The 72,089-nt window shown below is 39.6% G+C and overlaps 2 protein-coding genes across 2 annotated transcripts; one reads left to right on the top strand and one right to left on the bottom strand.

The window, feature by feature from the left end:
* Positions 1–13,259: 13,259 nt before the first annotated feature.
* On the bottom strand, positions 13,260–22,704 carry ido1 (indoleamine 2,3-dioxygenase 1; the record flags this gene model as incomplete). The annotated part of the gene is made up of 9 exons (XM_079827407.1): positions 22,499–22,704; positions 21,586–21,681; positions 19,929–20,048; positions 19,719–19,837; positions 16,078–16,177; positions 15,732–15,849; positions 15,605–15,656; positions 15,362–15,510; positions 13,260–13,720 (listed from the first exon to the last, which is right to left on the bottom strand). Exons 1-9 carry the CDS (start codon positions 22,589–22,591, stop codon positions 13,260–13,262), a joined length of 1,308 nt encoding a protein of 435 aa, XP_079683533.1. The 5' UTR covers positions 22,592–22,704.
* Positions 22,705–33,297: 10,593 nt separating this feature from the next.
* rhobtb2a (Rho related BTB domain containing 2a) lies at positions 33,298–69,499 on the top strand (the record flags this gene model as incomplete). Its single annotated transcript, XM_079827083.1, has 10 exons — positions 33,298–33,359; positions 48,965–49,166; positions 49,352–49,455; positions 49,830–50,015; positions 52,830–53,782; positions 56,888–57,006; positions 57,321–57,471; positions 59,692–59,780; positions 60,844–60,949; positions 69,291–69,499. The coding sequence occupies 10 exons, from the start codon at positions 33,298–33,300 to the stop codon at positions 69,497–69,499; spliced, it is 2,181 nt and encodes a 726-aa protein (XP_079683209.1).
* Positions 69,500–72,089: the final 2,590 nt, after the last annotated feature.

Genomic DNA, 72,089 nt, shown 5'->3' with positions numbered 1-72,089 from the left:
ACCGCGCAAAAGTGTTTGATCAGTAAGATTTTCATTTATTTGATTTTTAATGTTTTTGCTTATCAAGGCTGAATTTATTTGATGAAAAGTACAGATGCAAAAAATACAGTATTGTGAAATATTGCGATTCAAAATAAGTTTTGTATTGTAATACGTTTTTAAAATGTATGTCATGCAAAGCTGAACTTTCATCATCCATTAATCCAGTTTTCAGTGTCACATGATTAGTCAGAAATCTAATACTGATTAATCATCAATGTTAGAAACAACTTATTTTTACAGCCTGTTATAATTTTATTCTAAAGATTCTGTGAAAAATAAAACAAACAGAATTTATTCAATATTAAATTCTTAAACGTCTAAAAAACGTACACATTTTAACAAATGAACACATATCCTGAAAACAAATATTTTTTTCAGTATTTTAATAAAATAGAAAACTGATATTTTAAATTATAATATTTCAGAGTTTTCCTGTATTTTTAAAAAAAAAAAAATATGGCATACATGACCATAAACTTTTAAAACATAAAATAAAATTATATATATTATATATTTAGCTGCTTAAGTTCGGTATAAATGTATGTACATAAGATTATTAAGATGTACATCTCAAAATATTGAGAAAAATCACCTTTAAAGATGTCCAAATTAACTTTATAATGAATTAAATCATAGCTTAACAAGCCAGTCACATTGCTACTGCTACAGTCACATTCAATGTTAATATACTTCCAAATAAACCATCATTTTTTTTTTTTAAACACAGCAGTTGGCCGTGGTTGAGTTTTGTAAATGATTTTACTTATACATATATATATAGAGAGAGATAGATGTACAAAAACATTACATAAAAAAAACAAAAACAAATGGACAATGTTTTGTTTGTTTAATTTTGTATGCGAGAAAAGATTGGTGCGAGGTGCATGTGGTCCACCATATTATCTACAAATGTATGCATGTCCTGCACAACTGTTAAGATAAACATCAGTGGCTCTACAAGATCGTCCTCTGTAAACTCTGCACTGCAGTACTGTTCCAAGGCCTCAATGGCTTCCTCATCCTCCATGCACAGTATACGAGGAAGCTTAACTGAGCCAAGAAGATTGCCAGAGTTCTCCAAGCACCACTGACTGGCAATCTTAAGATTCGCCATGATACGCGCCTAAGAAAAAAAACAATTCAAAAGAGGAAAATTAAAAATATGCTGAACAATAATGGCTGCAACCCCTCTAATAAAACCTACTTTTCATGGAGCCACCTGCTTCTCCGATGTAGACTCAGGGGTGAAACCATTTGTTTCATCTTCCTAAAAAACATGAAGATTGAATTTGAACCTTTTTAAAAAGTAACTGATACTTTTTCTGAGGAGCTGCAACAAAGTAAAAGGTACGAGTTACCTGTACATGGAAAGGCTTTTCCTGTTAGTGGAAAAAATACAGCACAAGTTTAGCTAGTATATGATAACATGCCATTTTTAACCTCATTATTTCCAAGTATATGTTTTTACCTGAGCGATTTGATCAAACTTCCTCTTTGGCAACCTAAATAAAGGCTGCTGATCACCGCTTAGGAAGGCTTTGCACTCTTCTGCATAATGGGCAAACAGTTTTCCATGTCTGGAAAATAGAGATTAAAGATTGAATATTGCATAGTTCCTTATTCATGAAAGCTTTAAGTATTCAGAGGCCAAAAAACAAACTTTACCAATCCAGTCCGAAGTTCTCCATTAACATGATGCACCACCATTTCCTCAGCTCTGCCATGTCCAGCTGCTCAGTATCTAGAAATTATAAACAGGATACAAATGAGAAAAAAATAACATTTAAACAAGTTATATTTGACCAAGACTAAATACCCATAATATGGCTGTTCAAGACATTTTTTCAAATTGCACTCATACACGCTACCTTATTATTTGGTTGTTCAGAAGATAAACACTAAGCATCTTAAATGTTAAATAAAAAAACTAAATGGATTATACACAGACAATGAGTTTGATAGTGTCTGTGAGAGAGTTGATAGTATGTTTGTGAATGAGTTTGGATCAAAGCTTTGATTAGTGTGTGAGAAATAGTATAGAAGTGAATGAGAGAGTTTGATAGCATGCATGAAAATCTTTGATAGAGTGAGAGGCGTTTGAGAGAGTTTGATAGTGTGCACAAGAATATGTTTGAAATAGGTCTTCTCTTTTACTTATTAGTACCCTTTTTGAAGTGCTTCAAAAAGACAACAACAACAACAACAACAACAACAACAACAACAACAACTTATCACACTCATCTTACCTTGGAAAAAGATTCCATTTTTTTATATGGACTTTCCAGTGAGCCTGAACTTTCTTTTCAGTCATTGGCATCAATGAAGGGCACAGGGGGCAATGCTACAATTTGCAACAAGATGTGCATTTTGGTATCAGCTGATTTACACCTTGATTGATTGATGCATCTGTAAGCATAAATTGAAGAGACAGAAATGAAAATAATTATTGTCTTGTGTATAATATTATTTGAATGTTTGTTATCTGTTTTATAGTATCTCACGATTTGAATAACCATTTTTAACAAAATTAACCTGTTATTTAATCTTTATTTTAAATAATTTTAAGGAACACCTCGTCTAAACAACACTTACACACATCATCTCACTGTCACCTGCAAACTTCTATCACTTTTCAAAACAACAGACCCAAACAAGAGACAGTAAATTCAGTACATTTGTTCAATGCCTAAACAAAATGAATTTAGATCTTCAACTTACTGGATGAAGAATTGGTACCCAATAAGCACGGCAGGATCCATCAGACAGATATAAGCACAGTTTCGTTTACATTATCTAACAGATTAAACAACTGTTTTACATCTAGCTAATCGTCTATGAACGAGGTAAATATACTTACATCAATTATTTAATGTTCGTCGACTCCTCTAAACACGTGCATAACGTCACACCTGTGCATGTGGGATATACCAGATAATAATCAGGATACTTTTCTATAACATTTACCAAATAATGAACAACTATTTTAATTTAAATTAATCTTGTTCGAATTGCATAAATATACTTACACGTAGCCTGTAGGTGCGTCCGATAGCGCAAGTATCTGAGTGTCCACGAGCAGCTGATGAGAACGCTTGTAGAACTGCGTACGCATGCGTGATTGAAAACACATGTGTCGGACTGCGCAAGTGCGGCTGAGACTGCATGTATCTGAGTGCGCATGCGTGTCTGAGAGTGCATGTGTCGGACTGCGCATGCGTGTCTGAGAGTGCATGTGTCGGACTGCGCATGCGTGTCTGAGAGTGCATGTCTGCAGCCAGACCCACAAAGCGACTGAGAAAAACTGTAAAATACTTACATTATTCTAACACCCACATTAAGTCAATTATGCCATGCACAAGTTTCAGAAAATCGCTTCACAAATAACAGAAGTGCATCAAAGCTTTTATAACCTATTATATTTTCATGTGATGGAAATGCGAATAGCGGTCAAATCCAACAGATCCTCGCCAAAACGTGGCATGGATCACTTTGTTGTAGCAGCATTTCTTCCACTATAATCAACCAGCAAGTTAATTATAACATTATCATTATTATACTTAATTTCCATGAACATAAGTACACAGGTCATAACATATCTTTCAGTGGTTTAGGAGATGGGTGATCCCCCAAATGAGGTGCTGGATCGGATTTCTGAGGTGCCGGATCCGGTTCTGGCGTGTTTTTGGCACAAATTAAGCCCTGGGTCACTTGTATTAAGCTTAATAGCTTATATATATTGTTGAATATGGTGTGTACTATTGTGTTTACATTACGATTGATGAAGTGTATAAGGAGGCTCTGGGTGCACGCAGAATTTACTTTAACACAAGGATTTGTTAAACTCTTTTAGGTACGTGACATGAGTGTTAACTCTCTGGCACCAAGTACACAACTGAACCTTCTATGGCTAATTTGCATAGACTGTACTGACAAGTGCTATAGCCTATAAGAACACAGCATACGTTGAACCATGTGATTGATAAGAATACTACATCCCTTCTTTTGAAATAAAACAATATAAAGACAAAATACTGCATATCACATTAGTGCAAGGAAGCATTCCATTTCTAAAAGTCACATGCACAAACTAGAACACTAATAGATTATTAGACTGAAGTACAAGCATACTGTCTGTATTCCATGGATTGTCACATATGCAAAACATATAAACTGCATTGAACATTGTGTGAACACATTTTTTTTCTTTTTAAAGGGCAGCGATCCGCCTACACCCTTGTACAATCACAGATCCAGAATGACTCTGCGCTTTATCTGGCGTCCGTATCTGGTTCTGTAAGTGGTGGATTTGGGCAGCTCGTCAGTATGGTCAGGTGTGTGTATAATGCCATTTTGTGGCGCACTGTGTATTGGTGTTGCACAGCTGTTACTTCCAGTTTCTTTTGTGTCCAAAAGGTGACGTCTGTTTCTTCGATATTCCTGTCCAGCAGTAGTAAGCATGTGATACGATCTTTCAGTGTTGGCTGCTCTGACGATGACAGCTGGCTTCCAGAAGCCTTGCTCCTGTACTCTAATTTGTTGTGTATGGGGTTGCATAGTCGCAAACCAGTCAGGGTGCCCATGCTGACCCCTTTCCACCACAAAAAGTGCCAACAGTGGGCACGTGAGCATCAGAACTGGACCACGGAGCAATGGAAGATGGTGGCCTGGTCTGATGAATCACGTTTTCTTTTACATCACGTGGATGGCCGGGTGCATGTGCGTCGCTAACCTGGGGAACACATGGCACCAGGATGCACTATGGGAAGAAGGCAAGCCGGCGGAGGCAGTGTGATGCTTTGGGCAATGCTCTGCTGGGAAACCTTGGGTCCTGCCATCCATGTGGATGTTACTTTGACACGTACCATCTACCTAAGCATTGCTGCAGAGCACACCCTTGCCACAAAGCAAAAATGTTCCCCAGATCTCAATCCAATCGACTCGAGCATCTGAGGGATGTGTTGAACAAACAGGGTCAACCGCCGGGAATAAAAAGAGGAGTAAGGATGTGTGGTGGAAGGGTACGGAGGCAAAACAGAGGAAGAGGTAGAAGGGGCCAAGATTGTAGACATGTTTCTGATGAAATAAGGGCCACTATTGTGGAGCATGTTCTCAATCATGGCCTTACGATGGCCAAGGCAGGTCGAAAGATTTGTTCACAGACCAACAGTAAAAGTGTAACTGTGAATCTTGTCCAGTCTCTTGCAATCAATATCCCACATAGAGTAATATGTAAATGTGTACTGTTGAAATGTATACACGTCATACAGATGAAGTGCAGTCTAGTACATTAAGGGATTGTCATTCTGATGGCACTGATGTATTCATTGACATAAATACTTACTTTTGAGAGATGAAATAAGGTGACAGGCTTTTGCAGGTAATCCATTGTGTGGTGCTGTTTGTACAAATTGTTTTGAGAAATGAACTTACTGAAACCTCAGTAGGAAAAACCTGAAAAAATATATATTTGTGAGAAAAAAAACAGCTGCTTGTCTTGTTGAATGCAGACAGACAGACAGACAGACAGACAGACAGACAGACAGACAGACAGTAGATGATAGATAGATAGATAGATAGATAGATAGATAGATAGATAGATAGATAGATAGATAGATAGATGATAGATAGATAGATAGATAGATAGATAGATAGATAGATAGATAGATAGATAGATAGATAGATAGATAGATAGATAGATAGATAGATAGATAGATAGATAGATAGATAGATAGATAGATAGATAGATAGATAGATAGTTCAAGGCGAGCTCTGAAGAAAACAAAATCTTGAACACATTGTCCTTTTTATGTTATGTTTGTACTGACGTTCCATGGCGCTCCTCAAGGATAACTCATTAATCCATACTGATCACAGGCTTATATCCCAGAATTCACTGTAGTACAGCTGCTCCGGTGGGAAGTTAGGGCTTGTTCTGAGCATTACAGGCAGGATACAGGTGGGAGGCATTACAGCAGGAGCGAGGAAGTGCCGTTAAAATAGGGAACTACAATGTCATGTAAGGAATGTGTGGAGTTTTTTAGGTCTTAATGGATCTCTTTCATGTGTGAGAAGGGTGAAGGTGATTTTGCCAAGTATGACAGCATCCATGACAATTCTGGAATAACATTTTTGTGATCACATTTTAAGACTAGGGAACCGCTGGGTATGTTTAGGGCTGGGGTTGAGGCTTCAACAACATTCTTATCAACCTATCATTTCCCTTTGATTTTAGTTGTAATTGGTGGTTTGGGTTTGGGTTAGGACTGTTTCTCTGACAGGAATGTGGATGCAGAAACATGTCATTCTTGGCGAGTCATGGTGACAGTCTGAGTATAAATCATTATAAACTGCAATATTTAAAAAAAAATACAAATCTGATATTGCAGTAGCTGTTTCTGATATGCTCTAGCTTTCTGCTATTGATTCAGCCAAGTTAAGCCTTTTTGGTTTGTGTTGTGTATGATGACAGTTAGCCTCAGGGTCACAAAAACATTTATTTCAAACTGTCCTGCCAAAGCATGTACTCCTTTAAAGCCAAAGACATCCAAATGAATGCTGTCAAATCTTGAGCCATTCAATTGAGCCATTAGTTCTGGGCAGCGGGACTAAAAGAATCAGTGGGGAAAGCCTTTCCTGTAGCTCAAACTGTATAGTATAAGCTAAAATATAGCTTGAGTAGAGTTGAATATATATAAATAAAATTGTCTTACAAAAGCATAAAAATATAAAGATCTGTGTTTTACAACTACATCTGTCTGGTGTTCACCAATACATGCTTTGTAAAGTCCCTTACATATTACTAATTTGGAACTAAGATGCCATTTTAGCATTTAGGATCAAAATCACCATAAAGTGCCTTTCTATTTTCTATTTAACGTCATATTTGTTGTATTAAGGAGACCTTTGGCTGTTAGAAATGCAAGTTGGTCAAGCTCTAGCATGTTTTATAAATTGACTGCAAGCAGACAATATATGAGAAAGCCCACCAAATATGTCCATCCTGTCATGGAAAAATTAAAATGGAGTAAATACATTTTCATTGCATACAGTGATTATAAAATGTAGATCCTTCTGAAATATATTTAGTGCCTTTCTCAACAATACATTTTAGTTAATGGGAAAAGTTTTTTGATAATATTGAAAATACTGCAACATATTTGTTTCCCTATAAAATATGGGATAGTTGCTAGTTTATCTAACACAAATATATCTTTCAAACTTTCAAACAATCCTAAATGGCACAATGCAGACAGGCAAGTAGCCTACCGTTCTCCTGGCAACCACCAAACTCGTCCTTCGGTTTGCCAGACAGAGAAGCGTGATTGGTCACTCTAGAGAACACACGTCTCCACTGCTCTAGAGTCCAGTGGTGGTGTGCTTTACACCCCTGCATCCCACTCTTTGCATTGCACTTGGTGATGTAAGGCTTGGATGCAACTGCTCGGCCATGGAAACCCATTCCATGAAGCTCTCTACGCTCTGTTCTTGAGCTAATCTGAAGGCCACACAAAGTTTGGAGGTCTGTAGCTATTGACTCTCTTTTACGTGGCCTACCACTTCATGGCTGAGTTGCTGTTGTTCCCAATTCAGAGACTGCAGTACGTTCAGAATAGTGCTGCTAGGATCCTGATGAGAGTTCGAAAATACGATCACATCACACCCATTCTCCATTCACTTCACTGGCTTCCTGTTACCGCCAGGATTGACTATAAGGTCTCCCTTCTAACCCACCAGTGCATCTATGGAAATGCCCCCCCCTATCTGAAAGAACTACTCACACCTTCAACTACAACTCGATCAACAAACTCAAACCGCCTCCTTCTCCCCAAGACAAAGCTCAGCACTATGGGTGATCAGGCTTTCTGTTCTGCCGCTCCTCGGATTTGGAATGCCCTCCCCGACCATCTGAGGGCATCGCAAACTACTGAGACTTTTAAAAAAGGACTAAAAACATTCCTTTTAGGAGAACTTATGACTTTTAACCATTCAATCTATTAGTATTTTATCCTTCTTAAATGATCTTAACTGTAGCACTTTGAGATTTGTTCCAAATGTAAAGTGCAGTACAAATAAAATTTATTATTATTATTATAATTGCTTCCACTTTGTTATAATACCACTAACATTTGACTGGGGAATATTTAGTAGTGAGGAAATTTCACAAATTGACTTTTTGCACAAGTGGCAACCAATCACAGTACCACACTTGAATTCCCTGAGCTCCTGAGAGCGACCCATTCTTTCACAAATGTTTGTAGAAGCGTCTGCATGCCTAGGTGCTTGATTATATACACCTGTGGCCGTGGAAGTGATTGGAACACCTGAATTCAATGATTTGGAGGGGTGTCTATGGCCACAGGTGAATAAAATCAAGCACCTAGAATCACAGAACGGGGTCAGCGCATGCTGTGGTGCACAGTGCGCAGAAGTCGGCCACTTTCTTTGAGTCAATAGCTACAGATCTTCGTGTGGCCTTCAGATTAGCTCAAGAACAGTGTGTAGAGCTTCATGGAATGGGTTTCCATGGCTGAGCAGCTGCATCCAAGCCTTACATCACTGAGTGCAATGCAAAGCGTTGGATGCAGTGGTATAAAGCACACCGCCACTGGACTCTAGAGCAGTGGAGACGTGTTCTCTGGAGTGACGAATCACGCCTCTCTGTCTGGAAATCTAATCGACGAGTCTGGGTTTGGCGGTACTTGCCTGACTACATTGTACCAAGTGTAAAGATTGGTGGAGTAGGGAATTATATTGTGGGGGTTTTTTTCAGGGGTTGGCCTTTCCTGTTCCAACATGACTGCGCACCAGTGCACAAAACAAGGTCCATAAAGACATGGATGAGCGAGTCCTGAGTCCTGACCTGAACCCAATAGAACAACTTAGACTGCAAGTCAGGCCTTCTCATCCAACATCAGTGCCTGACCTCACAAATGCGCTTCTAAAAGAATGGTCAAAAATTCCCAGAAACACACTCCTAAACCTTGTGGAAAGCCTCCCCAGAGCTGAAGCTGTTATAGCTGCAAATGGTGGGCCAACCCCATTATTAAACCCTACGGATTAAAGTTCATTAAAGTTCATGTGCATGTAAAGGCAGGCGTCCCAAAACTTTTGCCAATAGTGTATATCAATACCGAAATATCTGAAACGTTTCTGATACTCATTTCCCGCAGGATACACAATACCAGCTGCTCTTTCTCTCTCTCTCATCTCTCCGACAGCGAGTGACACACAAACCCGGCTCCTCTCACTCACTCATTTCATTTGTTCCGGATGAATATTGTTGGTTTACAGGGCTTAAATTTCGGCATAGGATTGCACATTATTTTACTTATTTCTGCAGATTGTATGCTCAAACCCAAAGTGCACACACATAAAGCCGCCTCTCAGCACTAAATTTTGTTATTTTTGCTGCTTATTGCGCTTAAACAGTCAAATACACGAAACAATGTCAAAATGCTGGTCTTGGCGAGTATTCACGTAAACACAGTCAGTTCTGTTTGAAGTGAACGTAAACAGTTGAGAAAGAAAACATGTGTAACAGTATAATGGATCCGTGCGTCAGTTCTTAAAGTGACAGCAGCCTAATTAACTGCTGCCAAATTAAAAAATATCTATATGGCAGTTTTTCCCCATGGTATAGATGTCAAAATTGTGGCCAGTGAAAATGCTGAGTGTCTTGTAACTTCGGAAAACCATTAGCCACAGTGGCTGGTGAGCAAAAAAGTTAATGTCAAGCCCTGCTGCACTGTCTATACTTACTGCACACTGTACTTCATTAATGGGTTTACCATAGGACCAAAACCATGAAAAGCATGACAATTAGAATCAAGATTCACACTTAATCATTGTACAGAATGGTATAATTACAGTAGGATCTTTATTCATCCAAAAATGCAAAGGCAACAGCTGCTTATTGAAATTCTCCTCGTTATTTACTAAAAAATAAACCATGCGTGATATGAAAGCTTTCTAGCATGAGAGTAGCCGCATTGCAGCCAATTGACATTTAGGAATCGTGGCTCATGGTTTGAATCAAACTACCCAGAGTGAGACAGGGGACATATTTTGCAGTCTGATTTAAATGAAATGGAAAGATTAGTGGTTGCATATAATGGAAACTAAAGTTGATGATTCAAATTATGGTTTGGCTTGAAATCATGGCATTCTTTGCCACAAAATGTCCATAACACAAATTTTCATTGAAGGAAGACTAGAGAATGTGCGTGGCTCAAGTAAAAGGCTTTACTATAGGCTTTGATTGGATTATAGTTTCAAAGCAAAATAATTCATTGCATGAAGTGACAAAGGAATGTGCATTTTCCAGTTTTCCAAGACAAAAGTTAGTGAGTCAGGAACAGAAAAAAGCTCTAATACATTCACAGTCCCCATAAGTACCATAAGGTGCAATACATACTAATGTTTAGACCACAATTACAACATTTGAAATAGGAAGTCATGTATTGTTCTACAATTATGGATAAATTTACATATTCAAAGACATACAGGGAGGTCCAAAAGTCTCAGACCTTTGGACCCCACTGCCTTTAGCTCTTCTTTGAGACTAATTTATTGTAGTTTTTCCTCTTACTCTGTAATGTATGTTTGAGAGTATAATGTCTAAATAGCAGGTGAAGTTGCAACATAGGCTCATTGGAAGATTTTAGTGGATTTGAAGCGAAAGTATTTGCTGAACGTATAATATGTGCATCGAGCATTCGCTCAATATCGTTGTCTCATTTTTGACGGAGGTGGCAAGACTTCATATGTTGTGGATGGTTGTAGGATTATCATCTCTTTTGTATCTCCCTCATTGAATGAGCAGCCGGTGTAGTGACAAATTGGGCCTCCCCTCCCGAAACCGGGTTTCCTTTAGGACCCCAAGCGATCCCATTGGTTTAAAATGCTTTTAATAGGTACTCTCTTTAGCGCCTGATTACAATTCCTACAAAATCATGTTAAGATAAATGCTGTTTCAACTACATTATAATGACCATTTATGTCTGTATTATACAGCTTATATACTAGCATTGCATACAGATATGCGATTAGCCTGTTTATATACACATTTGCACATACCCTACATATATTCTCAATCATCTTAAATTAAATTGTGTTCAATTAAGTGTTAACTATTATTATTATTTATTAATTAACAGTTAATCAAGTGTAAGAAATTACATTCAATTGGTTTTACTATGCACTAATGTGTTTTCGTATGCATTATATAGTAAGATATGCAGATTTTAAAATAATATTTTTCTTATATGCTTAGGATAATCATTAACTGACAGTTTGGGGAGACCCAGGGCTGAATCCGAAATCGCCCCTAAACCCTCATTCACTATTCCCTACGTTAGTCCACTAATACAGTACACTTAAAGGAGTGACTGAAAACAAGTGAGTGAATTCGTACAGCCGTCGACCGTATGGACTGTACACTCGTTATTGCGGGTGCAATGTGGGATTGAATGAGTGTACTTGATAAAGTCCACTATGGTTTCGGACACCCCTACAAATGGCTGTCCCCTCAAATAGTGCCCTATTTGAGGGTATAGGGGGGCGATTTCGGATTCAGCCCGATTTCGAGGGAGGACCCTACTTGTCATGACACTGGCAATAATAAAGCATAGACATTTCAAAATAAGAGTCCCAGTGTATTTTGGGAGCACAATTTTTTTCTTCTTCTCCAGACCATTTCATCGCAACCTTTGGCCCGCAGCCAATTCTAATTTAAAGATTATTAATTTAAAGTATTTTAGTTACACAATAATCTGTGTTGGGCATTTAATGTAATGTGTAGTCTTTGTCATTTTGTCTGGTCTGCCCCGTCACTGGAAGGAAAGAACATTTACTAACTTCCTCCTTCATTAAGGAAAAACACATTATTTGACAAATTTTCCTTGCACCCTGAAGTTTTTAATGTGCTCCTTGGGAAAAATTAAGCATCAACCCCTGAGAGCGCTCGAGACTATGAGTCCCATGAGACAGCAAATGTTATGATTGCTTCAGCAAAAGTTGATGGCTGTGTTTGAAATCGCCCCCTATACGCTCATTCACTATTCCCTACATTACTCCACTAATATAGTCCACTTGAGTGAGTGAATGAAACGATTGAGTGAATTCGGACACTGAGTGTGCTGGAAGGGCTGCTGCTTTTGCATAGTTTGTGCTGTTTAATAAACATTTGAAACTTAGCAAACTGGCAGCTCCAGTAGTAATGAGAAGATTTATCTTGAACTCTGCCATGGAAACCTTTATAAACCTTAATTAAACTATTTAATAATCAAGCAAAAGGGAATTTATTCCTGTGTGATATTATGCTGTACCCACATTGGAGCAGCGGTTTGAAAAATGCATGCATGAATGAATCAGCTGCGGCATCATCTTCTGGTTAGAGACGAGAATTTATTTGGCGTAACCTTAACAGTGCATTCTATAGCCGCTGAGCGTACATCGGTTGTATACCCATTATTGCAGTGCACTGTGGGATTGAATGAGTGCACTCGATAATGCCCACTATGGTTTCAGACACCACAACAAATGGCTGTCCCTTCAAATAATGCCCTATTTAAGGGTATGGGGGGGGGGGGGGCGATTTTGGACACAGCTGATGTGTTTATGTCATGTTAGCTTTTCTCACACTATTGGTTAGGTTTAGAGTAGGGTTTAGTGTGAGTGGCACTGTATATTATTTTCAAACGTGGCAAAGTGTTAACCTTTTAGCACCACTCTCTGGACATTTCATTTCTGAATTGCAGCCATATGTACAACAACTAACTTAAAGGTTCAGTAAGTGATTTCTGGGAAACACTGTTGATAGTTGAAATAAACCCAAACAAGCACACCCCTCCCTTCATTACTCCTCCCCCAAAATACACAAACGCGCAATGATAAAAGTCAAAGTCTCTTTATCATAGCTGAAGCGACACAAAAAATAATGCTTCACGAAAAATAAAGCGAAGATGAAGAAGGAACCAAAAGTGTGTTATGGTGCCCAATCCAACGTCAACAGTTTCTAAAAAAATGCTTACTGCACCTTTAATAAAACATCGCCAGATTCACGTTTATCTGTTGTGGATAAACCTTATGAAGTTTTTGTGCCACTCACTGGACATTTCACTTTGAAAGTGTCGCGAAACATGCAAAAAGTAACATAGTATAATTTTTTCCAATGAGCCTGGGTTGTCAAATCACCATTCAAAGATACTTTGAATGTGTTATTTTCTTTCTATTGTGAGCTCAGATGCAGCCTTCTGTATGGCTGTCATCGGTGCGTCTGGCATGACTTGGCTCCCATTAGTACACTGTGAGATGTAGATGTCTTTAGTTTCATCACGCACAGTCTTCAGAAAGATCATAATCCCTGAGCCTCCAGTGCCTCTTTCCTCCAGAGCTGTTGGTGCTTTCCTGATTGCGTCGAGCTCATCGACCGAATCCTGCTTGTTTGCACGGAGCTGTTTGGCACGGGAGGCTGGGATAGTGATATAACGGGTGACAATGTTGATGTGGCAATTCCGAAAGTCCACCAAGCGAGCCACACACTGTTCAAATGTGTGTGTTAGGCGCACATCCTCTTGCTGGAGCACGAAGTTACGCAGGGATGGGCGTCTTGAGATGTCTTCAATGAAACGCTTATGAGAGGGCGGCATGTAGTCCCTCATTCTCCTCAGGAAGGCCCCTGCAGAGCAAAAACAATTTTCAATACAAATGCAAAAGTGTTTTATAAACTGCATTTGTCTTTTAGGTCCCACTTTATATTAGGTCGCCTTAACTATGTACTTACATCAAAAAATAAGTACAATGTACTTATTGTAATGCACACACTTTTGCTGATTTGAGGTGGGATATGGGTAACGTTAGGGACAGGTGTTGGTATGGGTAAATTTAAGGGTAGGGTTAGGTGTAAGGGAAGGGTCAACAGTGTAATTATAAATGTAATTACAGAAATTAATTACAGGTGTAATTACATGCAGGTAATTTTTAAAATGTAAGTATAATGTAAAAACATGTATACACAATAAGTGCATTGTATCAAATTATTAATTAAAATGTTAGTACAAAATAGTTAAGGCCACCTAATATAAAGTGGGTCCGTCTTTTATATTCATCTGAAATTCATAAATAAATACATTATCTGAAAAATATTGGCTTTGCATTTTATATATAGGCCTGTTTATATTAGCATTGAAAATTTTGGGGTCAGTAAGATTATTTAATGTTTTTGTCATTAGACTGCATTTAACTGATCAAAGATACAGTAAAACTGTTATACTGTGAAATATTATTATGATGTTATATTTGAAATAACTGTTTTAAAATACTTTACATTTTCAGCATCATTACTCCAGTCTTCAATGTCAGAAATCTTTATGCTGAATGGCTGCTTAAGAAACATTTATTATCATCAAAGATGAAAAGAGTTGAACTGTGTAATACTTTTGTGGAAACCATGATACAGTTTTTTAGGATTCTTTAATGAATAGAAAGTTCAAAAGTTTGTAAATGTTTCTAATAATTTAAAAATACAAATTCAAAACTGAGATTAATGTTAGATGTATAAGCCTGAAAATTAAATAAATACAAACAATTATCCATGATATTTATATAAATTCTTTATAATACAAAATTGTATTGGTATTGTTGTTTTAACATGCTGCTTTAATTTAAAATATATTATTATTTAAATAAATCAGCATGTTAAAACAACAATATCAAATAGAAAATCATAGTATTATTTTCTATAAAGCAGCATGTTAAAACAACATCAATACAAAATTATATTATTATTTTATCTTTTTTAGTTAATTCAGTAACTTTGACTGGCCAAAAATAGATTTATTTAGTATATAGAATATATTTATATACATATATTGTATATTTTCTAAATTTCGATTACTGTATTGTATTATATTAAATTGTATTGCTTTTTATATTATTGTGTTATATTCATGTTATCGTCTTTATCTCTATGTATGTCTGTACCTTTTGTGCACTGGACTTATTTCACTCCTGTCACCTGATAAAATTCCTTGTGTGTGTAAACATACTCAGCATTAAAGGTCATTCTGAGTGTGCTTGTGATTTAGTAAAATCCTTTTCTAAACACCTCTTTACAGGTTCCCTGGACCCCAGCTTGAAAACCATTGCTCTATAGGCAAGATAAGACTGAAATGATCCTCCTGGTTTATTAATAACAGTATCGCTGGCATGGACTCCTGATGATCCCTGTTATCCAGCAAAATCATCGCTGTAACTGCCAAGCAAAATTTGAAATCAGGAATGACCTAACCATGAGGGGAATTACTGATGATTCTCTTACCGCTGTTGCCTTCATGTTGGACTCCAAGCAGCTCATCGAAGCAGTGTAAGATACTGCTTTGTGCGGCACTGCCACCCGAAAACTCCATTGGCTTCTCGTGAACTCCCTCGTACACGAGACCTTCCGGCATTGATGGGTTATCTTTCCATCTAAAAACCCACATGAAGGACGGTAAAGTTTTATAGATTCAGAAGTTTTTTGAGGGGAATCCAAAAAAGCTGTGAAACCAAAAGTGTGGCTTACCCAGACAGATAGATCCTCAAAATGCCGTAGAATATGGAGGGATCTACATGTTCTGAAACGGTCACAATGAGAATTAAAACCACTTGAATGAACACATAGAGGTCATTTATCATCTAAAAAGTATTACCATGCATCAGTTTAAGAGCCTGTTTCATGCTGTCTATGGCCTGGCCGACAACATCCAGAGCTTTGGTGACCATAGCAACATCATTATAATGGACACCGTTGATGACATCAAGGAAAGACTGTAAGAAACAGCATTACCATGGTATCAGATGGTAATACAGAATGAGTGCCATACTGTAATGATTTTTCAAAGTTGAAAATTGTTACAAAGTTCATATTCACATACTAAGGTATTTGCACTCCAATGTAATTCAACTAATGCTACCATGTATGAATATGAATGATTTAGCTACTATCATGGCTCAGTGCTCTGTCTTTGAACTGTGACATTTGTAAAAGTGTCAGACCTTCAGGCCAGGAACAGCCGCCAACTCCACCATCAGTGTCACCAGAAAAAACCCTCGTACACTTTCTCCTCCAGGCAATGTCAACAACAACTCCAAGTTCCTTACAGGAGGCAAGAACAGTCAGGACACATCAGAACAGCACTAGCTTTAAACTACATCAACGTATTTCAAAGAGTTCTTTTTTGTTATCATGGTGGTGTCTAATTCATGTATTTGTATGGTCAGATGCTACAAAGAGGATCTGAATACACAGAGCATGTTTTACATATTCCACACTGTACATAATGAGATGGCTCCCTCTGCTGGTTCTAAAAATCAATAACATTTAACACACATTTCTAGTAATTCAACAAAATACTTACTCCATGGTAAAAGGTCTGGGAACAATCGGTGTCCAGTTGTGCGTGAAAAAGAAACAAAAACAATTTATAATGCGCTTGTCAAATCTGAAACATAGCTTATTTGTCTAAATACAGGCTATATGTAAATCTTTGTTTGTTTGTTTGTTTTTACTACAAAAAAGAGCATTTACAAGGTTTCTCACATTCACTCAGATGTTGCAATTTAATTTCAAGTTGATTCAGAAGTGACAATTTCTTCAGTGAACAATTTCTGAAAACCTGAATGAAACTTCACAGAACTAATAATATCAGATTCATGAATGAAAGTTTTAAACTAAAAATGGTCAAATTGTGAAACATTACTATAATATCTAATATAATAAAATTGATTACAGTTTTATTTTATTCTGCCAGAAAACAATGCTACTTTTATCAGTGGAAAGGTCAGAAAAATAAATATTATTTTAGCCCGATTGTTGTAGTTATGACATCTACCAGCAGGGGCTCATTATTCATGCTAACAAACCAAACCCTGACCCCTTGGTAGTACACTTGGTGATTCCATGTATACTGAAAATATGCACTCTTAAAAGTGTGTATATATATATATATATATATATATATATATATATATATATATATATATATATATATATATATTATATATAGTTCAGCTAATTGCATGTAATATCAATTTAAACTATAATATATTTTCATTTAATTGTAAATAACATGCGATTATTTGTCGAAAAACTTTGCATTCAGTTCACACTTAAAGGGTTAGTTCACCCAAAAATGAAAATGTTGTCAATATTTACTCACCCTCAAGTCGTTCCAAACCCGTAAGACTTTCGTTCATATTCAGAACACAAATGAAGATCTTTTTGGATGAAATCTGAGAGAATTTGGTCCCTCCATTGACAGCTACAGAACTTCCACAGCAACGCTTCAAAAAGTTCATAAAGAGATCGTAAAACGAATCCATTTGAGCAGATTAGAAAAAAAATTCTGAAGAGACGCGATCGCTTTATATAATGAACAGATTGAATTTAGGCTTTTATTCACATATAAACATTCATGAGATTCATTCTTGTGTTACGCAGCACGTTTGATCTTCAGAAAGAACCAATGAGATTCATTCTTGTGTTACGCAGCATGTTTGATCTTCAGAAAGAACCAATGAGATTCATTCTTGTGTTATGCAGCACATTTGAGCTTCATCAAGAACCAATGAGGTTCATTCTCGTGTTACGCAGCACGTTTGAGCTTCTCAAAAAACAATGAGGTTAATTATTGTGTTACGCAGCACGTTTGAGCTTCAGGAAGAACCAAAGAGGTTCATTCTCGTGTTACGCAGCACGTTTGAGCTTCTCAAAAAACAATGAGGTTAATTCTTGTGTTACGCAGCACGTTTGAACTTCAGAAAGAACCAATGAGATTAATTATTGTGTTACGCAGCACGTTTGAGCTTCTGCAAGAACCAATGAGGTTCATTCTCGTGTTAGGCAGCACGTTTGAGCTTCTGCAAGAACCAATGAGGTTCATTCTCGTGTTAGGCAGCACGTTTGAGCTTCTGCAAGAACCAATGAGGTTCATTCTCGTGTTACGCAGCACATTTGAGCTTCTCAAAAACCAATGAGGTTCATTCTCGTGTTATGCAGCACATTTGAGCTTCTGCAAGAACCAATGAGGTTCATTCTCGTGTAATGCAGCACATTTGCGCTTCTGCAAGAACCAATGAGGTTCATTCTCGTGCACATTTGAGCTTCTCAAAAACCAATGAGGTTCATTCTCGTGTTATGTAGCACGTTTGAGCTTCTGCAAGAACCAATGAGGTTCATTCTCGTGTTACGCAGCACGTTTGATCTTCAGAAAGAACCAATGAGATTCATTCTTGTGTTACGCAGCACATTTGAGCTTCTCAAAATCCAATGAGGTTAATTCTTGTGTTATGCAGCACGTTTGAGCTTCATCAAACCAAAGAGGTTCATTCTCGTGCACATTTGAGCTTCTCAAAAACCAATGAGGTTCATTCTCGTGTTATGTAGCACGTTTGAGCTTCTGCAAGAACCAATGAGGTTCATTCTTGTGTTACGCAGCACATTTGAGCTTCTGCAAGAACCAATGAGGTTAATTCATGTGTTACGCAGCACATTTAAGCTGCATCAAGAACCAAAGAGGTTAATTCTCGTGTTACGCAGCACATTTGAGCTTCATCAAGAACCAGTGAGGTTCATTCTTGTGTTACGCAGCACGTTTGAGCTTCAGAAAGAACCAAAGAGGTTAATTCTCGTGTTACGCAGCACATTTGAGCTTCTCAAAAACCAATGAGGTTCATTCTCATGTTAGGCAGCACGTCTGAGCTTCTGCAAGAACCAATGAGGTTCATTCTCGTGTTACGCAGCACGTTTGAGCTTCTCAAAAACCAATGAGGTTAATTCTCGTGTTATGCAGCACATTTGAGCTTCTCAAAAACCAATGAGGTTCATTCTCGTGTTTTGCAGCACATTTGAGCTTCTGCAAGAACCAATGAGGTTCATTCTCTTGTGTCAAGCATGTTCGCTCATCAATGTTTATATGTGAATAAAAGCCTAAATTCAATCTGTTCATCATATAAAGCGATCGTGTCTCTTCAGAAAATTTGGACTAAACCGTTAAACTCAAATTGATTAGTTTCACGCTCTCTTTATGAACTTTTTGAAGCGTCAAAGTGGAAGTTGCGTAGCTGTCAATGGAGTGACAGAAAGCTCTCAGATTTCATTAAAAAGATCTTTATTTGTGTTCCGAAAATTAATGAATGTCTTATGGGTTTGGAACGACATGAGAGTGAGTAAATAATTACATAATTTTCATGGGTGAACTAAATCTTTAAGTATATTCTTTTAAAAGTATGCTAAAGTGTACTTTTCCCACTTGAGGGTTAGCCCCTGCTGGTAGGTTTTGTAATTGCAGTCTCAGATTGGGTCAAAATAATTGTGTCCAGAACTGCGTGCCCATAATAGAAGCTTTTAAATAGTGTACTGGTGGTTCTGTGCCAGCCAAGCAATTGCTATTGAGATTGAGATGAAGACCCTAATTCAATTATAATTATTTCCACCTAAACTTAAATAAAATGAAAATGATAAGTGATATGACGTGAAGGCCAAGTATGTTAACCCATACTCAGAATTTGTCCTCTGGATTTAACCTATCCAAGTTAGTGCTCACACACATTAGAAAATAACACACACATACTGCAAACAAAAATTGGTTAAAACAGGGCAGGGTTACATATCATATTGTATGGATCAATGAGTTTACCCATCTGGATCTGTTTTCTTCCAGTTGGCAAGGACTGAGTCTGCGTGGATGAGAATTGGGGGCAGACCCAGTCTCCGAGACACCTCACAGAGCGGCACCGACAGATTCCGCGGAAGCACCTGGAATTTCACATACAGTAAATAGTCAGATGGTCAGTTCAGTGGTTCAGTCCTATAAGTGTTCTGAAAGGCATAAAAATAAGTGTTGTACTTTTACTGTTTCTCTCTCTCCCTCCTGCCATATGTAACCCATAGTCATCATGCTCAAAGCCAGACGGGCGAAACGCAGCTCACGATGTGTCTGCAACAAATGAGTCTCCAACAGAGGCATCTGAAATAGGATAATTGAGATGCCATTGAGATGACTTGAAAAAGTGTCCCAATCACCCTGAATTCACCCCTATACTAAACAATCATTATTGGATCATTGGCCCTTTCAGACCCTGCATCCATTCTCAACATCACCATTAGTTTTTTTTTCCTCTCATTGGTATTTAAGTCAGGGTTACAGGATTAGTTTCGAGTTGACAAAACCAAACCAATCTATTCAGGCTTTGTTGGTCCCATGATGCTGATCATCAACTTTCTCTGTCAACTCAGGCTTTGATCCTGAGTTTAGGAATTTAGCTGTGACATCAGCAGTGAACAGCCAATCACACGCTGTGGATCAGTAAAACTGAGATTCACTTCTCGCGAGAGAAGCAGTGTGATTCACTTCACTCTTCTGCAGAAAATTACATGATTGAAAAATATTAAGAATTTAAACAAATTTACACAAGAAAATGGCTGTCGAGGACAACTTTAAGAAAAATCTTATACGTCAATGCAAGTAAAAGTTATGAAGTTAGTTTAGTTGATATATAGAGAGAATTGAACATTTATGCTCACATGTAATTTTTTATAGATTTAGTTATTGAATTTAAAGCTTATTTGTATGACCTTTATATAGGCTATTTATTTTAATATTAACAAAATGCATATTAATGATTGATTTACTAAAATTATACATGTGTAATTGATTAAGGGTATAATAATTACATAAATTATTTTTAAATAATTCAAAATTATTATTATTATTATAAATAAGCATTGTTAAAAGCCAGTGGCTTAAGTCTTTAATAGCCATTAGCTATGTAGTGACCTTTAATTTGGAGTAGAAAAAGGGGGAGTGACTTTATTGCATCAGATATGTGTCACTTTGCTCACAGCTGATTGGTCCGATTTCAGTTTGAGATCTCTTATCCAGAACATAACCTGCCCTGGAGCAGGTTAGCTGTGGAGCGTAAGTTACTATGGAGATGAACACTGCTAAATGAAGCTAAATTTTAAATGAAGCTGAAAGGCGCCATTTATAAGTACACATTAATCTTACACAGTTTAACTTGTTACAGTAATAATCAAAGAGATGTATCTGCTTTATCAATAAAATTCTAAATGAATAATTCTATCAATTACATTTCTTGGAATTTCTTGGATGGTCCAGCTGTTCAGATATGATAAGAAATAATATTAGTTAAAGGGTTAGTTCACACAAAAATGAAAATTAGCCCATGATTTACAGAGCAACATTCACTGCCATTATAAAGCGTGGATTAGCCAGGACTTTTTTTATATAATTTTATTCGTCTGAAAGACTATTTTGGGCCTGAAACTGATTAAACAATGAAATCCCCATAAAGCAATTGTAGTTCCTCTAACTAAAATAAAAGGAAAGAAAGGCAGAAAGGAAAATGAAAGTAAAGGAAGAAACAATCCAATATAACATATAGGAGCTGAAGAATAAAATGTGAAAATTATGATTGTTGTTGTTGTTGTTGTAGGTAAGACACTTTCACTATTGTGTACTTAATATATGAGAGATATCATACATCATGAATTCTGAGGCGCAACGAATGAGAAGAGATGAGTTCTGGCACATTTCTGGCAATGTCCATCCAGGGCTTGTAGTGCACCGGCAGGTCGGTCTGAAACAGAGTAGATGTGTACAGTATTTGTCCATAACACAGTATGTAACATATATGTTCATGATCAATTTACATTTACTGTTATGCAAGTGTGTTTTGATATGAAGAAAACCTATGTATATTTCATGTATACGTCAAATCATGTTATTATGACCTTAACATATATCCATTAAAATATACCATTTATGCGTTTTCTCGGCCAAAGAGTTAAATATGACTGATTACACAGTCCAAAGGTGTACCATGAGGTGTTTTTTATGTTTTACACCAATCATTGAAAGAGATACTAATCCCAGATACTAAACGTGAGTCAAAGTTAACAATTCAAAGACCTTTACAGCTAAAAAATTATCTGCACTGGTAATGAAATTACTGAAGTCAGCTTACTAATTTGGTTTACGTAGATAGTTTTCTGTTAGACCACTGTGTCTTTGAAATGTCCTATTTACAATTAAAGCAAATAGATAAAGGTCACTCAGAAAGCAAACAGTGTCAAAGTGTAATGCTTTATATGCAAGCAATCAGTCTTATTGTATCTTAATATGAATGCAAATTAATAGTTTGTTAAAACATTCCTAGTAACACAGTGACTTGGACTATATCAAGAAATGAAACAAACTGTGGCTTTGTACCTAAGAACAATCAGTTGCTCCTTTGTCATAAATTTACATTTTACAGTTCATTTTCCTAAATTGTACACAGCATAAAACACACCAAAATAGTACATTCTTACTACAATAATACAATATACACAAAAAAAGAAGAAGAAAAAAGGATTAGTTACAACTAATAAAATGCTACAAGGGTAATGACCTACCAGAGGCTCAGGAAGAATAAACCCATAATCCTCAGAGATGTGAAACTTTCTCAGAGACAGTAGTGTCTCTGTATTTTTCACTTCAGTACCCATAATGTTTAATACAATACAAGTGATTGACTCTCTGTTTAGCAAGTGTCGGGCATATACCACTGTCTGCGCTCTATAGCTGGAACTCTCTCTCTCTCTCTCTCTCTCTCTCTCTCTCTCTCTGTTCAACCATACACAATGAACTTTCCTCACTTCCCTTTTCAGAAATCATACGAGTATGCATAAAACCACCAAAGTGCTATAACAAAGGTTGGCATTACCTGTAATGCAAGAGTAATTCTGTAATTGCATTGTGCTATTTTTAAGCAAAAAAAATAATAATAATATATGTTTGGATATAATTATGCTTTCAGAAAGTTATAAATTGAGAGTTATTGTTACGACTAGTACTCTAGGAAGAGAAGCACAGACAACAGTTAACTGGTTTTATTTGCAGCAGAGAAGCAGTGACAACAGGTGAGCAGAAATGACGGTAATGCAAGTTCGGTAGGTTGACAGTAAAATAACAATGCCCTATCTATGTAGGTGGTGATGAGATGGTGAATGGACTGCATTTATATAGCGCTTTTATCAGACCTACGGTAATCCAAAGTGCTTTACATTTGCCTCACATTCACCCATTCATACACCGACGGTGGTGTCAGCCATGCAAGGCGCCATCCAGCTCATCGGGAGCAGCTGGGGTTAGGTGTCTTGCTCATGTACACCTCGGCACTTGGTCAGGTGGAACCGGGGAACACCAACCTTCCAGTTTATAGACAACCTACATGAACCACTGAGCCACTGCCGAATGACTGTGAATGATGAGTGCACACCTGTAAGGTGTGATATAGACAGGTGACAATGAGGAAGGGCTCTTCAGAGGTGCACACGAAGCAGGCAAGTCTTTCACAGGTAGAAAGTCCGTAATCCGCATTGAGACCAGTGACTGAGGTGTGTGCTCATACAGTATACTGTGGTGATTGGCATGCTGATGAGTAGCAGGTGCTGGTGATTAGTATTCTGGCGATTGGGATCGTAGTGAAGGAGTGACGATGGAACCAAGTGAATCTGTACCCCAGGGCCCGTATTCATAAAGATTCTAAGAGCCCTCCCAAAAACTCCTAATTTAGCTTAAAAACTTTTACGTAGGAGTCTTAGCTTAAGAGCTATTCAGGACCGATCTGAGAGCAACTCTGAGCAAGGAAAATACAAAAACTTTTATCTTAGTGAAGAGGCGGGGCTGACCCCGTTGCTACGTTTGACACAGTCTTTTGAAGATTGTGATTGGTTGGGTGTCCAAAAAGGGGAAAAAAGGAGCGCTTTTAAGTATAGGGTCTATTCTAAGCCTTCACTTTGAAATTACAAGCGCAAATTGTCCTATTTTACCGTTCTCTCTTACTCACACACACACACACACACACACACACACACACACACACACACACACACACACACACACACACACACACACACACACACACACACACACACACACACACACACACACACACACACATTATATATGTATATAAATCCTTTTATTATTTACCATGCTGTTAATTTCCTATAAGGTATTTGATTGGCTTAGAATTATAATCATTGTTCCACTCTTTCCAATTACACTGATTGCTGGCATGTCTATTTAATCTGTGGTCTGAAAGTTGGGTTTAATGCAACAAACATGATCCCTGCACGATCTAATCTATAATCTAATCTGTGTCTTATTAAGTCACTGTCCTCCATTGTCTGCAACACATTTTTTCTCCCTCTTGGCTATTTTCTCCGCTGCTAAAGAAACTCTTAAGCCTCTTAAAAGTCCTCAAATTTGACCTTAAGACCTCTTTTAAGGGTTAAGATGCTTTCTGAATTACTTTTTTCTTTACTAGGATTTTTTAGTTAATTTTAAGAGTAAACGCCCACATTTCTAAGAATTTTCTTAGAATTTTGTCTCTAGGAGCTACTCTTTGCATTAAGATTCTTTATGAATACGGGCCCAGGAGGGTAGTAAGATGAAACATGGAAGATAGATTGAATTCTGTATTGTGCAGGAAGTTGCAGTTCATAAGTGATGGTTGACTTAGTGAAGGATTTTGAAGGAGACAATGTATCTGGGACTTAGCTTCTTGCAGAGCAGGTGCAGCTTGATGTACTTTGTAGAGAGCAATACCATCTCCCTGGGCCAGTAGGATGGAGAATCAGTCTGACCCCTCGGGCTGAAGATGATGATGAGCCATGTCCCACACACTCTCTTGCTCTCCCGGAAAAAGTAATCTACCACTGGAACATCCAAAGTTTTCCCTGGACCACAGGAACAATGAGGAATGGTAGCTGAGTATGCATTAAAAAGGTTTTAAGTCAGTGGCGGGTTGCTTGAGAAAGTTTTGGAAATACTTTGCCCAGGCGAGGAACCAGTACCAGGATTTCTAGTGACCGTGACAGAAGGTTCAGGGGAAGCGCCTGATCTCTTGGTCATACCTAGGAGAGTGAAGAACGATTTCCAGATACGGGATGAACTGTGGCCCACGGTCTGAAACGATATCTTCAGGGGGACCAAAGTTTACGGAAAACATAATTAAACATCAACTCTGCCATTTCCATAGCAGTGGGCAAGCTCTTGAGGGGTACAAAACAGCAGGCTATAGAAAATCTGTCTACGATATCAAGAATGTACGTATAACCATCAGAGAGAGGCAGGTTGGTGACATAAGCCCCGTTTCCACCGGAATTACCCGGAACAGTTTGTACCAGGAACTTTTTTTACAGGAACTTTTTTTCCCCCCAGACCTGCTACTGTCTGCATTTCCACTGCGGTCTAAAGTACCGTGAAGATTAGGCAAATTAGTCCAGACACGTGGGACTGCGCACGACTGCTCCTCCCAGTCAGCGACGGACAAGAATAATTTTTGTGCGATACTGTCTGCAACAATAACAAGTGGAGGAGATGCAAGCAGCGCTGCTTTTGCTTGTTATGTATTGGTTTACTAAATATGTAATTAACATGTAGCGACTATGAGTCAGATAAAATAATAACTCAACGGGGAACTGAATTAAAATAAAAGACTCGAATGACACTATAATTTATAAATAATTCAGAATGAATGTTTACACCTTAACTTATTCGTCCGTCGATATGTAAGAACTTAAAGGGGGCTCTGTTAAAGGGAAACATGTATATTTAGCTCAAATGAATGAATTAATGAATTCATAGGGAATTTTGAGTGTCTATTTTACAGCCGAGCAAATGACTCTTCCAGCGTTCATTTGAACGGGCCGTAAATATCAACTCTGCAGCGGATATTTATATCCGAACAATAGTGAAACACTATTTAACAGCCAGGTAACTTAGATCGGCAGTTCAAGACATTAAATTGATAAGCACATAACACAAGAACAGTTATCTTTGAATACAAACAGAACTTTATTGATTACTCTAACACATCAAACTAATATCTAACATAAACACACGCACTCGCACATTCACACGTTGCAGAAAGGAAGAAGGTGAGGAAAGAATAAGTTCTAAGAGAGAAATTATGAAATCCTAAGCAATATATGCATTTATGACACATGACCTGAAGAAACCATTGATCAGGCATTTAACCTCCTATCGTTTCTTAGGCAGGGTTATTACATTTGATCTAATGCACCAGTTCAGCTTGGAATCAAGAGGCATTACTTGCGTTTGTGTCTCGTGTGTCGTCTGACAAGGGGGTTCCCTTTTTCCTGGCTGGACAAGGGGTTTTCCTGGGTCTTTGATTCACTGAAGGTCTGGTCGTGTCTTGGATCGTCTTGGGAAACCAATCACGTGGCGTGTTGGCGGCTGGATGAAAGTCTTGTGGCCGTTGTTTGAAGTTGAAGCGCGCGGTTGGAGACTCGTTGTTGAGAAGACAACAATATCAAACACGATGCCTTTTCATCCACTCATTCAATAGTTACATAATTGCATGAATTGGGAGTAAAATACATGCATAATAGTCACATGTATCAGTTGTAAACACACTAACAAGCTATGTCGAAGGCTATTTGAATGAAAGTCCAATAATCATTAATTTCATGCACTCCATATGTAACAGTTTCTGTGAGCTTGCTTGGAGTTTGAGCTGTGTCATGTGGAGTTCATTTACCAGTCATTGAAAAGACAGAGATCTGGTTGTTTCTTTGTCTTGTGATCACAACGAGTCCTCTGTCCTCTTTGTGTAAGTTTTGGTCACAAGTCCATGAGTAATTATTAACTACAACTGGTAGCTCCGGGCAGAATCGAGCCTCCATCTCTCTCGTGATCGATGGTCGATTTCCTGGGGTCTGGAGCTGAATTGGGCTTTGTGAAGGGGATGTTCATTTGATTGAATAATTTGGAAGATTCATTCATCTATATGTCTGCAGCCATAATTGCTACAAACAAAACGGCGGAAAAGAGACGAGCACTGATACTAAAGTGTATTCTGAAAGCTTGTAAAGCTAGATTTAAAATAAGACAACGTATGTTATTATCAGCTATTACAGACATTGACCGTGCGATTGCTGAGACAATGCGCGCCATCGGACAGAAAGAGCAAGACTGATATTTACTGAATGCAAAACGAACCTCGAAAGACTTTTAAAAATGCCGGTTGAAATAAAGTGCGGCGTGAGCTCAGCCGATCAGCATGTTCAGCGCCGAAGTCCCACGCCCGAAAGTTCCGGAACTTTGAAAAAGTACTACCTCGGGAGCAGGGCCGTTTGGAGGGGGAAATATTTACCCAGAACTTCATTTAGACCCTGGTTCCTGCGGTCGAAACACACAGAGTACCACCCAAAGCTCCTAGTTCCTGGGGAAAGTTCCTGCGGTGGAAACGCAGCTAAAGTCCACTCCTAGATGTGACCTGGGGTGATGCGGAATAGGCAGCAGGAGGAGCTTGCCAGCTGGTAAGTGACATGAAGTCTTGGAGATGGCACAGTCTTGACAGAGACGGGCTTGCCTTTCAGGAGATTTGTGAGTGGATGGGTTATGGAGCTGAAGTTATGGATAAGTACTTTTTTTGGAGATCAAGGTGGAGCCGGAGGCGATGTTGCAGGCACGGAATACCAAGGCAGAGCTGAGGTGGCTTTTGCAAGGTGAGACCGGTGGGAGTGAGAACAACAGTGGAGCCAGAAGGATGGAGGACATCAGTGGAGCCAAAGGGGTGGAGGGCAGCAAAAGGCCATAAGTCTGTGGTAGAGCGAGAGGAATGACAGACCAAGGCAGAGCCGAAGGCCAGACTTCTGGACAGACTGGAACGCTGACTCTGTGATGAACCATGCCTCCGGGTGAAGATCCGAGGCGGGCATGAGTACTGGCTCAGGGTTGGAATCCTTCTCCTCCTCATCCACTGTGAAGAGGGATCCACATAATAGGAGCCTCCACTCCACATACAAGGTCCCTCAAGGACCATCCCCAGGCAGGTGGGCCTTCATCTGCCCACATAATAGAACAAGCACAGGGACCCATCAGGATAGAGCACAATATGAGCCAGGTCTAAAAACTCATGTGTGTAGTCTTTGAGGGAACGGTTCCCTTGAGCGAGGAGGAGGATTCATAGCAGTAGCTACATTTTTGAGTTCTGCTCTTCTGTCATGGCTGGTTACCAAGGAAAGAGAGTTAAGATTTGTAATGTTTGAAATGAGTCACTTGCTCACCAAGGCCTGTGATGGCAAAGCTGAATTTTCAGCATCATTACTCAACATCAGTGTCACATGATGTTTCAGAAATCATTCCAATGTGCAATGCGCAAGTAGTTCAAGAACAATTTCTTATTATTTTCAATGTTGAAAACTGTTTAATATTGTTGTGGAAACTGTGATTCTTTGATGAATAGTATTTATTTTTTATAAAGTTCCTATTGAAGAACAGCATTTATTTGAAATATATATTTTTTTGTAATATTAAAGGATGTTTTTACTGTCACTTTTGGGCAATTTAATGCATCCTTGCTGAATATAAGTAAAGGGGACTGATAAATCAACTAAGAAACCATAGTAACCAAGGACTAAACACAGTTAAAGAAACTAAACTCAAGAACCAAAACCCAGATAATAAGTGACAACATAGACATGTTCTCATATTGACAAAAAAAAAAAAGATGTGTGGCCAGTGACACTGGTAATAAAACACTTGATTCTGCATTGTATATTGTGGAGTAATGCTGCCTTCATGTGCTATCGCATTTATCATAAATACGAGTTTCCCATTTAAAAAAAGGACATGAACGCCCTTTCAAGTCTTTGAAAAAAAAATTGGGGGATAATTTTGATACCCAAGTTCCCGAGTTGGATGGGCCAAAAACTTTAAAGAGCACCTATCATGGCATTTAAAATGTTCCAAATATTGTTTTAGAAGTCCCCAACAACAGTTTTGCATGCATGCAATGACAAAAAAGACTTTAGTTTTCTTATAATATGCATTTATTTTTACCTGTTTTGACAGCGATTCTCAAATGATTCCTTTAGTGATTCACTTTTCAAAACCCCGCCTTTACGTGACGCTAATCTGCACTGATTGGTCCGATGACCCAGTCAGTTGTGATTGGTATAGTCTGTGCAGATATTTTCGGAAACGGAACGCCCATCAAAGTCTTATAGTGACAGTAATTTGTTACTATGTGTCAGGAGTTATGAATATGAAAACCGCGTCGGTACCGTTTGATTGTAATATGAGCCTCAGCTGATCTCATTCATAAAAAAACTCCTCTATTCTCCTCACGAAGACTTGCGACAAATCAACATCCCTCAGGGCTTTTAGTTCAAAAGTGTGCAGATGAGGAGAAATATTGATAGATTCTCATATGTCTGTGTCAAATTTCTAAACAGAGGAGTATTTTTTATTCAATACTTCCTCAAAATGCGCAGATATAGCCTAATCATGAGCGATTGAGTCTCTTATGTGTTGTTTTCAATTCATACTGGCAGCCGGAGGGCGCTCTGTGCACATGTAGTCCATGTACAGACAGACGAAGAAGATACCATGTGCCATAATAGAAGTCCATAATACAAGCTTCCTGAGATCACGAAACATACATTTGACGACTAATAAACACTCAATCGCGACGAAGTATGGTTTGTCTTCAAGCCACTTAGTCTTCAAATGCTCATCCTTGGGCAGATGAAAAAAGTTTGCTTTTGAGTCGCACTTCAGAACACAGTCTCGTCGCCATGATGTTTTCTAGTTTTCACTGGCGTCTCGTGGCCATGATGCTTTCTAGTTTTCACTGGCGTCTTGGAGCGTAATAAGTGGGCGTACCATATTCAAATAACTTGACAAGTTGACGTCATCTAGTCAGAGAAAAAGCTTCGGTCTTCTAACGATTCTTAAAAATGACTCAGAGTCGACTCTTACTTTTGAAAGAAAATAACTACATATACGGTGCACTGTCATATTTCAAACTATGCAGAATGTTTTTGTTCACTTAGATCTATGTTACACACTACATGAAAGGTACATTTCAAAATTCCATGATAGGTGCTCTTTAAACATGTCGGAGCGGAGAATGATTGCTGCTGTGATTGGTTTTCTTTATTCGTTTTTTCCACAAACGCTACATTGCCTTGTCTTGTCGTTAAAATACTTATTTGCATATACAGTATGAATAATCCTTTGAAGCATATTGTATGTATTATACACAGTGAAAATAGCCTGTATTTGACCTACATTTCAGAACCGTCAGCAAGCTGACTTCAGATAGCCTGGTGAATGTTTATATGGTTGTCAATGAATATGGCATGCTAAATATAATTTTGGATTTGGCAACATAAACCTGGTGACCTCCATGGTTCCTCTTCTTACATCCAATCATTTTGGATTTGGCAACATAAACCTGGTGACCTCCATGGTTCCTCTTCTTACCTCCATTAGCGATGACTTCATAACCACGACTTCAGAAGTGGGAAGTAGGAATTTTCTGATAGCACATTAGACATGGGAAAGCAGGTGGCAGTTTCGCTGGATCTTTTATTTCCTCCTGACAAAACCAGCAGCCTCTTTGAGTTAATTGCCCTTGTTCTCTCTCTCTCTCTCTCTCTCTCTCTCTCTCTCTCTCTCTCTCTCTCTCTCTCTCTCTCTCTCTCTCTCTCTCTCTCTCTCTCTCCATTGCAGTTACAATGCAAAAGGGCAGAAGAAGAGGAACAAACTGGGCAAAGAACAATCACATTAAACAATAAGATAGTTTAACATAGAAAACATACCTGATATAAAACACAAATAAGCAGAATCTTTGAGTGAATTGCCCTTGTTTTCTCTATAAAACAAATATGATATTGTAAACATCACCAGCTCTCATTTCCATATATTTAGCAGGAGTCAAAAATATAACCCAAAAAGGGTAAAATGATAAAAATAATCACACAGGTAAAAGAACACTATGAATTAGAGTGAAAATATAGACATAAAAGCAATAATTACAATAAAAGCCCTTTTTGCACGGAATAAGTATTATCTGTGGACCTTGTGTGATTTAGAAATCACCGATTACATCACTTGCCCACTGCCCCCACCGTCGTTTAGATTTTTTTAGTAATAAAAATGATTTATATTTGTATTACTATACAAAAAGCTCAACCTCCATAGTAATTAACTGAAATTAAACACTCGCACTGCTCTGTATCGTTATGAATGCCTGTGCGGCCGGGCACATTTTACTTTCGGTTTAGAATTTGTGATTTAAAAGCCCCGGCCGGTGATACCGGTATTATTATACGTCGATTAACTGGTTCGAAAATTTCCTCACCCTCACATCATTTTTCTTTTCGCTTTTGTGATGGCTTTCAGCTTTCTCTTTCTGTAAAATGTATAGTTGGTATGCATAGCGATATGACCCAGCATCCAAAATACTGAACTTCAAAAAGTTTCCAACACAGCCTCTTTTCTTCACAAAAAAATTTATAAAAATGCGCACAGGAAACAAAAACCTTGAAAAATGACATATGACCATGCCAAATCCTGGGGAAATAACATAGATGCCGATCTGCACAGGACTAATATTATCACAGGACCTCGGTGTTCAGCGAAATATGGTAGTTCATTTGCGGGGGGAATTATTACTTTACAAATTACAGACATGGCCAATTCGCACGAGATTAAGATCACAGAATACCGCAATTATTACAAATTACTAGAGGTCACCAGGTAATACTAATCCTGTGCGAATAGGTCTAAAGATTCAATAAGATTATCAGGAAGTCAAAATAAACATATACCTCTCCCATGAGATTACAATGCAAAAGAGAAGAGGAACAGGACAGAACAGGAAGTTATATTGATTGATTCGTGGCATGACAACAATTAAAGGGAAAGCACTCTTTTCGATCAGGCAGCCACATCAGGGCTGCGTCCAAAACCTGGAAAACGCTGCCTTTGGAGGACACATTTCAAGGTAGGAAGGCATCAAGGCACAACCGAATCTAATATTAGCTTCACTTCCTGTCTGCTGAGATGCCTTCATCTGATCGATTTTTGAAGGCAGCATATATGTATCCTTCGCTGCCTTTGATATCCCACAATCCTGTGCTTTCCATCCCACATGAAAAAATACTATAGTATATTATAGTAAAATTACAGTAAAATTACTCTAGTAAATACTATAGTGTTTTTGAACCATACTATAGTAAAGATACTACAGTAAATTGTAGTATATTGTAGTATAATATAGTATTTACTACACTTTGTTAATTTACTGTAGTATATTTACTATAGTACGGTTCAAAAACAATATAGTATTTACTACAGTCATTTTACTATAATATACTATAGTATTTTTTCATGTGGGATTCTCTGACAGTTGATCTGGGGGAAAAAAGATGGCATCTGAAAGTTGCGTTTGCTGGTCAGGTTGTGTGTAAATGTACGTTTTTTTACCAACATTTTCCAATTCTGATGTCATTTCCAGCGAGAAATTACTAATGTAGTAATTAAATATTTGTTTAGTTCTCACCAAAGCTCTCTCTATTTTGCTGCAGATCATTAAACGGTTACACTGCCTAAGAAGTCTGTCTGAAATGAGTTTCGTGAGGTGTTCATTCTGCAATTTCATTCTGAAGTAAAAAGTTACAAACAAGTCACAGTGCACTACATTTAGATTTAACCTTGAATAACCATTTAAATCAGGACTGTTTGTCATGTTATAAATGTGCATTGACAGACAGCCTCTAATCTCAGAGATGATCAGGAGTTTGTGTTTTAGCATGTTTTAAGCTTTTGGTTTTGAGCTATTGTTTATCAATCAAACAACCAGCATGGTAATATTTTCTGTTAATATTTTTTTTTGATATCTCCACACATCAAATCTGGATTGTTTAACCAGGTAGCCTAGTGCTTACTCTTAAACTCAGATTAGGCCCCTGGACTCTGATCTTTAAAAAAAATCAGACGAAACACAAACATTACCTCTGCATGGGGTCACATTGCTAAAGGATAGAGAGATTGAATTTATCCCAAGTGAACAGGGAGTCACTGTGTGTGGTGTGCTTGTTGTGTTACAGTGAATGGGCAGTACTGCTGTGTCTGCATGAGTGCAGTGAATGGGCAGTGCTATGTTGCCGTGCCTGTGTTGTACAGTTCGTACGGTAACTGAGGAAACATCAAGAGTCTGTCCAGCCCCGCTGCCTGCACCGAGCCTAACCTGGGAAATCAACGTTTCATCCGATGGCGTTTGAGAAGGGGAAGCGTAGAACAATTTCTCGCGTAAGCGGCAGCGATTCTAAGCCGTGTATCCTTGATCCGAAAATGAAGTTTAGTTCCAGCTTTCCAGCCTCATCCGATGCATTTGATCTGTCGCTTCCCCATATCGGCCGAGCCGATGCAGCACTTCTCTGTGATGCGGTAAGACCAGCCGCAGCCTGGACGTGTGTCTCAGTCTATTTAGCCTACTTACTGCTGTATGGAGATATTAAGTCGCTGTTAATTATTAAAACGAAAGTGTCATTTCTCAAGAAGACATCTGCAGTAGGCTAGGCTATACATAACAGCCTGTAGTAAGGCAGAGACGGTGAATGAACAGGCTATTTCATTCAGAAAATGCAGGTAGGCTACATCCAATCGATGCTTCTTTAAATTATTGTTGTGAGGTCGAGTATCAGAAATAATGCAAACGGGATAGACAATATATCATCCTTCAAAAAAATTGTCAGTGTTTCAATTTATTGGTAGCAGCTATTTGTCATTTTCACTCACTCGTATCGTTAAAAGCAAATAAATTAAGTAATATATTTTAGTTTGTAAAAAATAAATGTTGTGACTTAATTTATTCATAGGCTTTATGCATACATATTTTATTTTATTTAGTAGGCCTAGTTGTTTAAATAAGATTTCATATGTAGCCTATTGCCTAACAGGCTACTGATAAAAATATTAAATTAATGAATTAATGAGTTTTACTATCTTAAACCATAGGTTACAGCGTTATTGTGGCTATAATATCTTGAACAGTTCAGATGTATAGCCTATGGTCAAGTTCTGAATGAGATGGATAGTTTTGATCGGGCTATTGGACAGCGTTGAGAGGCTCTTTCATTGGTTTAGACTCTGTTTAGCAGATGTCTTTAACAGGAGTCACGTTACTCGGTATTGCGCTTGGCACTTTACATTTTTTATTCAATATTATTGATCTGCTGTCGATGATGCATATAGTTAGCTATAAACTACTCTTTGTTCATTTGATTAGAATATAGGAATAACATTGCATTAAGTTAAGGGGCTCGTGCACAGTAGTAGAGGATTAGGCTAAATTCCGTTTCCTTGGAAACCAAAGACTGTGCTGCTACCTCCATTTTCAAGACAGGAGGTAATAATGTGTTTCTTATATAACTTATTATTTATATGCAGAGGAATACTTCTTCATGAATGTATAAGCTTTAACATACTTTAGAGCTGAGAATGCACATAGCCTGCTGTTGCGATGGTGTATGAAGATGAAGTGTAGTCTATTTTTGATGCGCTTGTGATCGAATCAATATTTCAGCCACGTGATTATGTAGCCTAGCTATATCATTGTATCTTGATCACTTTATCAGTTAACACTGAGTTATGGAATGATTAACTGTAATGACATGATATAGGTTACAGTATGGCATATAATCAATATATATCTATTAGCTAGTGTACACTAGCCAATAATATATATATTGATTATATGCCATAGCCTGGCCATGATGATCATTAACAGATTATGGGTATTATTGGATCTGATTATTACTGGATCAGATTTTTTAGAGTAGGCCTACTTTCATTTTTAAATCAATGTCTTACTTGCCGTTTTATACACTAGGCTAATTTTTTTCAGTGCACTGAAATATACGTACACTGACTGACCATAGGCTACTGATTATGTAATATAATATCATATTATATTCTTTTCAATCTTTTATAATCTAAATAACTTTTATACAGGTAGAAAGCGGTTTTAAATCCCCCAGAGTTTTAGAGTTTTGGTTACCATTGACTTCCATTTTATGGACAAAAAACACATCATGTTTGACAGAAGAAGAAAAGGCAACATCTCACTCCAGCTGCACTTTATCATAGCATCTGTTCCTCTGTTGTTATGATTACCCAGCTGGTAACCCCATCCGGTTTTTTTTTTAACCTCTTGTGACGTTATCTAGCCTCTGTGATGGTGATGTTGGTAACAGCTTTGAGCTTTATTAAATATCCCATCACTCACTGCCACTTAATGAATTCTTTCATCATTTACTCACCTTGCCATTCCAATCCTGTATGACTTTCTTTATTCTGTGGAAAACAAAACGTAATAAAAAAAAAAAAAAAAAAGCTAAAACGAATGCGGTCTGGTGCTTTTTAATTCAATTACAGTTTATTTTGATGTTACACACCCTTAAGCAACAAACTCATGTCATGTGATGTCTTTTGTAGAATTTATTCCGCCACAGAATAAAACAATTTAAACGGTAATTGTGACTTTTTTTGATCTCACAATTTTGACTTTTCTTTCTCACAATTGCCAGTTTACATAAGAATTGCGAGAATTGCAAGAAACAGTCAAAATCACGAAATAAAAACTCCCAATTCTGACTTTTTTTCTCAGAATTGTGAGTTATAAAGTCCAATTCTGGGTAAAAAGATTCAGAATTGCAAGTTTATATCTCGCAAATCTGAGAAAAAAAGTCAGAATTGTGAGATAAAAGGTCGCAATTGACTTTTACATTTTTTATTCTGTGGCGGAAACAAGCTTTCATACATTTGTGTTGCTGCAAATGCATGTTTAATTAATTTGCATGGCAGTTTACCCCTACCAGGAGCTCTTAATACCCTCAAGCAAACAGGCGGCTCACTTTAAAGCAGGGGAGTCAACCTTAGCTCCTGGAGGGCCTTTGGTTCCAACCCTGCTTCAACACACATAACTGCAGTTTTCAAATAAGCCTGGAGGACTTGATTAGCTGGATCGGGTGTGTTTAATTAATGTTGAAGCTAAACTCTGCAGAGATGTGACCCTCCAATTTGACAGCCCTGCTTTAAAGGACTCTGGAGCCACATTTGAGGACATTGGCATCAGCTACAGAAGAGCATAATGAAGACTGTGTAGTAGAGCTGCAACTAACGATTATTTTTTCTGTCGACTAATCTAACGATTATTTTTTCGATTAGTCGACTAATCTAACGATTATTTTTCCAGATTAATCTTATTATTCTTTTTTACTGATTATTGTATTTAAAAGAGGGTAGTGAATTTGTATATTATTTTAACATGAAATCAATGAATGATGACAATATTAATTGTATTTCAGGAAGGGTAGTGTACATAGTATGCCATTTTATAATGAAATATATGAACAAAAGAAGCTTTTTAAACATAATATATAATGATACTATTCATCATAAAATGTATACAGAGTAGGCCTAATTAGGAAAAGTTGTTTACTATAGTTGTTGAGTATGATTTACTTATTGATTTGTGTCAATAGTAAACGAAAATGCACTTGTATTTATCTGCAAAAGGTTCACATACAGGAGCTTTCAGCATAGTTTTAATATAGTATAACTAGTCGTCTATTTTGAAGATACATGTGCATAAACAACGACTAAAGCTGCCAGAAGTTTTTGCCCAAACTTCAAAGACACATTTAAATTATTAAAGCTAGAGGCATATCTTAACTTTAATGTTACTTTAATCATGTAAACTACCTATATACAACAAGTTATTATGCATATGTGTTTGGGACAGAGCGGAACCGGGTCGCATTAACAGGAGATATATGCAGCCCATAATAAATAAAAGCACGAGACGTACTGGGGTCGGAGAAGAACCCAGGAAAATGTGACCGTCTGTTGCAATACACGCGCCACGGTTCAGCTGCGCGAGAGAACCATGGAGAGAACACTGGCAGCAGGGTTGCCAGGTTTACACAACAAACCCCACCCATTCATTACTCAAAACTAGCCCAAAACAAGCCCAATCGCGTTTCGGGGAGGTTCTCTGGTAAACATCGCGTTCGGGGGGTTAAATATGTGTGTTTTTTTGCTTCAACCCGCGGACATGAGACACAGCCCGCGGCAACAGTGTAGAAGTAGCCCAATTCCGCGGAAAAAAGCGGACTTGGCAACACTGACTGCAGTGTGAAAGCTCCCGCTCTCCACGCGCACAGCTTCTGCTCTGCCACCGCGTGCAGTATGAAACCGGCATTACAGAGCGAACAAAGCACAGTTTTATTCGGCTTCTGTTTAAAGTACTCCTACACTTTTGAATGTCGCGGTCTGGCTTTATATGATAAATGATCATTTTCACTATGCCCGGGAGCAGAAGCTGCCATTATTCTAGATCTTCTGTTCCATTCTAGAACGTAAATAATGTGCCGCCGACGCGTCGACGCGCGTATTTTCGTAGTCAACGTCATCGACGACGTCGACGCGTCGTTGCAGCCCTACTGTGTAGTGCAGGGGTTCTCAACTCAGGCCCTCAAGTTCCACTTGCCTGCAGAGTTTAGCTCCAACCCTGATCAAACTCAACTGTCTGTAGCTTTCTATTAATCCTGAAGACCTGGGTTGTGTCCCAAACATAGACCGTAAAAAAATATGGACGACGCAACTTCATTCTCTGCCGCTGAAGAAAAGTGAAGCCTCAAGGGGTCCGAATATGGCACTGACATCTTGTGCAGATCTGGGACCGAGTCTGCGCAGTAGAGAGTAGCAAGAAGAGCCGCGATATCAAAAGCCCGCCCACACTCTCGCAGATGCAGAACAATTCATTATGTCGGTGTGAAATAAACAGTTATGGAAATGTAGAAATTAAAGCTAAAGTTCCAATCTCCTCCCGAAAATCCAGAAAAAAGTCTGTTGGTGCCTCAGTGACAACTTTACTAAGAGAAGTGCTCAATCTCAGCTCTCGATCATGACGTCACCCCCCCCTCCCCCCCATTTGTATAGCATCAAATAACTAAGTAAAACTAAACTTATTTAAAAAAACGAACACTTGAAATGAAACCAGCGTGATAAAAACTGCCTAAAATGACCGAAACCAACTTTGGGAAAAAAATATATGAAGTGTAATTTTATTGTTTAGTTTGTCTCGCGTCCATTAGAATACACGGAGGGTGGGGGGTTATGACCTATACTGGGACCAACCACCTGGGGGCAATCGAGCCGCGTCGGCTTCAGTTTTCAACACAAGTGCTGCAGGCTTGGTCCCGAAGTAGGAAGGCATCAATGTATGTCCGTATTCAGCGTTAACTTCACTTCCTGTCTACTAAGATACCTTCATCTGATTGATATTTGAAAACAGCATAGATGTATCCTTCGCTGAATTTGATATCCCACAATCCTGTGCGTTCCATTTTGTGACCGTGAATGTAAAAAATAAAGATGAAAAGGTGCATTTGGTGGTCGGTTTGTGTTTAAAAGTATGTTTTTGACAAACATTTTCCAATGATGATGCCAAATTACTATTGTAGTAATTAAATATTCACTTCCAAAGCTCACATAAAACAGTTATGCTGCCTCAGAGGTTTGTCCGAAATCTTTTTCGTGCACAAACACTGCCTGCAAAATCATTGCTATTGATAAGGTAGTGAGGCAACAAGTCAGCTGCCTAAGCTTTCGGACGCAGCCCTTGATTAGCTTGTTTATGTGTGTTATGCTCCCTTCACGTGCTATCGGAAATGTCCTTCTTCCCACTTCAGAAGTCGTGTTTACGAGCTTGCTGCATTCAAGTGCTTTGTTGTCGGAATGAACAGGACACATGGAGGTATATTCTTGCCTATATTTATTGGGAAAATCTTATTAAAACCAAAACTATATGCAGTGTCACATGCACTGACAACCATATAAACATTTACGATGCTATCCAGATAGTAATTTCGGTCAAATGGAGGCTATTTTCTCTGTGTATAAAACATACAATACACTTCAGATTATTACTCGTATATGTAAATATGCACTACATTAATGACGAGACAAGGCGATCAAGCAGTTTTGGGGGGGAAAAATTATAAATCATACATTTCTCCCCTCCACATGTTTATAGTGTATGGCACGCCCATCTCGGGAATTTGGGTATTAAACTTTCCGAACTTCCCAGTAGTAAACACGACATCAGAGGGCGTTCATGTGCAATTTTAACATAGGAAACTCGTATAATTCTGATAGCACGTGAAGGCAGCATTAGATTAGGGAGGGGTGGGTCTACCAGTTGGGTGGGGGATTTATCGAGTCTAAAATATAAATGTAAGCAGTGTTTTATGTACCACATTTTAGTAGCTGTGCTTTAATGTGATGACATGAAAAAGTTGTACTTTGAAAACACATCTGCTTCACAGCTGTTCGCACTGTGTTGTCAATTTCGTTAAAAGATATGACTCTTGTGAAACGGTGAGTCAAAAACACACAGCAAAATCAGTGTAGCCCAATTCACAAACAAATGAACTGGTTTTACATAGTATTATTTTCCAGAACGCTTCTCATTATTTAATTTGACCTGCATTTTGTGCTATTTGTGACGTGCAGATTCTCCGACTGCCTGCTCCACTTTCACCATGGATGTACACTGCTTGGCCAAAAAAAAAAAGATCTTGTATTGACAATACAAGAGTTAAGCACTTTGTAAAGTCTCCTCCAGTACAAAGACTTTCAATGAATTTAAGGTCTTGACTGAATGATTTTTCATGCAAAAACTTGAGGGATCACAACCATTCTTTCACAGTTTGAGCCTGATGAATCTTGACATTGTCATCCTGGAATATGGCCATGATGTGCCTTTACACATGACTGTTTAAGAAATGAAAAGCTACTACACACTCCGTCAATTATAGTTAGAAGAACTGTTGCCAAACTTATAACGTTAGAAACACAACAATCACTTTACAACTTAGTTGTTCCCTTTCGAGGGAACTTCACACTGCGTCCACTAGGGACAGCTTTGGGAACGCCCACAGCGTGATAGCGTCTGATGCACGTATGTCAACTCAGCCAATGGCGAGAGTGAGCGTCACGGGCGGGTGACGTCACGTCCAGGAAAGGATAAATATACATCCGGTCCGATCGCACTTCAGCTTTTCTGCCTCAGCTAAGCGATCTGTGTGAAAAACTGTCTCTGTCTACCTATTGTTGTCCGTCAAAAGCACAATAAGTCTCAGTTTAAAAATGGCGAATGCATCAGTATTCAAACAGTGTACTCCTCCGTGTCCCCGTTTCCTTACGGGTGGAGATACACATGATTTGTGTGTGATGTGTTTGGGAGTGGAGCATGCTCTGTCAGCCTTCGAGGGGGCTGAGTGTGAGCATTGTGAGAAGCTGCCGCTTCGCATGCTCCGCTCCCGCCTGTCACTCTTTGAGAAGGGTGATCAGGATCGCGTTCCCTCTGGTTCTGGACCCGCTGCTGCTGAGGCACAGCGGAGAAGGACATCATGGGGTTCGCAGATGGATCTCTCGGCGGGGTTTGAGACGAGCGCGAGCGCTCTTTCTCTGCCTTCACCCGGGAGATCTGTCGCTCAATCTCTGGTGTCGGAAGCCCGCGCTGCGGCTTCTTCCGCCCAGAGTGAGAGCCCGTCGCTTCAACACTCCAGCTCTGAGGAGGTGGATGTGTTGAGCGTCGGATTGGGGGAAGATGATTCGCCATCTCTTTCCCCCGCACACGAAGAGCTGGTGGAGGTGATTACTCGCGCTGTGGCGAAGTTAAATATTGATTGGCCAGCCGAGAAACAAGGCGCTCGTCCGAAAAGCAAATTAGACGAGCGCTTTTTGACGTCAAATGTGTCACCTTCACCACGGGGTCTTCCTTTCTTTCCTGATTTACACAGTGAGCTGTGTAGATCATGGAAGAAACCATATTCATCACGTCTTTTCAGCCCTCAAGTAAAAACATACAGTGATATAAGGGGGCTGAAAGAATATGGTTATGGGGCGATGCCTAAAGTGGATCAGACGCTTGCTAGTTATCTGTCCCCTGCGTCAGCATCGTCCCTGAAGGCCCCCACGCTCCCCACTAAACCATTAAAAACAACATCAGGGCTAGTGGGGAAAGCGTACACGGCAGCAGGGCAGGCTGGTGCATGTTTGCATACAATGAGCATTTTGCAAGCGTACCAGGCTGAACTGCTGGGGGATTTGGATGGCGGCGAAACAGTGAGCCCTGAGGCAGTGCGCGAACTGCGTCGGGCCACAGATTTATCCCTGAGAGCCACCAAGGAGACCGCTAGAGCTATTGGGCGGTCTATGGCAGCCTTGGTGGCGACAGAGAGACATCTGTGGCTCAATTTATCTGACATTAAGGATAAAGACAGGGCTTTTCTCCTTGATGCGCCAGTTGAACCCGCTGGTCTGTTCGGCGACGCTGTAAATGAAGTCGTCGACAGATTTCAGGAGAATAAAAAGCAAGCGGAGGCTTTTAAAAAATATCTCCCGCGCCGCCACCAACCCTCTGGGGCTGCTGGGCGTGAGCAGCCCCAGCCGTCTAGCTCTTCGTACAGGCAGCAGCAAAAAGAGAGTGTCGCATCTCGTGCTCCACCTCAGAGATACGGTGGGCCAGGTCGGCACTCTCAGCCGAAGCCTTCTAAGCCGAAGACCGACCTGAGGGTCGTGCTTCAGGCGAAGAAGGCTTCAGGCCAAAAGAGGTCCTGACGCCAGCAGCGTCAGGTCTCCGAGGGCGCCCCCCCGCGGGGTGGATTGGTGTTCACCTCAGTATACGGTGCCCACTCCACTTCGTTGCCCTCAGGGGACCGTTCTGCCAACCCCGCCACCCTTGGTGCTTCGGGGCGCAGCGGTTTCCAGCGAGCTCGTGACTCGGCGTCCACAGGACAAGGTGTCACACTCGCAGCCTCCAAGGAGGTTAGAAACACAGCCAGATCGGTTAGGTGCTGCCAGTACGCTTCAGGCCGCCGAGATGGTTGCAGTGGAAATATCAGAGACCAGCCTCGAGAGGCTGGTTCCCTTAGTAGATTTTCTGGCAGAATGGAAACGTCTACCAAATATATCGCTATGGGTCCTGCAGACGGTAGAAAAGGGGTACAGAATTCAGTTTGGGTTCCACCCACCTCGTTTCAACGGAGTGCTGGTAACATCAGTACGTCCCGAGCAGGCTCTGATAATGGAACAGGAAGTAGAAACCTTGTTAAAAAAGGAGGCTATAGAACAGGTCCCTGTACAGAACAGAGAGTCGGGTTTTTACAGCCGGTACTTCTTAGTTCCAAAAAAGGATGGAGGGTTGCGCCCCATATTAGATCTTCGTCGTCTGAATTGTACGGTCAGGAAACTAAAATTCAAGATGCTGACGCTAAGTCAGATTGTGACCCAAATCAGATCCGAGGATTGGTTTGTCACAATAGATCTGAAGGACGCATACTTCCATGTCTCCATCCTTCCACAACACAGGAAGTTTCTGAGGTTCGCTTTCGGGGGCAAAGCGTACCAGTATCGGGTTCTTCCATTTGGTCTAGCTCTCTCACCCCGCACGTTCACGAAATGCGTAGATGCAGCTCTGGCCCCGCTCAGGCTGCAGGGCATACGCATTCTGAACTATATAGACGACTGGCTGATTCTGGCACAGTCGCAGGAGATGGCGGTTCGGCATCGAGATGTCGTCCTCGCGCATATTCAAAAGTTGGGGTTGAGACTGAACGCGAAGAAGAGTGTGCTTCCTCCAGTACAGAGGACCACTTTTCTAGGCGTGGTTTGGGATTCTGTAGCAATGCGGGCAGTGCTTTCACCCACGCGCATTGCTGCGATTCTGTCAGCTATAAAGAGAGTCAAACTAGGCCAGTCATTCACTGTCAGGCAGTTTCAAAAGTTGCTGGGGTTATTGGCAGCGGCGTCCAACGTGATTCCTTTTGGCCTGCTGTACATGAGGCCCTTACAGTGGTGGCTCAGGACCAGAGGGTTTTCCCCGAGGGGGAACCCTTTTCGTATGATCAAGATCACGCGGCGGTGTCTCCGCGCCTTGGTCATATGGAAGAAAGCCTGGTTCCTGTCCCAGGGTCCGGTGCTGGGGGCACTATGTCGTCGAGTCACCCTGACGACAGATGCCTCTCTCACGGGCTGGGGAGCGGTAATGGAAGGCCGCTCAGCTCAGGGTCTGTGGGGGGACCATCATCTTTCGTGGCACATCAACTGCCTGGAGATGATGGCAGTCTTCAATGCTTTGAAGTTCTTCCTCCCGGACCTGAGGGGCCATCATGTGTTGGTCCGTACGGACAACACATCGGTGGTTTCCTATGTAAATCGTCAGGGGGGTCTGCGTTCGCGCCCACTGTGCAAGCTAGCGCACCAGATCCTCCTGTGGTCTCTGGGGAAGTTACTCTCCTTGAGAGCAATCTTTATCCCGGGGGCCCAGAATATTGGAGCGGACATCCTGTCGAGACAGGGGCTGAGGCCAGGGGAATGGAGACTTCACCCCGAGGTGGTGAAGCTCATTTGGGAGATTTACGGCCAGGCGGAAGTGGATCTGTTTGCGTCTCAGAATACGACGCACTGTCCACTCTGGTTCTCGTTGACACATCCAGCTCCTCTGGGACTGGATGCCATGGTACAGACGTGGCCGAGGCGGCGTCTGTACGCATTTCCCCCAGTTGTTCTGCTCCAGGGAGTTCTGGAGAAAGTTCGCCGGGAGGGGATAAGTCTACTGCTAGTAGCTCCTTACTGGCCGAGCCGGATTTGGTTCTCGAACCTGGTAACACTGCTCGATGGCTCACCTTGGAAGATTCCGATAAGGAGGGATCTTCTATCTCAGGCGGAGGGCTCAATATTTCACCCCCGCCCAGAAATGTGGAACCTATGGGTTTGGCCGCTGAGGGGGCTGAGCTCATAGAGTCTGGTCTCTCTACTGAGGTAGTGGAGACCATTCTTAGCTCCAGAGCTCCATCCACGAGGAGACTATATGCCCTGAAGTGGAGGTTGTTCACTTCTTGGTGTCAAGAACGACATTTAGATCCAGTCAACTGCCCTGTTGGTTCAGTGCTAGATTTTTTACAAGAGCGATTCTCCTCTGGGTTGACCCCTGCTACACTAAAGGTGTATGTTTCATCTATTTCTGCTTACCATGCCCATGTGGATGGTATTACTGTGGGGAGAGACCCGTTGGTAACTCGTTTCCTTCGTGGCACTAAGAGGCTGAGGCCTGCGGTGCGCACTAGAGTTCCTACTTGGGATTTGGCTATAGTGTTGGAAGGTTTATCTTCGGCTCCGTTCGAGCCACTTAACATCATCTCAGAAAAGTTTCTCACTCTGAAAACCATCTTCCTTCTTGCCATCTCTTCTATTAAGAGAGTAGGAGACCTTCAGGCCTTATCAATATCCCCTTCGTGCTTGGAGTTTGCACCAGGGATGGTTAAAGCTTTCCTTTACCCTAGATTAGGGTATGTTCCGAAGGTGTTAACCAATGTTCCACGGCCTATAGTGCTGCAGGCTCTCTGTCCTCCTCCATTTGTTAATCCAGACCAGGAAAGATTGAACCTTATATGTCCAGTGCGAGCACTGGATGCTTATGTCCACAGAGCTGCCCTGTGGAGGAAAGCGGATCAATTGTTTGTTTGTTTTGGACCTCAGAACAGGGGTCTCCCTGCGTCCAAACATACAATGAGCAAGTGGATAGTCGAGGCTATCTCACTGGCTTATGGGTCTTCTGATCAGCAGTGTCCCTTAGCTGTCAAAGCCCACTCTACTAGGAGTATGGCGGCCTCTAAGGCCTTAGTATCGGGGGTTTCCCTCAAAGAAGTCTGCGATGCGGCCGGTTGGTCCTCGCCTCTTACGTTTGTGAGATACTATGATCTTGACCTGGAATGTGCTCCAGGTTCTTCAGTGCTCCTGTCTTGAATGTGCCACAGTTTCACACGACAGGCATTTGGTATTATGGCGTTTTGGTATTTCGTTCCCAAAGCTGTCCCTAGTGGACGCAGTGTGAAGTTCCCTCGAAAGGGAACGTCTCAGGTTATGACTATAACCATAGTTCCCTGAGAAGGGAACGAAACACTGCGTCCCTTTGCCATACTCCCTGCATCCCTGTGATCCCTTGCTTCGGCAGTTTAGCTGAAGTGCGATCGGACCGGATGTATATTTATCCTTTCCTGGACGTGACGTCACCCGCCCGTGACGCTCACTCTCGCCATTGGCTGAGTTGACATACGTGCATCAGACGCTATCACGCTGTGGGCGTTCCCAAAGCTGTCCCTAGTGGACGCAGTGTTTCGTTCCCTTCTCAGGGAACTATGGTTATAGTCATAACCTGAGACGTTTTCAGTGTATTTGACATCCGACAAAATACAATTAAACAACAAGATCCGATTGACATTAGATTTACATTTCTGAAAAACAAACTTTATGTTGGCTTGACATGGTCATTTTTTTTAAATACACTGAATTATACAAAAACTAAAAAGTACAAATTACACAAAATTATTAACGCAACACTTTTGTTTTTGCCCCAATTTTTCATAAGCTGAATTCAAAGATCTAAGACTTTTTCTATGTACAAAAAAAGCCTATTTCTCTCAAATATTGTTCATAAATCTGTCTAAATCTGTGTTAGTGAGCACTTCTCCTTTGCCGAGATAATCCATTCACCTCATTGGTGTGGCACATCAAGATGCTGATTAGACAGCATGATTATTGCACAGATGTGCCTTAGGCTGGCCACAATAAAAGCCACTCTAAAATTAGCAGTTTTATCACACAGCACAATGCCACAGATGTCACCAGTTTTTGTCAGTACATCCAACTGGCCTCACAACCGCAGACCACGTGTTGCCACACCAGCCCAGAACCTCCACATCCAGAATCTACACCTCCAAGATCGTCTGAGACCAGCCACCCGGACAGCTGCTGCAACAATCGGTTTGCATAACCAAAGAATTTCTGTACAAACTGTCAGAAACCGTCTCAGGGAAGCTCATCTGCATTCTCGTCATCCTCATCGGGGTCTTGACCTGACTGCAGTTTGTTGTCGTAACCGACTTGAGTGGGCAAATGCTCACATTCGATGGCGTCTGGCACTTTGGAGAGGTGTTCTCTTCATGGATGAATCCCGGTTTTCACTGTACAGGGCAGATGGCAGACAGTGTGTATGGCATCGTGTGGGTGAGCGGTTTGCTGATGTCAATGTTGTGGATCGTGTGGCCCGTGGTGTTCCTGCCAGTTCCTGCCAATATCCAGCAACCTCGCACAGCCATTGAAGAGGAGTGGACCAACATTCCACAGGCCACAATCAAAAACCTGATCAACTCTATGCGAAGGAGATGTGTTGCACTACGTGAGGCAAATGGTGGTCACACCAGATACCCCCCCCCCCCCCCCCCCCCCCCCATACTCCCCAAATACAGTAAAACTGCACATTTTAGAGTGGCCTTTTATTGTGGCCAGCCTAAGGCACCTGTGGGGTGGATGGATTATCTCGGCATAGGAGAAGTGCTCACTAACACAGATTTAGACAGATTTGTGAACAATATTTGAGAGAAATAGGCCTTTTGTGTACATAGAAAAAGTCTTAGATCTTTGAGTTCAGCTCATGAAAAATGAGGACAAAAACAAAAGTGTTGCGTTTATCATTTTGTTCAGTGTAGTTTGAAAGCCTTTTAAACCTATTGTTTTTCTATCAGTTTTCATCCCGTTGAATGGAAATAAATGCATTTATTTAGATCATTTGTATAACTATGGTGTACTGACACACTGAAAAAACAGGAAAACACATGTTGTCCAATTTACTTAATCGTATTATTTGTGATCTACGCAACAAATTTGTGTTTCTCTTAAACATGATTTCATTGCTTTCGATTAATGTAATTCTCTAAAATGTGCATTCTACTAGATTAAATTATTTGGGGTGAATGTGAACCAATTAAGTACTGTACACAAAAATGATTTTTGCTGAAACTGTAGCTCCCAGAATGCTTTGCTTGGGACTTGACGACTAGAGTAAAATTGTTGAAATTAAGTGTTATTTTATGTGTTTTTGGGCAAAATGAGAAAAGGGAGAGACTTTATATTGTTGATTAGTGTTTAATGTTTAATTATGTTGGAATGTTTAGAACCATTTAAATTACACTGGGTTACCATAGTGGAGAAGAGCGAAGCGATTGCTTAGGCTGTGGACTGACTCAGTACATTTAAAAGCATTTTGCACTTAGCATGTATATGATGAGCTAATGCTGGCAAATATAATGAAAGCTACAGTAGAGTACAGCGTTATTGATCAGTCAAGTGACAACAAAAATATACAAAAACAAACTTGTGTGTTTTGATTAAAGGGGCAGGATCTCAAGCCCCCGTGTGCACCACTGTTGTTAGGGAGCCATATTAAAATCATTGTGAGACTACTCAATTCGGTTACTTAAAAATTACTTTATTCCATTATGTTGAAATTATTTGAACAAATTATGTTTGTTTTACTTAATTGATTCATGTGGAACCGATGTACATGATTAAATCATGTAAATCCAACACACCATTTTATTCAGTGCAGTATAGTTTTATAAAATTAGAATACATAGAAATCTGTAAAATAATTCGTTAGATCGTTAAATGTTTAAGTTGTATAGACCCCAATAAAACATATTTTTCAAGTTGCCAGACGAGATTAAATATATTGCTGTCCATTTAAAATGAAGATAAACTTTTATTTGTGTTTTTCAAGATAATATAAACATTATAAAATATCTATACAGATACTCATTTGCTATTGTGGTATGAATAATAAAACTTCTTTTGAAAGTACGTTGCCCTTTTTGACACCTGTGTTCATCAACGTTCAGTAAAGATTCAAGTTGCCTTGCCATCCCATAAATCATTTTGTAGATCCGCCCCTGGGTTGGAGCTGAACTCTGCAGGAAAGGGGAACTCGAGGGCCAGAGTTGAGAACCCCTGCCATAGGGGTAGTTCCTTTAATGATTTGATGTGTTGCCATTCTCTGATTGCTCAACATGATGAATCAGGTCTGTTTGGAACACAATGATTTTATAGACATCACTTTCAGAAGGACGACTAGAGGAAGTCAAGATGTGTGAGTGACTAAGAATTTGCTTATGACAGTCATGGGATTGGAATGCTTTTATTTACATAATATTTGCTATTTGTGATTACTTTTTTAGAAATTATATTTTTTTGCTGTCAGTCATCTTTCTAGTTGAGTCAATCACATTTAAGAGGAAACATTTATTTTAAAGGAACACTCCACTATTTTTGAAAATATAAAATAATGGGATGCAGTGGTGTAAAGCACGCTGCCACTGGACTCTAGAGCAGTGGAGACGTGTTCTCTGGAGTGACCAATCATGCTTCTCTGTCTGGCAAACCAATGGACAAGTCTGGTTTTGGCGGATGTCTGGAGAATGGTACTTGCCTGACTGCATTGTGCCACGTGTAAAGTTTGTTGAAGGGGGGATTATGGTGTGGGGTTGTTTTTCAGGGGTTGGGCTTGGCCCCTTAGTTCCAGTGAAAGGAACTCTTAATGCTTCAACATACCAAGTCATTTGGTCAAAAATTCCCATAAACACACTCCTAAAACTTTTGGAAAGCCTTCCTTGAAGAGTTGAAGCTGTTATAGATGCAAAGGGTGGGCCAACTCCATAATAAACCCTACGGATTAAGAATGGGATGTAATTAAAGTTAATGTGCATTTAAAGGCAGGCGTCCCAAAACTTTTGACAATATAGTATATGTACATGGTTTAATATTTAGACCACTTCTATTATTGATTGCTATCAGGATGTTAAGAGAGTTTCAACCAGTATACCAAAAAGTGTTTATAAAATAAATTGCCTACCCTACCTTTAAATAGTGAGAAGTAATAGAAGTGAATATGAACAGCTGCGTGAAACTAATTAAGAAACAAGGAAACTACCTAGAGAACACAGGAAAACAAGAACAGGGAAACTAGAACCAAAACAGAACATACGTTACATTTAGCAACTTTTTTTTTGCACTAAAATAAATATTTTAAATATTTGTATAAATATTTTGTAAGTTGTATTACATTATATATTTTTTCTATGTGAAAGGCACCATTTTATGGATTCTGACATGGACTATGAGAGACCAAATGTCGAGACTATCAAGTGTGTGGTGGTTGGGGACAACGCAGTTGGAAAGACCCGGCTCATCTGTGCCCGGGCCTGCAATGCGACGCTTACACAGTACCAGCTACTTGCCACACATGTGCCCACCGTCTGGGCAATAGATCAGTACAGAGTCTGCCAGGAGGTGAGGAATGCCTAATGTCATATTCTTGTTCATTCAAAGAATGGAAGGTTGATGAAAAACGTGATGGATGCTACTATAATCTATAATTTCCATGATAAATTATCTGATAAAATATTTTTAAATGTGTTGTACGCAGTTTCGCGGGTAAATCTCCATGCATGTGATAGGTGTGTCTTTCCAACCAGGTTCTAGAAAGGTCCAGGGATGTGGTGGATGATGTCAGTGTGTCCTTGCGTCTCTGGGACACTTTTGGTGACCATCACAAGGACCGCAGATTTGCGTATGGCAGGTGAACTTGGATCATTATCTCTCTACTTCATACTAAATGAAGTATACTAATTTATAAATTATTAGGGATATTTTTATTGTTGTTCGTATTATTTGCATGTTATACATATTTTGTGAGAATACTAGACAAACCGACTATGTGGAATATAAAAGAAAAAACTTTTTACAACAGTACCTTTGTTAAAACATTCATTTTTGACCACAAACGTGTGAAATTGTCACATTCTACAGAACTGTATCAGATTCAACTTTGCTCTCACTGATAAGCTCATAGTATACTGTGCAGAAGTCAAAGGTGACCCGAAAAAGGTTATCCAGCAACCTAAAGAATTTTTTGTTGTATAAGTTAATGAGTTGTCTCTGGTTTGCTAACAGGTCTGATGTGGTGGTGTTGTGTTTCTCCATTGCAAACCCAAACTCACTCCACCATGTGAGGACGATGTGGTACCCTGAGATCAAGCATTTCTGTCCCAGAGCTCCTGTTATCCTAGTGGGCTGCCAGCTAGACCTGCGGTACGCTGACTTGGAGGCAGTGAACAGAGCTCGCCGCCCACTGGCCAGGTAAATTACCATGGAAATTCTGCAACTGTTGGTAGCTGTCAATGCTAGAAATGTTACGGTTGTATGTTGTAAACCAGGGGTGTCCAATCCTGCACCTGTGGGGCCAAAGCACACCTGCCTGAAAGTTTATTGGGATCCTAAAGACCTTAATTAGCTGGCTTAGGTGTGTCAAAGACTATAGATATACATAGGCCCTGTCCCAAATGGCACCCTAACCTGTCCCAACCTGGTCTTCCTACGAGTCCGCACTTTCATGACGTAACAGCACTTTGACTGTCGGGAAGAAGTCCGGACCAGTGCGGGCTCGGCAGAAGTGCGCATCCAGGGCACATATAGACCGCAAAGGGGGCACATGCGAGCACCCTTCCGAGACCTAAAATGACAAATGGGACACCCTACGGTCTCGTGGACTTAACGGACACGCGCACGCGGCAGCCATTGTTAGTCCACAAGACTGAAAGTGCATATGAAGTATGCCATTTGGGACAGGGCCAAAGACTCATTCCTATTACTAATGAATGGGAGAAACCACAAGCTGCAATAATGTGGAATACGTCCCGCCTTCTAAATAAAAGAGCCAATCACTGCATGGTAAAGTCATTGTGTCACTGCAGCTGCTGTTAGAAGCTCCGGTTCCCATAGAATCCTGAGACTCGCGCTTTGGACTACATATTGGTATGCTTTGTAGTGCTATTTGAGCATAAGAAACAACATTTATGGGACAATTCATGTTTTTGTTGCTGATTTGAAATATGTTATTTAATTATGAGTTTGACAAGCAGTTTTTGAGATTTCAGGATTCCCCCATTCAAATAGATAGGATGCTTGAAATAGCTGCCCGGAGGCTTTACAAATATGGCCACTGAGTGAACAGATTTTCCTTGAAAGGGACTTTGGGTGTGTTTAATTAGGATTGGAGCAAACTCTGTAGGACAGTGGCCTGCAGGAGCAGGACTGGACACCCCAGTTGTAAACCTATGTCCCCATCAGTTCTACAGACTACCATTTCTGTAACAATATTTTGTAGTTCTTCACTACAAAAAACAAAAAACACAATTCTGTCACCATATACTCACCTAGACTGGGTAAACCCAGCCTGATCTGCCGGCGTTTTGATATCGCGCTGCAACCTGAAACCTGTACATTAATTTCTACTGCTTCTGTTACACTTTTGCGGGAACCAATCACAGACTGGCTTATCCACCTGGCGCGCTATTGGCGGGTTTAACACGATGACGGATATAGAGAAGCGATGGGTCGTTGCCCGTTGATCATGCCTCTTGTCTGATTGGTTGAAGGATTATCCATTTGCATACATAGTCATTTGAACTATGCTCGTTTATCACGCCTCTTGTGCAGTAGAAAATACAGAGCAGACTCCCCAGACCAAAGTTCAATATTAAATTGAGCTTGGTCTGATGATAGTCAGAGAAATACTCACCCTCACGTTGTTCTGAACTTGTGCGATCCTTCTTGACTCATTGCTGTATATTCAAGTGAACGTGTAAGTTTGAGAGCAGTGTTGGAGGGGAATATTTTCAGTGAATAATGACTTAAATTTCAATCAGTTCCTCATGCAACACTATTGGATAACTTCAAAATATTGTGCATGAGCTGCATGGAATGATGAGATGGTACTTTAATGGTGCTAATATTTGACTTCCAGGGGTGTCCAATTTTGCTCCTGAAGGGCGACTTCCCTGCAGAGTTCAGCTCCAACCGTAATTAAACACACCTGAACCAGCAAATCAAGATCTTCAGACTAACTGGCTGAAAAATGCTGCCTCAGTGGGTAGGATAGAGAGGTAGGGAGGCAACAAGGCACATCCGAATCCAGGGATCGCGCCACATCCTGTCCACTAAGATACCTTCATTGGATTGATTGTTGAAGGCAGTATAGATGTATCTTTCGTGGCAGTTGAGCTAAAAAACTAATGTCTGAAAGTTGCAGTTGGTGGTCAGTTTGTGTGTAAATGTACTTTTTTCACCAACGCTTGATGTCATTTCTAGCGAGAAATTTGTATTGGAGTCATTATTTGCTTAGTTATCACTAAAGCTTTCTCTATTTTGTTGTAAATCATCAAACCGTTATGCTGCCTCAGATGCCTGTCTAAAATCAGTTTGGGAGGTACCTCTATGCGCCAATGCAGCTAAAAGCTCGGGCAGATGACGTATAGCCTCGCTGCCCTATCAGACAATGACTTTGCAGGCAGCATTGGCGCATGAAGGTAGGCTACCTTGCAAAACTGATTTCGGACAGGCTTCTGAGGCTGCATAACGATCTAATGATCTACAACAAAATAGAAAGAGTTTTGGTGATAACTAAGCGAATATTTAATTACTACAATATTAATTTCTTGCTAGAAATGAAACCAAAAGTAAAAAAAAACTATACAAACTGTATAACTGAAATGAAACACAAACTGCAACTATATAGTGGGATATCAGAGTACGAGAAGGATGCATCTGTGCTACTTTCAAAAATCAGTCAGATGAAGGTATTTCAGTAGACAGGATGTGACACGATAATTGCATTCGGATGTTCCTAGTTGCCTTCTTGCCTATGTATGCTGCCTGCGGAGGCTGCATTTTTGAGCTTTTGGACAGCCACTAGAAACGTTCATGCAGCTGTGTGGGAGTAGGAGCAGTTTTGAACACCCCTAACCTATTCACTTTCATTGTACATTAAAGAGTAAGTCTTTTGGTTTTCTCACAGGTTTGGAATGACATGAGGGTGGTAAATGGTGACAGAACTTTCATTTTGGGGAGTGCTAGTCTTTTAGTATTATGATACAATGCTATTTTTTGTTTCAGACCCATCAAATCCAATGAGATATTGCCACCAGAGAAAGGTCGTGAGGTGGCTAAAGAACTAGGCGTCCCTTATTATGAGACCAGCATAGTTGCTCAGTTCGGGGTTAAGGACGTTTTCGACAATGCCATCCGTGCAGCCCTCATTTCCCGCCGTCATCTACAGTTCTGGAAGTCGCATTTACGTAACGTTCAAAGGCCTCTCCTCCAAGCCCCCTTCCTTCCCCCTAAACCCCCTCCACCCATTATAACCGTTCCCGCCGCTCCCAGTAACATAGAAGAGCACCCTAGCCGCCTGTTGGAGGACCCGCTCTGCGCTGACGTCATCTTAGTCCTCCAGGAACGGCAGAGGATCTTCGCACATCGCATTTACCTTGCCACATCCTCCTCCAAGTTCTACGATCTCTTCTTGACTGAACTTCGAGGTTCTGAGGGGACCGAACGGGAGCGAGAACGACCCCGAGGACCACCACTTTCTGGCCGCGATTTGCTGATGCGCGCAGCTAGTTTTGACGTTTGTGAAAGTAGCGACGACGGAGATAGAGCAAACTTGCGTGCTTGCACCAGTGATGGAACTCTAAAAGGCGACGGAGATCGCCGTGGTCGTCTGCTCCCTGCCTTGAGTCGTGCTTTCATTAACATCCAAGAAGAGTTGGTGGATGACCCCGTCACCTTCAACCCTAGAAAAATGACTGTTGTGCACATGGACCCTTCAATGCAACCCGGTCCCTTCCGATCCGTGTTGCGGTACCTGTACACAGGTAAACTAGATGAGCGGGAGAAAGAGCTAATGCAGGTGGCTCACATCGCAGAGCTGCTGGAAGTGTTTGACCTGCGTATGATGGTGGCTAACATCCTGAACGACGAGGCCTTCATGAATCAGGAGATCACCAAGGCCTTTCACGTGAGACGCACAAATCGAGTGAAAGAATGTCTGGCCAAGGGGACCTTCTCTGGTGAGAGGCATGTGAACTGTATGTATGCTTGGTAGTTATTAGGAATGTGCTTGAACAATAGTCAAGTCATCCAAAAAGCTACTTTTTGGTTAATAAGGCGGACTAGGGCACTGATATAGTTTGCCATTATTGTTTTACATTAAATTAACAGTACATTAACAGTACAGCAGTACTCCTGAGCACAAGTCCACCTTCGGTGTTGTGTAGGATAGGCAGGGTTTTTTTTTGTGTATTTTTATTTCCTGACGCTCTGCAGGCTCTTTTATTGTAAGTGACAGTGTAAGCTAGAGGTCGACCAATAGTGGATTTTACCGATACCGATAACTAGGCCGTAGTGATAACCGATTACGTTTTTTAAATGGATACTGGATAAAAAACAAACATAACACTCCAAGTAAAACGGTGCTGAACTTTATAAAAAAAACACAAAAAAAACATGAAAATGTGCAAAATTAAATAATATAAACATTAATATATTAAAATGAGAAATTCAACAGAACAAATTCTACAGAAAATGATTTAAACATTAAAATATTAGGGGTCAAATGTATGATTTTTTATTTAGCTATAACCCAGAAACATATATGTACATTTCATTTATGTAACACTTTTCAAGTCCCATTTGTTAACATAAGTGTATTATGAGCTAATAATGTATTAGCTTACATGAACTGTATGCATTATGCAATATACATTTTTACAGCATGTATTCATATGTGAGCAATACAATTGTACCTTAATCATTCATGTTAGTTCATAGTGCTTGGGCGTCGGAACCATTGAATGTGGGGGGACAAGACCCACCCACTTTTTACGATCAATGATATTGGACACACTCACTTTTATCGACTTTTATTCAGCGCATGTCTGTTTACCTACCCCTAACACTTATTATTAAACACATGTTAGACGCTTTATTTCCACTTTTCTAATATTTTCTTAATTTTTATTGAAAATAAAGGCCTTTCCGATCTGATATGTGATGGGAAAAGGGAGTAGAGTGAGTTCGGCAAAAGGCAGATTCGAACCTCGGGTCAATTTGCGTCAAAACTGGATGTCATGCGTATTATCCCTACACTATTACCGCCCTCAATGATACATTTCCGTAATTTTGTACTTAATGTAAATGGCATATACTCTAGTAAAGTTTTTCTGAGAGAAAACCCATCCACGTTTTTTTTTTGCTTGGTACATTATGGTACATTAAAATTGTCAAAATATTATTCATTAAGTTGCTTAAAGGGTTAGTTCACCCAAGAATGAAAATTCTGTCATTAATTACTCACCCTCATGTCGTTCCAAACCCATAAGACCTTCGTTCATCTTCAGAACACAAAAGATATTTTTGATGAAATCCGAGAGCTCTCTGACCCCTCCATAGACAGCAACACAATGACCACTTTCAAGGCCCAGAAAGGTAGTAAAGACATTGTTAAAATCATTGATGTGACTCCAGTGGTTCATCCTTAAAGTTATGAAACAACGAGAATACTTTTTGTGCGCAAAAACAAACTCACCCTCACACTCTGGGCCACCACCACCCGGGTGGCCTTTGGAAAACAGTGAATAGTGATTGACGTGCATTTAAGCAGGTAAATACAGGAGAAATGTGGCAAAGTCACTTTGATGTGCCACACTTCCTGCTGCCAGCAGGTGGCGCTTTGACTATAACCGAATATTGCCATGTAGATGTCTTCAGGTTATGACTATTATCAAATGTGTAAAGTTTGGGGCAGATCAGACATACATTTTCATCACTTCTGACACATGTGCAAAGTTTCATGAGTTTTCGAGCATGTGTAGGCCCTCAAAAATGCGATTCATTTATTCAGAATAATATACAGAGCAATTCCAATAGGGTCCTCACACCATCGGCCCTAGTAACAACTTTATTTAACAATCTTTTGTGCCAGTCTCTTACGTTATTCACATAAGCACCACAAAACGCATGCATGTGATTATGGGATTGTGGGATCGTGCTTGGCCAATAATAGTGAGCCTGCGTTTTGCCGTTAAACCTGGAAGTGCTGTACTTTGTGAATATCCCTACAAAATGAAAAGCAGAGAAGAAATTGTTCACACACAAAAAGTATTCTCGTCGCTTCATAACATTAATGTTGAGGGGTCAGAGAGCTCTCTGATTTAATCAAAAATATCTTCATTTGTGTTCTGAATATTTGTTTTCACAATATTGGAGCGACATGAGGGTGAGTAATGGTAATTTTTGGGTGAACTATCCCTTTAATTTTTTATATCACCAGCTAAATGATCACAATTATTTAATGAATATTCAATATCACCCAGTCCTAAAAATCTGTAGGTCTCTGTTTGTTTGTGAGGACTGTGATTAGCTTTTTTAGCTTATATTCGTCAGCTACACTAACTGTGCACAGAATTAAGACAACCCAGCGACTAGTTTTGCTGTCCCTTTGCCTTTTTCTTGCAAATGTCCCTATTTATCACCCCAACCTTCCTGTGTCATGTAGGACAATACTGTCAGCTGCATATTAAAAAGCAAACTTCTGCGTTTTTGGTATCTGCACACATTGGGTGTACAGTGTCCATCCTAGCGGAAGGTCAAACAGTATTTTTTTCAAATAACCAAAGCAAATTTGTGAGATGGGCTCACGCAGAATGTCCCATCGAGCTATTTTCCCCTCTACTTCAGCTTAATTTTTCACCCCCATAGAGAAAAAACAAGACCCCATATTTTGTCAGCTGGCTTTCGGTTTCATAATCAGTGCTCTTCTGGTAGTGATAACCGGTGTGGACATATTGTGTTTTTCAGCACTCTCAGGGTTTGGAGGACATCAAGCTGTCTTGTAAAGCTGACTGAGCTTTTCCCTCTTTTATCATAAACACTGAGCATTTCTATTTAGTTATACTTGACTTTAGCACTATGTGAGCTTTAGTGGAGTGTAATATTGAGCCACTGTCACAAAGTGCCTTTTAAGTTGTCAAGATGATTTGGTCAAGTAGCCTATTGGTCAAATATTTTTGTCGACCAGAGAGTGAAGCATGTTTATATGATATATATATATATATGATATGCCATTATAATAGTGATTTGAAAAGCTACAGAAGGTCTTCTGTCCTGTGCTACAGATGTGGTGTTCAGGTTGGATGATGGCACCATTATGGCCCATAAACCACTGCTCATCTCAAGCTGTGATTGGATGTCAGCCATGTTTGGTGGACCATTTGTGGAGAGTTGCACAAAAGAGGTAAAGAACATAAACTTGATGATTTCATCCAGCTCGATTGCTGCTGTCTATTAAGCAAACGTAGGACAAAAAAAATACTTAGACATTGAGAAGATGGAGTGCTCATGTGATGCTCTCAGACTTTTGGACCCCACTGTATGTCAGAATGTTAGCAAACATAAATGATCTACAGAAAGCTTCTAGTTGGACTGAACTAGTTGATGAACACAGCTGATTCCTATCATATCTCTCTTGCATGTTACTTTAAAACTGAGGTTTTAAACCACCCCCCACCCAAAAAAAGAGGCTTTGAGATTGTTGCTGTGTTTTGTCAGGTGCTGTTTCCTAACACTACGCGAAGCTGCATGCGTGCTGTGCTGGAGTATCTCTATACTGGCCACTTCTGCTCTCGCTCAGATCTGGATGCCATGGAACTCATTGTACTTGCAAACCGTCTCTGTCTGCCCCACCTGGTTGCACTGACAGGTACACAAATAAACCCACATACACACTGATTTTGGTAATAATGCACATAGCAGCCTGAGTCTGATCTCCACAGCATTTTTTAAATCTTTGTTAACAGTAGTTAATAAAAATACATTGTTCACTGTTAGTTCATATCAGCTCTGGTTCATTAAATAATGTGGTTACACTTTATTTTAAGGTGTCCTTGTTACAGTGCTGATTAATATGAATGGTTACACTTTATTTCGATTGTCTATTTTAGACATTCTACTTACTAAAAGCAACTTTGCAACTACATGTCAACTACAGTGCTGCTTGAAGGTTTGTGAACCCCTTGCAGAATTTTTGAAGGTGTGAATAATTTTAAAAAAATAAGAGGGATCATACAAAATGCATGCTATTTTTTATTTAGTACTGTCCTGAGTAAGTAGTACATACAATACATGTAGTCCACAATACAAAACAGCTGAATTTATAAAAACGACCCGGTTCAAAAGTTTATGAACCATTGATTCTTAATACTGTGTGTCCTTACCTGGATGATCCACTGCTGTTTTTTTTTTTTTGTGATGGTTGTTCTTGAGTCCCTTGTTTGTCCTGAGCAGTTAAACTGCCCAATGTTCTTCAGAAAAATCCTCCAGGTCCCAAAAACTCCTGCATGTTTTGCATTTTTTAACCCTCTCCATCAGTGACTATATGATTTTGAGATCCATCTTTTCACACTGAGGACAATTGAGGGATTCAAACAACTATAGAAAAGGTTCAAACATTCACTGATGCTCAAGAAAGAAACCCGATGCATTAAAGGTGCAGTGTGTAATATTTATGAGGACTATTGACAGAAATGCAATATAATATACATAACTATGTTTTCAGTGGTGAATAAATACCGTACATAATGTACTGTTATGTTTTTATTCGTTAAGAGCCATTTCTATCTACATACACCATGGGTCCCCTTACAGTTATATCGCCATTTTGCGCCGCCATGTTTCTACAGTAGCCCTAAACGGACAAACTGCTCTACAGAGCGCTAGCTACTCCCTGCTTCTCCGACGACTGTCGGCCACGGTAGCTTCTCTACGTGCTTTGAAAGGAAGGGGTGATCGGTTGGCAGCCTCACCGCTAGATGCCGCTAAAATAACAAGTCAAGAGGACCTGGAGGATTTTTCTGAAGAACATTGGGCAGTTTAACTGCTCAGGACAAACAAGGGACTCAAGAACAACCATCACAAAACAAAAAAACAGCCATGGATCAAAATTTACTTAATTTACTTACCCTAACCTAACAGGATACTAACAGTCTACTAATAGGCTACTCTACTGGGAGTTAGCTGACATGTAGTTGCAAAGTTCCTTATAGTTATTAGAATAAGTAAGTGGGCCATCGAAATAAAGTATAACCATATTAATTAACAACATGTACAGCACTTACTCTAGGGTTAAGGTTAGTATTAGGGATTGGTTTAGGATTAAATACATGTACTTGTTATGCATAATTTACTGTTATATTACTATAGTAAATACATGTAACATGTAACAAGGACACTGTAAAATAAAGTGTTAGCAATATTGCTAACAGATACAACTTTTGATCTGAATAATGTGATAGTAAATGCCGTTTGCTAACATTAGCTAAAGGGATAGTTCACCCAAAAATGAAAATGACCCCATGATTTACTAATTGAAGTAATATTAAAAAATGTCCTGGCTCTTCCAAGATTTATAATGGCAGTGAATGGCAGCCCAAAATTTGGAGCCCAAAAAAGTGCATCGACACAGCTCCAGGGGGTCAATAAAGAAAAATATCCATATTTAAAACTTTATAAAGTAAAATATTTCATTTCTAGCTTTACTTTATAATGTGTTAAATATGGTTATTTTTTCTTTCACAAACCCATTGATTCGCTTCAGCAGCAGTAAGCCGCGTGGAGTACTTTTATAATGGATGATGCACTTTTTTGGGCTTCAAATTTTGGGCTGCCATTCACTGCCATTATGAAGCTTGGAAGAGCCAGGACATTTTTTAATATATCTCCAATTATTAAATCATGGGGTCATTTTCATTTTTGGGTGAACTACCCCTTTAACTAATTTAGTTAACTAATGTTAGCAAACGGAACATTAACTATTGCAAACAAATTGTTTCGTTATTTATTAAAAAAGGAAATAAAAAACACAAACCAAAAAATAATTTGGACATATTCCATTGTTTTTATGAGTGTTGTGTGTCTGTCGTAGAGCTGTACACTGTGACGGTACTGACCGAGGCTGCTATGATGGGAGCTGATATAGATGGAGATGTTCTGCTTTACCTGGACATGGCCCAAGTAAGTGAAAAAACACAAGCACGCACGCGTGTGTGACACACACACACACAATCTTACTCTGTGGTATTGTTTCCTTAATCCTTACTTTCCTACCTGTTGTTACAAATAGCTCTTAAAGACTTAAATATACTGTATTTAATCATATGAAATGTGCATTTCTCTATATGAAAACCAAGATATTTAAATAATAAAATATAGCTAAAATAATAATTTTTAAAACCTTATAAACAGCTTATAATAGAAACAAAACACACAAACTTTATACAACAAATAATCAACTTAAAACTTACCACAAAAACGGTTGACTCATTTTATCATGGCTTTCCTGCAGAAATAACTCCATAATATCCCTGAAAACAAAATTAATACACTGTAAAAAAAAAAAATAGGTCTCCAATTGAAAATTTTCTAGTGACTGATCACATCTAAATTTTTCAGTTGGCCAAATTGAATTTCTGTGAATTGATGCAATTTAATTCACAGAAATTCAGTTTGGCCAACTAAAAAAATTCGATGTGATCAGTCACTAGAACATTTTCAATTGGAGACCTATTTTTTTGGTTATTTGAATTGGAGACCTGATTTTTTTTTTTACAGTGTAGGATTCATATTAATAATATCTCTACTGTGACCAATGCAAAAAAAAGCACACACACACACACAAAAAAAACCCACTTAATGTGCACTCCTAATTTATATTCATAAATATAATGAAAACACTTAATATATAAATTAGCTCACATCATGATATAAATATTACAGGCAACTCACTGTATTCCACATCATGCTTGTCATGCGGGTCTGCAGCTGGGTACAGTATATCACGGCTGACTGGGTTTATTGAATGGCTTTTTACCAAATAAATGTATAAACATGAAATATTGCTTTCAATTAAAATCAAGTATTCCAGAGAGATTGTGTAAAAAAGTTATATTTGATTATTATAAATTGACATGAATAAAGCATCTATGGTTTAGGAGTGGTAAGGGGTCCAAGAGGGGTAGCGTTTCAAAATCTGTGATTTTCTCCCTAGTGTTTTCATCTTTGTGATTGTTCCCATTAGTTCCACTGTTCTCATCAGATGACTGATTGGTGCCTTCACCACATCTGCACCAACTACAACAGAGTCTGTCGCAAATTCCCTCGTGACATGAAGGCCAAATCTACAGGTAATTCAACAGCCTTCAGATCGGTATAACTGCCACATCTTTAAATATTACATTTAATTTAACTTTAAAATTAATATTGAGATACGACATTAAATAAATAATGGAATAATGGATCTCAGCAAATAATGGCTTTTTAACTGTTTGTTTGTTTCAAGGTATAATCTTGAAATATATTCCTAATATTGTACAAAATTTGTATATTTAATAAATAATTTATATTGTATACACTTGTATACACTAAGAAAGAGGTCAGTAAAAATGTTTTGGAAAGAAATGCATATTTTTTTCTTCAGAAAGGGTGCATTAAATTGATCAAAATTGACAGTAAAGACTATTACATTTTTAAATTGTTAGATTTCTTTCGAAATACTGTAAATTATGAGAATTCATCGGAGAATACTGAAAGAATTTCACACTTTAAAAAAAATATTAAATGGCACAACTGTTCTCTATCTGTTAGTCACCTCGACACGGTGCTGATGACTCTAGGGATCATACTTGGGAACCCCAATCACCTCTGATAGTTTGAGAAAAGGCCAATGAAAATTGGCAAGTGGAATTTGCATGTGCCACTCCCCCGGACATATGGGTATAAAAGGAGCCTAGTGAAGTGTCATCTATACACGACCTCATTCCAACCTCGTTTGAGAAGGATTGCTGGTGTTACGGCACAGTAACTGAAATTACAAATTGAAAATACGCACAATGGAAACGTGTCAATTTCACAAAAACTCACATTTATTGCAAAAAAGTTTTTAAGCTCGCAATTTGAAAAAGAAACTGCAATGGACACAAGTCATTTTTTTGCATTTACAGGTCACCTGGCATACTTAAAAGTGGATCATCTTTTACAGGTGACGTTGTGTGTTTGAACAGAAGACGAGACAGAGTTCTTTATTAAACTCATAAAAGACGATGCCACATTATCATGAAGATCTTGAAGCAGATATGAGGGAGAAACACACACACACACACACCCCATACGCTCAAGTGTAAGAGGCTTTCCTTGCCATTAATGCTTGGATGACACACCTACGTCTCCTTCCATTAAAAATAATGGCCAGTGCGGTGGATGGTATATACATAAAGCTGCCAACATATGTGGCATAATTTTTGGAATGACTTATCGCGAGAGGAAAAAAAGTAGTTTTAATCACATAACATCGGTTAAAGTCCCTGTAAAGTCAAAACTAAACATGTGTTCTGAGTTTCTCACACCACAGATAAATGTGTTATTAACCACCCAGCCAAATTTGAATAATTAAAAAATCCGGCAAGTACATAAAATAGCTTATCAAAAACTTGAAAAAATGAGCAGCATTCTCTGCTCTCAAACGCTGGGGGTGTGTCCGCTGTCGGCGCCGAAACCACGCCCACTCACGGGAAAGCTGCCGTGGCACACAAGACAACACTCACTGATCACGACCGTCTATGATCACGATGCACCAGATGTTGGCGGGACGGGAGGACTAAGGCCGGGGCGGGTGATAGTTGGTTCTGCAGCGGATTATCAGTGAATCCCAGTTGTCTCCGGTGAAAGTTTGTAAAACGATCCGGTGTATTGACACTGCAGACTCAGAGGCAGGTGTTGGTGGTTATCCTCAGCTCTCCATCAAGATGGCTGTTCACAAAATTAATCCACCTCTTCTTGATCATCGTGTTTGTTTTGTAAGCTGTTTTGTAAGTTGTAGACTATAGTAACTAACAGTACTGACAGTAACTCGCGATCGAGTGGGCAAACTGATGCGAATGTGCTCTAGTTATGATCGTGTTAGGGGAGGAGCCAGGCTCGGTGGCTCCAGTGCGTCATCGAGCCACTGTTTTAGCCCTGCCCAGAAAATCCTGAACACAGCAACGTTGAAAAACTGTTTAACGGTCTAACTTCTGAATTCAGTACTACATAGTTCACAGTACATCAATACATTTCTAACATTTATAATGTGTTTAGAAAAAAATCTCAGAATTGCCTTTACAGGGACTTTAATGGAAACATTGTCATTTCACAATAGGTTTTATCAACATTTAGAAAATATCGCAAAAGTTTTGCAGTTAAATCTGTAATGGAAACGCGACTAGAGAGCATCTTTTTAAAGAGGCCTTTCCTCCTGTGTGTTTTTGGGTGCAGTCGAAATCTCATCCTTGGATGGCCACAATCTTTTTCTCACATTTTTTTGTCGCACACAAGCAGAGACAGCGTTCGTGGAGGGTTCATGTCCTCACTGTGACCATGACCATGGCAATGCTGTGATCAAGACACTGTTTTCTAGTAAAAGGAGTCACCTCAGCTGCCCTCGTCCCGGTTCTTCTGCAATGCACAAGGCTGCGCTGGCTAGCGCTCAGGGTGATCTGAGGGCAACAAAAGGAGCATGCCACCACCTGGCAGAATTGTCCTAGACTCCTGCCCAGGGCCTGTAAATTTACTTTGTCTCTAATGCAGAAGGCTTACAGTGCCGCTTGCACCTTGCATGCCATGGCCATCCTGCAGGTCCATCAGGCCAAGGCACTTAAAGATCTGCACGAGGGTACTGAGCCGGGATTGATGCAAGAACTGTATTTGGCAACTGAATTTGCTCTGCGTGGGCTCTTGGCCAGACGATGTCTTCTATAGTATACCAGGAGTGCCATCTCTGTCTGGACCTGGCTTAGATACGGGACTCAGATAAAATTCCCCATCTCTCAGGGTGGCCACTTTAGCGACACTGTCAAGGACTTTGCTCTGCGTGGGCTCTCGGCCAGACGATGTCTACTATAGTATACCAGGAGTGCCATCTCTGTCTGGACCTGGCTTAGATACGGGACTCAGATAAAATTCCCCATCTCTCAGGGTGGCCACTTTAGCGACACTGTCAAGGACTTTGCTCTGCGTGGGCTCTCGGCCAGACGATGTCTACTATAGTATACCAGGAGTGCCATCTCTGTCTGGACCTGGCTTAGATACGGGACTCAGATAAAATTCCCCATCTCTCAGGGTGGCCACTTTAGCGACACTGTCAAGGACTTTGCCCAGCAGTTCTCGGCAGTAAAGAAGCAGATGGAGACCATTAAACACATCTTGCCTATGTGCGATTCAGGGCGCCAAGGCCCTGTACCACAATTGCACTTTGCCAAGGGCATTCACCTGCAGCTGCAACACCTCCTCTACTGCAGATCGAGCCTACAGCCTGGCCGCAGCGTTGAGCTGCCCGCAGGAAGGCCCATTTTATCAGGTGAGTGCCAAGAACCCGAAGAAGGCTTTGAAGTCCTTGAGATAGGCGACCCAGAGATGATGGGAGCTGGACCAAAATTTTAAAAGAAAGAGCAGTTTCCTTATTCTCAGCCCTGAGCAGCTCTTAGGCTGTCTCCAAAACAGAGGATGGCCCACTGGATTTGCATATTATGCATATATTCCCTCATTTGCATATAGTGCCTTTTCCCTCCCTGAGATGATAACGTGCGCTTCTTTGTCCATGTGAGTTCCCTGGGCCGGCGAACACTGGATGTATCTTACTTTTCAGCACCCTGCGGCAGACAAATTCGGTGGAGGAGTTCAATGCCAGGCCCAGTACTCGTAATGCATGCCACTTCAGGTCAGCCCGTGTATTGGAGCGAAGTGCTCCTTAAGTAGTAATTCCCTCATGGTAATTCCATATGAAGTGTCCTCCATGATATGTGTCTTCCCCTAGGTATAGCTCCATCTCTGCCGCCAGTCACTGTGCTTGTAGAAGTTTCTCCCTCTTCAGGTAAGACTTACCGCAGAGACTTCTTTCTATGTGTTGTACTTCCCAATGGGTAAGTCCATGTGATGTATTCGCCACATGTTAACCTCTCTTTGGGCAGCATGTGGTCTCTGTAATGTTTCTTTTCTGCATGGAAAAGGAAAACTTCCCCAGCGCTTCCTCGGATCTGCACAGCTGTGAATGTTCAAAAAAAGAAAAGAAAAGAAAAAATCGGAAAGGCTGAAGAGACCTATTCCCATGGTAGCAACCTATTCCCGGCTGAAGATACTTATTCTCTCTCTGTCCCTGCGTGGTACGAAGGACTACGCAGCTTATGTGGGGCGTTGGGTAGGTTACGGTGTTGCACATGGTGGCTTGCCAACATCTGCACCGCCAAAACCTCGTAACACCTTACAGCAGGGGTCTCAAACTCGCGGCCCGCAGGATGATATTTTGTGGCCCCCTTCTTGACATCAAAGTTTAGTGTTAGTGCGGCCCACGCGTTGCTCTGAAAAGCACCTTTTTGCTGAGTCGTTGCGTGTGTAGCGCTTGCCACGCTTGCCACACTTGCTGCCTCCTTCGTGTGTGTGTGTGTGTGAGAGAGAGAGAGAGAGAGAGAGAGAGAGAGAGAGAGAGAGAGTTGGCTCGCCCTCCCTCGTGCAGTATAATTGGTTGACACCGCGTGATTGACAGGAACAGACGAACAAAGCTGATCAGACAGTTGAAACAAATGTGGTCTAACAGCGCTCGTCAATGTCAAAATAATTGAGCTCGTGCACACTGCTCCGTCTTCACACACAGACGAGCGCGTCAATCTATCTCTTAATGCCGTTGGTGAGAGAGACTCTATTCTTTCGGGTGAAATCACAAAACAAAATGCAAACGTGTCCTTGGTCTTATTATACAATCATTAATGAAAATCTTTGATTTTAATGAAGAAAAACGAAATGAGGGCGGATTAGAACCCGGAACCTTTGACACGGTTGACAAAAATTCTACCACCAGACCACTAGGGAATTCGAAAGGGTTTGGCAGATCTATGTAGTTATTCACTTACTCATGCGAAGAATATCGGGACTAATAATATATTTGACACAAATAAATGCAAATATTTTTTACAAATAGTCCCAAAAAGATTATTTCCCAACTAGAATTAGACCTAGAATTTCACTGTTTTGTTTGACCTGGTTACGGCCTTGCTGTGAATTAGTCTATTATTTAAAATAAAATTATAATAATTAATTATTTCATATTACATGATTTAATTTCTATAGGCTATATTTAGTTCAAACTCAGAGGAACAGTTCATGTTCAGAAGAAACATTCATGTTGAAGAACTGTTAATAATAAAGATTGAGAAGATTGGATCAGTTGTGCTACTTTTTTTTTTTATGTGTAAAACTTGATGCGGCCCAGCCTGACCCAGAGTCTACCTGCAGGTAAAATGAGTTTGAGACCCCTGCCTTAAAGTATGTTACACCCATTGTGGCGTTTTCCCCGTGGGACCCCTAGTGTCAGTTATCGGCACCACGTCGAAGTGAATCACAGATAGGGAATGTCTCGGTTACTGTTGTAACCTCCTTTCCCTGATTGAGGGCAGGCACGTGCAGAGGGTGGGGCTTTGGGTGCTCGAGCCCCTGGCCTTTTTCAAAATGAATCAAAAGTGCCCCTCTCAGACAAATATCAATGATAATATCGTGGTCAATAAAACTAAATAAATGTGATTATTATAACATGACAATGTATACAATAGTAACGGACGGCTCAAAAGTCAGACAATTTCTGTTGAGGCATTCCTATAACGCGTTGCTATGGGTTGCGTGCGTTTTGATTGACAGCTGATTTTCCACTGTTCGGAAACGGCTCTCGAGCCAAATATGGTCCTGATGTAAAGGAGAGTGTGTGGCCTCGCGGGAAAAAAGTACACCAATATATTTTTTTTCATCCATAATTAGAGCTAATGTGTTGATTTAATTACACATCTATATATTATATATTTTAAAGTATTACACAATGCCCGTTTGTTAGTGTATAATACACCAACCAATCGTGATCTGGCAAAGCAAGTTCAAATTCCATTGGGCGATGTGAAGCGGTAATTTTCTGTTCTTATTCATAAATCGGTTGAAAATTACATGGACAGACGAACTAGCGTTTGTGGAACGATTTCCTGCGGTTTGTCTCATTTTTTTAATTGCATCACTGACAAAATGGATTTTAAATTACAACAAACAAATCACTGCACAAAACCACAGCAGCAAAAGTCGCATTAATGGTAAGTAGTGTTAAATTCACTTGTATTTATGTTTATTGATACACCGTTTACTATTTCATGAAACTATCAAAGTTAACAAAACCCAAGTGCCATCTACAGGTTACGTGAAAGGACTTTATTATATTAACGTTAACATTTTTTAATATTATGCAGCATTATGAAAGAAGTCTCTTATGTTCTTCAAGCCTGCATTTATTTGATAAAAAACAGCAATATTGTGAAATATATTAAAATAATGGTTTTCTATTTTAAAATAATTTAAAATATAATTTATTCCTGTGATCACAGCTGGATTTTCAGCATAGTGTCACATGATCATTCAGAAATCATTCTAATATGAGGATTTAATGTCAATGATGGAAACTGTGATACTCTTTTCAAGATTCTTTGATTAATAAAAAGTTAAAAAGAACATAATTTAATAATATTTCACAATATTAGGCTACTTTTTTCTGTATTTTTGATTAAATAAATGCAGGCTTGATGAGCATAAGGATATATATATATATATATATATATATATATATATATATATATATATATATATATATATATATATATATATATATATATATATATATATATATATATATATATATATATATATATATATATTTATTTTACATATTGCCCCTTTTTTACATTTGAGCCCCTGCCCCTGAAGAACTCTCTGCACGGCCCTGATTGAGGGAACAAGACCTGATGTTTCTTTTGCTACAATGCTGACACCACGTAACCGAGATGTTTTTTAACATGTTTCTTGAGCAGCAAATCAGCATTAGAATGATTTCTGAAGGACCATGTGACACTGAAGACTGGAGTAAAGATGCTGAAACTGCAGCTTTGCCATCACAGGAATAAATTACATTTTAAAATATATTCAAATAGAAAACAGTTATTTTAAATTGTATTAATATTTCACGATATTACTGTTTTTTTACTGTCAAATAAATGTTGAGTTTATTTATAGCGATTTAAAAATGTAAAAAGTGCTGTACACATAGAAAAACAGAGGCAATGGTAATTAGAAACACAGATAAAAATGAACATAGTTCAAGACAGAGCACTTCTAATAAGCTAAAAGGAACAGAAAATAAATAATTTTAAGACATTGAAGACTTGAACTCAGACAGAGAGGAAGTCGATCTGATATAAAGTGGGAGCTTGTTCCACAGTGTGGTGCCTGCCACTTCAAAAGCTTGGTTAGCCCTTGATTTTAGACGGGTTCTAGGTGTCTGAAGGAGAAGTTTCGTTTCAGATCTAAGACTTCTAGTGGGAGAATATAAATGGAGCAAGTAAGACAAATAAGAAGGTGCTAGATCATTTCAAGATTTATACAATTAATACAATTAATAAGTAATACAATTTTATATTCAATTCTGAAATTTGTCGGAAGCCAATGAAGGGATCTCAAAAGGGGAGTGGCATGATCAAATTTCCTTTTTCCCTTCAGGAATTTTGCCGCAGCATTTTGAACAACCTGCAACGTTTGGGATTTAGATATAAGAAAATAAAGGGAGTTGCAATAGTCCAGGCATGAGGTAACAAGAACATGGATCGCAGTCTCCGAGTGCAATTTTGCTAGAGAGTGAAGATAGAAAAAGCTAGATCCAATGACAATGGATAGATCTAGAGATCCAAGGTCAAAATCATGTCTTGGCCTGGTTTCTGAGGGGTCAAAAACAAGAACTTCTGATTTCTCTGAGTTTAAAAATAGGAAATTCTTGGCAAGCCAAGCTTTTACCTCCTCAAGACATGCTGTCAAACTGTCTAGAGCACTCTTATTTTTCTTTGACAAAGGCAAATAAATCTGCATGTTGTCAGCATAACAGTGAAATGAGCCAATGCAGTCTACGTAGGTGAGCATAAGAGGCTTCTTTCAAAAGCATTTTAAAAAATCTGACCACATACTAATGAATGGTAGTTTATAGTTTACATTTATCTTATTTTAGTCAAGTCAAGTCAAATTTTATTTCTATAGCACATTTAAAAGCAACAGAGTTATCTAAAGTGCTGTACAGTAAGAAAATGTGCAGATACAAGGCAGATACAAGGCAGATACAAAATATAAACACATTAGACCCAATACAATCCAAATAATAAATAAATATAAAAATCTACCAATATTGATCTAATCAAAAGCCAGAGAGAACAGATGAGATTTAAGAGCCGAAATTAAAGCTGGCTAATGAAGGAGCAGACCTCACATTGAAGGGCAGACTATTCCAGAGTTTAGGTGCTGCAGCAGAGAAGGCTGACCACCCTTAGTTTTAAAAAGCAAAGCATTTTGCATTGTGTTGGGCATCCCTTATCTCAATATTGAAATTTGTTTTGCATTAAGCAAGTATGGCGGTCTCATTCTGTTTTGCAGAAAACCAGGAGCACTTTGAGAAACATCGCTGGCCTCCCGTGTGGTATCTAAAGGAAGAAGATCACTATCAGCGGGCTCGTAAGGAGCGTGAAAAAGAAGATTACTTGTACCAGAAGCGTCAGTGTAAACGCAAGTGGCTTTTTTGGCATCTTCCGTCTACACCTTCTTCCAGTTCTCCGTCTTCTTCTGGTTCCTCTGCAGTCATCTGATTGGCCCTCAGGGCGCACAATCCACCTAACCCTAAATGTGGGATATAAACACATAACAAGGAATTATAGCCTTTTTCAACTCTACAAGATTACCTGTTTTCTGTTGAGCGAAATGCCCAAGCCCTGCTTTTAGCTGCTGAAGAACAAGCAAAAATTAAATAGGATAGAGAACGGAAGTCAAAGCAACACAAGTCTTTGACTAAAATCACTTTGTTGAGTTTCTCTACTTTACTGGTTGGATTCTCATCAAATCAGCTGTTGTGGCATCATTTCTTGCGTAGAATGCTGCTCAATTACCTGTGTAAAGACAATCTACACTCAGCATCGGTTTCCCAAATATAACCATCAAAATCTACATATCTTCATCTGTATAGAAAAATGGAAGGACTGCACATATTCATAACTTAAAATGTTAATAAGTGCTTTCCAGCTCTAAATGATAAGAACACAGGAACATTTTAGAGCAACCAGCAAACACGCCAAACATGAATTTCTCAGTGTTTTGGCAGTCTACATACAAACCACTTCAACAGACCGACGTTCTCAAGATTCAAATGGTGTTCACCGTTCAACATCTAAAGATATTATTAATGTGACATTTAAAGGTGGATGGATGTGGAGGGCCGCATGGGCCCCCACAGATATTATCTAGGGCATAATGTCAATTACCACTGAAAATAAAACACATTTACCATGGAAGTGCACAGAGCTAATAAACAATAAAATGCACACTGTATAAAGAAAGTATAGCCACAGGACTTAAAGGGATAGTTCACCCAAAAATGAAAATTAGCCCATGATTTACTCACCCTCAAGTCATCCTAGGTGTATATGACATTCTTTCAGACAAAATAAAATCGGAGTTATATTAAAAAAGTCCTGGCTAATCCAAGCTCTATAATTGCAGTAATAGTTGCTCTGTTTTTGAAGTCCATAAAAAATGCATCTGTTCGTCAAATAACGTGCTCCACATGGCTTTGGGGGGTTAATAAAGGCCTTCTGAAGCGAATCGATGCGTTTGTGTAAGAAAAATATACATATTTAAAACTTAATAAAGTAAAGTTCCGGGTGATCGCCTTCCGTGGAAAAAGTGTTGAAAGTGCCTCTCGCCATTCAAAATGCTTACGTCTGACGAGCGTAACTTGTAGCGTAAGCATTTTGAACTGCAGAGGCACTTTCAACACTTTCTCCATAAATTGAATACGGAAGGCGATCGGCCGAAACTTTACTTTATAAATGTTTAAATATGGATATTTTATTCGTCTGAAAGAATGTCATATACACCTAGGTTGACTTGAGGGTGAGTAAATCATGGGCTAATTTTCATTTTTTGGAAAAATGAAAAATCTGTCATCATTTACTCATCCTCAAATTGTTCCATACCTGTATGAATTTCTTTATTCTGCTGAACACACAAAAAATATATATTTTGAAGAATATGGGTAACCAAACAGTAGATGGGCGCCATTGACTTCCATAGTATGGAGGAAAAAGAAAATACTATGAAAGTCAATGTGGCCCATCAACTGTTTGTTTACCAACATTCTTCAAAATATATATTTTTTGTGCGTTCAGCAGAATAAAGAAATTAAAACAGGTTTGGAACAACACGAGGGGGAGTAAACGATGACGGAATTTTAATTTATAGGGTGAACTATCCCTTTAAGGTTGCGACGAAACGGAAGTAGATGATGTTTTCTACATCTGAGTGAAATTTATTATGCAGGGCGAGGACTTGGTTCTATCCATCGGTTGTTGATTGGATAGAGGCAGATCTGAGTGCGAACTTATGAATGCGGTTGTAAGAAAGGGGCGGGTTTAAGTGCGCTAAAATTTGAAAGACATTATTCGGCATTTATATACATTTACAAATACAGTTACAAAAGATTTCTATTTCAAATAAATGCTGTTTATTTGAACTTTCTATCCATTAAAAAAAGTATGTAAAAAATATTAAGCAGCACAACGGTTTTCAACATTAATAATAATATGTTTTCTTAAGCTTAGAATGATTTCTGAAGGATCATGTGACACTGAAGACTGGCGCTAAAAATTCAGCTTTGATCACAGGAATACATTACATTTTAAACTATATTAATATGAACACAAAATTATTTTATATTGTAATATTTCACAATTCCCACTGATCAAATAAGTGCAGCCATGGTGAGCGCATGAGACTTCCTTAAAAAAACTTACAGATGGTTGTGTATTTTCTGTGGTGATAAACATTATACCTGTTGATGGGGCTTAACATGTTTTGAACCCATTTTGCCACTTTATGTGCTTTTAGTCCTGCTCTTCAAGAATGTTCAGGCTGAATGTTACTGGTGCACAACAGACAAAAAGTTTGTTTTTCCTGCACACTGTGGTGTATATTTTTGGTTATTCGTTAGACTGAAGCAGTCTTTCCTCTTAATAATTGTAACCTCACATGTTATCAGCTGACAAGAATGCAAATGGAAACAGGCATTCAAATTATTATGGGCTTACACAAAATCAGCATTTACTGACGTAATGTCACGTGTTTGTGCTATCACAAGATGAAGTTCAGGTTTACATCAAGATTGCCTCCTGAAAGCTGCATTTT

The sequence above is a fragment of the Gobio gobio genome, assembly GCF_949357685.1.
Source record: "Gobio gobio genome assembly, chromosome: 10".
Taxonomy (NCBI): domain Eukaryota; kingdom Metazoa; phylum Chordata; class Actinopteri; order Cypriniformes; family Gobionidae; genus Gobio; species Gobio gobio.
Note: the sequence above shows the minus strand (reverse complement) of the source record. Positions and strands in the feature narration are given on the sequence as shown.